This window comes from Grampus griseus, assembly GCF_964374135.1.
Source record: "Grampus griseus genome assembly, chromosome: 14".
Taxonomy (NCBI): domain Eukaryota; kingdom Metazoa; phylum Chordata; class Mammalia; order Artiodactyla; family Delphinidae; genus Grampus; species Grampus griseus.
In genome coordinates, this window is record NC_139008.1 from 38,401,556 (window position 1) to 38,471,075 (window position 69,520).

Here is a 69,520-nt window from a genome sequence, read left to right on the forward strand (position 1 = left end):
TTAATTTTGTTCTCTGGGAAATTGTAGGAGGTTTTGGAGATAAAGCTGAGCTGATAAATCAGGGATTTGGCTGTTCTTGCAAAAACTCTTGGACTGGGAGGTGGGAGGCAGGCCCAGGATGCCTAAGTCGGCCGGGTCTGGCTTAGGAGTCCCCCCTCGGAGCACCCACAGGGCCCCCCTCAACAGGACTGAAGAGAGTCTACAGCTGGGTCAGCAGTCTCCCCAGGGTGATGGGCATGAAGGACACCAGGGTGAGCAGGACACACATGGGGGTCAGACCCCAAGGAGCACCCCCAAGGCGCTGTTAGAAGGTGGGTCCACGCACTTCAAGAGCTTGAGGGGCTGAATTACGTGGGGGAGGGGGGTTGCTGATGCCCAGCCATCCCTTGAACCCTCTTCTCAAAGTTGTGCTTCCAAAGACCCTTTCCCTGGGGGGTGTGGTGTCAGTCCCTACCCTCGCTGGCTGCTCTGCCCTGGGCATGCCCCACTTAGCCAACACTGCCACCCCTGAATAGTCTCTTCCAACCTCCCACACAAGTTGTGGCCAGAGTGGAGTAGTAGGATGATAACCTCCCTCATTTGGGAATATATACCTCTTTTAATGTGACCCTGAATGACATTTGGTTTGTCAGCCTTGAAACCTATTGGCTGATGTCCACCAGGGGCCTCAGAAATCCTGGTGGGTAGGGCAGTTCTTGTCTGGTTTGCTCATTATTATTGGATTTGTGTTTTTAATGGGAGTGGTGTTCAGCAAGCGGGCAGGTGATGGCTCGAACCCAAGAGTGTGCTCTGTGTTGTGAGCTGCCCACTTGGCCCCCTTGTCCTCCCTTTGCCTCTCACCTCTCCCTTGCATACACCTCTAGCTGGTTTCTTGCATTTCCTTAGCTGGGTCTGAGTTCCTTTTACTCCAACAAAGGTTTGTGAATGCTGGGATGTGTCCCTGTCTCTGGACTACTGAAGGCAGAGGAAGGAGGAGGCCCAAGCCAGTTCTGAGACTGCAGGAGGCAATCAGGGCAGACTTCCTGGGGGAGGGGTGAATTAGAAGGAAGGGTGTTGGAGAGCATTGCAGGATGGGTGTGGATGTGGGGAGGGTGGGTGTGCTGAAGCCTGGGATGACCCAGGTCCTGGCTGGGCCAGGTTTTGCAGTAGTGACAGAGGTCTGGTCATCTTGGTGGCTTCCCACAGCAAAGGTATTTCAGGTCCCTGGTGGGCCATCCAGGGCCTGCCCCATGCCATCCTCACTCAGGGACACACCACCAGCCACCTAGCAGGGGCAGGGCAGGTGGAGAAGCGGCGCCAGCTCTTTAATGCTCTGCCCATGAGTGACTCGGGTCCCTTCTGCTCCCCTGTCATTGACCAGAGTGGGGCCCAGGGCTTCACCTAGCTTCAGGGGGCTGCTGGGGGGCCCCTGTGCACAGATGTGGGGCCACAGGCTGCTGCTGAACAGAGGATGCCAGGCACTCGGGGTCTGGCTCCAGCCAGGAGAAGAAAACCCCTGCTGTCCAGGTGGGTGCACTGGGCCCACCCCTAACCTCAGAGCCTGCAGGTTCCCCCACTGAGAAGCAGTGCCAGGGGGGGCATGCCCTGGAGGAACAGACATCTGGGGTGGAACACAGCCTTTGGCCCCTGAAGTCAGAGAGTGCGAGAAGCCTGGCGGCCCCAGGAGGAAACCTTTCTGGAAAGAGACATGATTTAAAATCTTCCTTGAAATTCCTGCCGTGACCTTTCTCCTAACATTGCCTCTGGAGATGGAAGTGAAGTGACCCATGGCAGCCGAGCCTGGACAGCGGCAAGTCTGCTGCCCAGGGGCTGTCCCTGGACCCTCTGCTCCTGAGCAGCTGCAGACCCCCATTCCCAGAAGGCTGAGGAATTAAAAGAAGGGCAGGGGCCGGCTGTCCAGAGATGCCCCAGCAGCTGCCCTGGGAGAAGGTTCTAGAGTTGTCCAGTCCAGATGGATGCCAGCTGTGCGGCCTTGCCAGAGCGACTGCTCCTCTCTGGGCCTTGGTCTCCTCATCTGTAAACGGGACCCAGCGGCACTCAGGGTGACTGTCCAGCAGATGCTGGGGCGGGGCCACCGGAGGCCACAGGAGTGGGGGTCAGCAGGAACAAGCTGGCATAAGTGAGAGTGGGGTGTGCGGCTCTGGACCCCATGGCTCCCCCAAAATTCCACCAGCCGGCATGCTCGAGGGACGTTCCTCAGAGCCCGAGGGTGGGAGTCCCGGGTCTCGGTGGGCCACACACTCCTGCAGAGGACAAGGTGGAGTGGACAGACAGGGACAGAGCCCAAGGACTGGGGACACCGGCAATCCAGAGCCCCCAGGAGAGACACAGAGCCGGTGGGCCCGGCGCAGGTCCTTCCTGCAGCGTCTGCCCGAAGGCCTCCCTCAACGGAGCGAGGTGCTGCATCCGAGGCTGGTCCCCTTCTCCCCAGGGGCAAGGCACATGTGCACAGGACAGGGTGCAAGCTGCCTGAGTGTCGCATGTCGGGGGCGTTGGAAGGAGACACCTGGTGGGGATGGTGACTCTGTGAGCTGCTTGGCGTCCCCCAGCTGTCCCCGATCCCTCTGTCATTCTGCGGGGTGGGCGGATGGAGTCCACGCCCACTAGACAGTGGATGGAGGACCCCAGGAACTCATCTCTCGTGGGAGCCCATGGAGACCAGGGCAAGTCCTCCCTTTGTGCCGCCTCCTCCTCGGGATGGCCAGGGCTTTTCCCAGCTGCCTGGCCTCTGTCCAGCTCCTGTGGGCTGACTCCAGGTCCCACTCCCTTGCCTGCTGTGTGCTGGCACCCTTGCAGTGGGCGGTGTGAACCCTCCCAGGCCTCACGGACAGCCTACCCATTCCGGTTCCAGGCTTCTCCCTCGCAACCTGACACATGGCTGCTTGAACTCCTCCACGGATGGGGAGTTCACGCTCTGTGGGAAGCACAACCTTGTAGCACCATGCTATGATTAAGTCACCCCACGTCTCAGGGCCCTCTGTTTCATGAACACATCTCAGGCATTGCTCATCTGTGTCCAGATCCCAGACACTCGTGTCCTTGGAACTGAATCTTCCTTGTGGCTCCACCGGCCCAATTGTTGGATACACTGCTTCTTTCCACTTTGTTCTGATTATAAATTTCAGTGCTGTGCAGCTTGGTACAAGTGACTTTTTTCCTTTTTTTAAAGATTCCCCCTTATTTGCAATTCTTTCCTAGGACTGGATTTCAAGGGCTGGAATTGCCATGTCGGGTGCAGGAATGGCTCTCGACATCACCTGCCGAACTGCTCCCAGAAAAGCTGGCCCAGCTGGCCGGGCCCACAGGACAGACAAAGGTGGGTTTCTCCGCAGCCCGGCCCGCACTGGGCTTCAAACTGCTGTCGTTTCCCCTGGTTCGATGGGGGTGTGCTGGTGGCAGGAAGTCCTTCAGGTTTCTATTATTTTCAAGTGGTGTCTGGGTAATAAAAACAATAACACACTCCAAAGGATGGAAAGCAGTGTTCAAATAAAAACCTGATGCCCACGTTCACAGCAGCACTGTTAACAAAAGCTGAAAGGTGGAAACAGCCCAAAGGTCCACCAGCTGAAGATGATAAACACAATGAGCTAGAGCCAGGTGGTGGAGTATTACTCAGCCGTGAAAAGAAGTGAAGCACTGACACAGGCTACAACCTGGATGCACCCCGAAAACAGCTTGTGCAGCAAAAGGAGCCAGATGCCAAAGGACAAATACCTATGATTCCACTTACCGGAAACATCCAGAACAGGGAACTCCACAGAGACAGACGGAGACTGGGGGCTGCTGGGGGCTGGGGGAAGGGGGCGGGGAGTGAGTGCTCATGGGGACAGGGCTTCCATCTGGGGTGACAAAAAAGTTCTGGAACTGGATGAAGGTGGTACTTGCACAGCCTTGTGAATGTGTTCAATGCTGCCAACTTGTACACTTTAAAATGGTAAACATGGTAAATTTTCTGTTATGTGTGTTATACACAATAAAGAAGCAGTGACAGTAGTAACAAACACTCTTTCAGGGCTTGCTCTGTGCCAGGCACGGTTCTTACCTCCAGCGGTGGCTCGTTACTGCGATTTACAGATGCGGACAGGCTCTCCCGGGTCACCTCACTGGCGGGCACCCATCCGCGCCTCGTTCCTTAGGTCCCTGCAGCTCCGTCCCGCTCCTCTTCCTTGGGCAGAAGTTTCTCTGTAAAGCCATTTCAATAAGTATTCGCCTGTCTGTCCTGCGCCCAGTGATTCCTCCTCTTCCGTCAAGAGCCAGACATCCACATGCCTCCTGCAGTTGGGTTCTACACGCTATCTCGTCTGTTCTGGAGTTTTAAAGCTTCTTCTAAAACCTGTTTAGGAGAACAGGAGACAAGATGGCAGAGTAGAAGGACCTGAGCTCCTCTCATGATCACACCAAAATCACAACTAACTGCTGAACAACCATCGATCAAAAAGGCTGGAACCTACAAAAAAAGATACTGTACATCCAAAGACAAAGAAGAAACCACAACGAGATGAGATGGCACAACCCTTTATGAATGACGTAGCCATTGTGGTTATGACTATAAACTGGTTAGAACCAATTAGGCCCAAGTTGGCAGAAGATTCGACCTCCAGTAGACCTTGAGCCTCATTATATGCTCATCGTAATACATTAGCTAAATGACAGCCCCACAGGTGCCAGGACAATTCTGAGGCTGACCATCAAAGGCCAAAAAGTGGGTGGTGGCCCAATTCCTGGAAATCCCCACCCCTTCCCAGTTGGAATAATCCTCCCAGTCATTAGCCTATGAAACTACCCAGCCCGTAAAAACCAACCGCATTGTATTTCTGGGCCTCTCGCCTTATGAGATGGTCCACACTCTGTCTGCAGAGTGTGTTTCTCTCAGGGCCGGCTGCTCTCACTTTCCAAGAGGACCCCATGCTCTGGGGCTGCTCTCGCCTTTTGAGACAGACCGCATTCTGTCTATGGAATGTGTATCTCTATAAATAAATCCACTTCTTACCCATCACTTTGCCTCTCGCTGAATTCCTTCTGTGCTGAGACATAAAGAACCTGAGCTTCATTAAGTCCTGAGACCAGGTGTGTGTCAATTAAAAGACAGTGGTTTGAGTCCCAGCCTGTGGGTTCAAGTCCCAATCTGGGTTTTGGCTGGGTTCAAATCCCACGTGAGTTGTATGGTTTCAGCAGGAGGGGGCACTCACCATATAATCAAGTCCCATACCTGCCAGGTGGGTGACCCACAAACTGGAGAATAATTATATAGCAGAAATTCTCCCACAGGAGTGAGAGTTCTAAGCTCCCCAGCCTGGGGGTCTGGCATCCGGAGAAGGAGCCCCCAGAGCATTTGACTCTGAAGGCCAGCGGGGCTTGATCGCAGGAGCTCCACAGGACTGGAGGGCGCACACACCCTTGGAGGGCACACACAAGGTCTCCTGCACCAGGACCCAGGCAGTGACTCCGCAGGAGCCTGGGAGGGACCTACCTGCTGGTCTTGGAGGGTCTCCTGGGGAGGTGGGGGCAGCTGTGGCTCTCTCTGGGGTCACAAAAACTGGTGACGGAAATGTCCGGAGCGTTAAACTCTCGCTGGAGGCAGATCTCTTGCTTGGGTCATTAGCACCAAGACCTGGCCCCACCCAACAGCCTGTAGGCTCCGGAGCTGCGACACCGCAGGCCAAACACCAACAGGTCGAGAACACAACCCCACCTATCAGCAGACTGGCTGCCTAAGACTTCCTGAGCCCAGAGCCACCTCTAGACACGCCCCTTGACCTGCCCTACCCACCAGCTCCTCCCACCAGTGGGCAGGCACTGGGCCCACCCCCCAGGAAGCCGGCCTAAGCCTCTACACCAGCCTCACCCACCTGGGGGCAGAAGCCAGAAGCCAGAAAGCTAGAATCCGGCAGCTTGCAGAGCAAATCCACAAACACAGCCCAGAACCTACCCTGGGACCCGCTGGCCCCTGGGTGATGAGAGGGGGCATGTACTGCGGGGGCACACAGGACGTCCCCTACGGAGGGCCAGTTCTCCAAGGTCGAGAGGCATAACTAACCTTCCACATACATAAAAATAAAACCCATTTAGCTTGGACATGTGTGCAGTTAGTTCTGGAGAGCAGGGTTCCTGAGCGGCGGTGAAGGTTGAGGGCATGGTGTCCACCTCCCAGCCCCCTGTTGCTCGACAACCATCAGCTCCTTGCCGCCCCCCGCCCCGGGTGGGTACCCAGGACCACCTGTTTCTGGACCCTCTCAGCCTTCTCTTCCACCTGTGGCCACCTCTCCACGCCACAGACCTCACACAGGAAGGACCTGAGGGTGGGAACAAGGCCAGGGGGTGAGGCCACCCAAACGAGGGGACAGCCATGCCAGGAGCTGCACACACGCCTCCCTCCATCCTCACATACCACAAGGGAGAGAATACCCGAATCCCCGTTTCACAGATGGGGAAACAGAGGCATGATCCCATGATGGTTCCCAGCCACACAGCCTCTGGGTGACCAGGCCCCGGCCACCTGCAGCTGCCACATGTAGCGCCCACCTCCGGGTGGATGAACTGCGTCCCGCGTGTGATGTCCTCCCTGGTGAGGCGTGGGCAGGACAGTGCTCGTGGCCCTCAGCCCCCCCTCCCCCCACCACCCAGGGCCAGGCCGGGGAGCCGAGCCAAGTGAGTCCTCAGCTTGTCAGACTCTCTCTTGTCCACCCGGCTGCCTGGTTGAGGGATGTGGCATGGAGCCCACCTCGGCCGGGGGCCAGGCCTCTGGCTGCAGCCTCGCTCCCGCCTGCCTGCCTGCCCACACTCAAGTCCTGTCTACTTGTCCGATCTTGCAGCACCAGTGCCTCTGCCGGGCCTCACAGCCCCCAGGGAAGGGGCTCCACGGCCGCCTTGGGGGTCAGACCACCCTCATGCCCCCCCCACAGCCTTGGGGGTGCCTGCCCCCATCTGGACTGTGTGCCCTTCGAGCCTCAGCCAAGGGGACTCTTCCTCCAGGAAGCCCTCCTGAGCCCCCTCCCCCTCCCCCTCGGCCTCCTGTCCACACTCTGGGCTGCTGGACCTGGAGGAGTGGGCCTGCTCATCCTCCCCTCCTACATGTGGGGCCCCTCCCTGCTCCGTGGCTTCCCCGGCATCCACTGTGACCGTGGCCAAGGCCGGGCTCAGGGCTGTCTGAACCGTTGCAAATCCTCTCGTTATTAAAATGTTCCACTGGCCCCAGGAGAGACAGGTGAGGATGCACCTCCTGCTTGTGCCTGGCAGGTGGTCTGCTGGTGGCCAGAGGCTCCTTGAGCTGTCATTTCAGGTGGGAGAGTGGGGAGGGCGTGGTGGGGGTGTGTGGTCTGAGGAGGTCAGATGGCTGAATCTCTGCCCCTGGCATCTGAGTGACCTTGGGCCCATCATGGCTACCTGGGCCTCTCAGGGTGAGCTGCAGGCTGTGAAGCTGAGCAGAAGTGACAGGCTCCTGTCTCCCCATCTGGCAAATTCCAGGCTGGACCGCGAGTGAGCAGGGGCCTTGGGCCAGGGGCAAGCTGGGCTGGACCCAGCAGGAGGAGCCCTTCTCACCAGGCTCATCCACTACTGGTGCCCACAGGGGTCCCCAGGGACGGTGACATGGAATGGGTCAGAGCCGTTCCAGAGTGACCCTGCTGTAGGCCCTGTGTGGGGACAGGACCCCAGGCCTGGGGCAGGGGTGTGTGTCTCCTGGGCTGCCCTGCGTCCTGGTTATCCTGCACAGCTGGGGTCAGTGCTCTGCAGCCACCTCCGGGCTGTGCTGCAGGATGCCTGCTGGGAGCTCGGGGTGCGGGCCAGGGCAGCCTCTGGACCGTCCTCCAGGTGGGCCCTCTCCCTCCTAATCGTCCTTGTCACAGGGACGCCCTGATGGAGCTGTAACCCTGTCCCCCATCCCCTGCCAGAAGGCCCATCTGTGGCCCAGGTGAACTTGGCCCCGCCCTCCCCGTGTTCGGGTCCCAACCCCGGGGGCTCAGTTGAGGCAGAGTGCCCTCCATGGCCCCCAGCTGACTGAAGACCCACCCCCAGCTGCTAGGGACTCAGCTGACCCATCCAACTCTGAGTCCATAGAAGGGGGCACTGGGGTCAGAAGGTCCAGCCACGGGGCGCAGAGGGCCCAAATCGGGGACCCTGGGCATGCCCCCGCCCTGCGAGGGGCTTCCGCCAAGATGCCGAGCCCTGTCCTCTCTGAGCTGCTCCCCCTGCTGGGTCCTGGGGCAAATGCTGGCGGCCTGTGTGCCAAGTCGGCCTGCTGCCTCCCAGCTGTGCTGCTGGGGCCACGGCTCAGTGTCCCCTCTGCACAGAGGGAGAGTAGCTGCCGGGCCCCCGAGGATGCTGGTGCAGGCCTGCCGGCGAGCTCTCAGGAAGGGGTGTCATTACCCCGCCATCCTCTCCCTCCTCATCTGCCTCCTCCTATCTCAGTTTTTCCAGAATGATCAGGCCCAGGCCTGGGAAGCGTTTGTTAAAGGGGCCGACCCCAAGGGAGGAGCATGCTGGGGGGTGCCCTCCAGAGCTGCCCTGGGAGGAGGGGAGTGTTGGGGCCTCAGGGCTTTGTTGACCCTACCGCAGCCTCTGAGCCACTGCCTGAATGCTGCTGGGGAGAAGGGTGCTGGGCAGTCCCGGCATGTCCTGAGACTCAATTTTCCCGACGCTAATGCAATTTGGAAACATAAATTTAATAAATCAATGCACCCGCCTCTGCGTCTTGACACGTGGCTGTACCCACCTGCCTGCACAGACCTTGCTCACCTCAGCTCCTGCAATGGGGGATTCACCCCAAGAGACCCTGCAAGGCTGGGTCGGGGAGGGGTGCTGTGTGGGGGTGGGAAGGGGCCAAGGGGGGCGCTTGTCACTCCCAGCACCGGGTACCAGGCCAGCCATTTCCTGGCCTCCACTCAGGCCATGCCCACAGCAGCTCCATGCAGAGGCCGGTGTAACTTCACTCCCCGAATGGGGAAACTGAGGCTCAGGGTGCAGGGGGGGTGGGCCTCCTGTCCAGCCACGTGGTAGAGCGCAGGGCCTGAGTCGTCCCAGAAGTCTTCATCCCATGAGCGCCACTCGCCTCTGGACTAAAGGCCGGAGGCCGTGGGATCTACTGCTGTCCAGGGTCAGGGCCAGGTTGGCCCAGAGCCCCGCCTTGGGGACCATGTCCTATCACAGGGAGAGTTAGACTGGGACCCCCACATGCGAAGAGGGCCCCCTGCTGGCCCACCCGCCACACCCCAGGGTCGTGCAATGTCAGGGAGTTCGGTTCCAGTCCCACGTGTTCTGGCTGGTTCCCTGGGTTGGACCCTGGGCAGGTCCATCCTGTTCTGGCCACAGGGGAAAGATGGTGTGTGAAGAGCAGGTTCAAAGTCAAAGGTGGACAGTGGTCCCTCCCGTGGTTCTCCCCCACCAGCAGGCCCTGTGTATCCACTGCCACTTGGGAAACTAAGCACAGAGAAGTTCAAAGTGGTTCCTCAGGCCATCAGCCCCGATGATGGGCTGAGTTGGAGGAGGTCTTGGGCTGCTGTCTCCAAAGCCTACATTTTTGAAACACCTACTGTGTGCCAGGTGGTACAAATGTCATCTGTCAAGTAAGGGGTGCCAGTGCCAAGGCTCAGGGCCCTGGGAGGAGGGCATGGGTGCCCAGGCCAAGGGCAAGCCCAGGCTGGTGCATCTGAGGTGCTCTGGGGGCTTGTGTGGCCCAAGTGGGGGATGGGGCAGCAGTGGGAGAGGTGGAGGGGCAGGGACCACGGGACTGTGCTGGGGGTGGGGTGTGTATGTCCTGTTACGAGGACCGGTGGGTCCATGGGATGGGTCAGAGTGCAAGGTGCCAGAGGTCATCCAGGCCACAGCGTTGCCGGCTGGGTTGACTCAGGAGAACCCCAGGAGCCGCTGCCCTGCCAGCTGCACAGTATTTCACGGCCAATGGCTCCCTCTGCTGGCCATATTGGGCATCGCCCTGACACTTAGGCTCCCAGCCCAGGATGGGGAACTTAGAGATGTTCACCCCTCCCCGCGGACCAGGAGACACACACCAGGCTCTGGGTGGCCTTGGGGACACTGTTCCCAGGACAGGACCTACCTACATTGTGGGGAAGATTTGGGCATCTGATTCAAGGTACCCACTGGAGGCTGAATTCAACTCCCCGTCAGAGACACCTGTGTGCCCAGGGGTACAGCCCCACTGGAACCAGTAAGACATAGGAGACAAGAGCCTGGCCTCGGGTGTGGTCCAGATGCAGTTCCTCCAGGCAGGTGCCAGACGTGGCCAGGACAGGTGGGGCTGGGGCCTGCCTGGCCCTTTAAGAGGGCCGCGGGGGCGGGGGGGGCGGATCCCTGTTGCCTAGCAACAGGAGGGCTTGGTGGGTACCTGTCTACGAAACCAGAAGCCATGTCCTGCTTGGGGACAGAGTGGCTGGAGCTGCCCTGCTGACCGTGCTGAGTGGCCCTCCTCCCTCTCCCCCCCCACCCCGTGCCCGGGCACACCATGGCGCAGACAGATATACTTCTGACCAAGGAGCCCGCCCCGCAAACGGTGCCAGCATGCCAGCTGCCCCGCAAGCTGTACGATGTGGCCCGAAACACAGGCGCCCACATATCCTCGGGCCTGGCCACCGCTGGCTTCCGCACGGCCAAATACCTGGTGGATGAGTGGTTCCAGAACTGCTATGCCCGCTACCACCAGGCCTTTGCCGACCTCGACCAGTCGGAGCGGCAGCACCACGAGAGCCAGCAGCTGGTGGCCGAGACTGAGGCGCTGGCGCAGCGCACGCAGCAGGACTCCACGAAGAAGGTGGGCCAGCGCCTGAAGGACATGCACTGCTGGAAGTCGGAGCTGCAGCGCCAGGTGGAAGAGCTGGTCGCAGAGACTGACCTGCTGCTGGCCCAGAAGCAGCGGCTGGAGCGCACCCTGGATGCCACGGCCGTGCCCTTCTCCATAGCCACCGACAACCTGCAGTGCCGGGAGCGCCGCCAGCACCCCGACCTTGTGCGTGACTGCGTGGAGATGGAGCTGCTGAAGGTTCGGCCCCTCCCAGCCCCCAGAATTGCAGACCGGGCCGCCCCACCTCTCCCCAGGGAGCATGACCTTCTCTGGGCTGAGAGTGGGCACCCGTGTGCCCCCACGACACGGCTGGCAGATGCCTTGGTGCCCATGTACCACGTGGCTGCACACAGGCACAGGGAGCCTGCTCCCCTCAGCACATGCAGGGACACACAAGCACATGCCCAGGCGCAGAGAAGGTGGCTCTGCTTGTAGGTGGGGGACCAGAACCGACTGGGGCCGTCCTGGCTGGGGGCAGGGGCAGGGCTCAGACTGCCCAGGGGGAGGTGCCATCCCTGGCCCCAGGAGGGTGCTGGGTCTGGCCTTCCCACAGTCTGGTCCTTATAGTGGGTGCTGGGCAAGGCCTTGCTCCCTGCAAGGTGGGCCCAGCCAGGACATGCTGGGTTGGGTGCACTGTGGCCTGGGGGCAGGTCCCAGCATGGGGGTTGAGCGTGGTTGGGGGCAGGGGCTGGACTTTGGTGCTTATCCACTCACCTTAGCTCCGGGTCCAGGGTTCCTGCTCTGCCCCCTGCCCTATTATGGCTCCCACGTGGGGGTGAGGCAGGGCCCAGGCCGTGGCAGCATTCATACCTGGAATGTATATTGGGACGATTGTCTGAGGCTGAGACAGTCAGAGGCCACTGAGGCAGGGCGGGACCTGGCCAGTACCCCATAAGCCCTGATGCCCCTCCACACACCCCTGAAAACCAGGAAGGGCCTGATCTGAGCCCCAGGAGTGGCTGAGGTTGGGATGTGGTTGGGTCATGGTGGTGCCTGCACCCACTGTGTGGTCCCTCAGTCACCCCTGGGTCCTGGCACCTGCTGAACAGCCCCTTTGGTCACCCTGGGTCATGCAAATTAAGCCTGACCCTGAGTTCCCAGAGGCAGAGCCCCCCATGCCCCGCCCCCCATGCCCGTGTTGGAAACCCAGCCTCAGACCAGTGTGCAAGCGTGGACGGGATAAAGGGGGGTGGGGGCCACATGCATCCCACAAAGAGCCCTTTCCCCTCCGAACCTGGCAGGACCTGTCCTTGGGGAAGCCCCCAAAGGATCAGGGAGTCACCCAGGCCAGGCCCCTGATGCTGGCAGGGAAGAGCCTCACCTGCGAACAGGCTGTAGGCCACAGGCACTCATGAGATATGGGGGAGACAGACAGCCAGCCCAGGTGCCCAGGGACCCCCTGCAAACCCCAAGCTCAGGACAGAACCTTGAGTACCTACCTCCTCCTGGCCCCAGGCCCTTCCTCTGTCCCCCCAACACCCCACCCGCACACTCATTCACTCAAGAACCTCCCAAGGCTCTGGGAGTGAACCCTCTGCCCTGAGCCAGGTCCCCTGCCCAGCAGTACATGGACAACAAAGGGGCCAGGACAGGGAGATGGACCCACGGGTCAGAACTGAGCACGCAGGGTTTAGAGCCCAACAGAGGAGAAATTCAAATCAGGGGGTAAGAGTTTTTCCTGCCCAGAAAGTGAAACTGTCAGGGTAGCAGGAGGAAACACAGGGTTTCCCCTTGTGTCCTTTGTCTGGGTAAGGCCTCTCTGAGCCCAAGGCCCCAAGGGGCAGCCCCAGGGGGGCTCCTGGTCCCCAGTGGCCGGGGTCCTCAAAGGCTGTCACCAGGCTGTCCAGGGGCCAGTGGGCAGGCTGGTGCCCTCAGTGTCTTGGGCAGGCTGCAGGGGTGGCCCCAGAGCCCAGGGGGTGCTAAGTGCCCAGCAAGTGGGAACCACTTCTGGGTGATCCTCCCCACAGCCCATGGAAGCCCCCAGAAGAAAAGACCCACTGCACCACCCCAAACAGCCCAGAATAAATCCGGCGAGAAAGCCAGGCTCATGTCCCACTTCCAGGAAAGAAGCTGGGGCCCAAGGCCACCAGCAGAGGTCAGGTGCTGGCAGAGCCCCCAGTTCCACTGGGGGTCACCCCAAATCTCAGCTCCTCCTAGAGGTTTGAGAGGCTGCCTGTGGGCCCCACCAGCCTGGCTGTCCTCAGACTCTCACCAGGGACGGGGGTATTCTTCCCCAGGAGGCAGACCTCATCCGGAACATTCAGGAGCTCCTGAAAAGGACCATGATGCAGGTCGTGAACCAGATTCGGTGGGTCTGAGTGGCCTCTAGGGCTGCCCTCGGGATGTCCCCCTACCCCTCAGGCTAGCTATGGGCAGGAAGTTGGGGTGACCCGGCCCTGAGGCTCAGAGAAGTGAGGGATTGTCCCCAGTCATAGCCAGAAGCAAGGGGCTGGGTGGAGGCACTGGGCAGGTAGGGGTGGCAGATTGCTGCATGGCCAAGGGGCCTGGGCATCCAGAACCCAGGCCAGCATCCCAGGGCCTACCCTGCCACTTGGGGGGCTTACCCTGCCCTGCGCCCAGGTGGGCCCAGCTCCCCACCCGCACAGACAGCAGGCCCTGCCCGCTCTCCCCAGGATGAATCGTGAGCACAAGGAAACGTGCGAGATGGACTGGTCCGACAAAGTGGAGGCCTGCAACATCGACGAAGCCTGCTGCCACTACCACAACCAGAGCTCCGACTTGCAGTTCTACCCGCACTCCACCAAGTTCGAGGAGAGGTGGGATCTTCCGCAGGGGCTGTGCACAAACGCCCCGCCCCCACCTGCGAGATCCCACCTGGGCTCCTAGTTCCTCCGCTGGGGGTCCTTTGTGCAGCTCTTCTGCTCCTGGGGATGGGCAGGCGAGCGGGACCTCCGCCCAAGTGCCCAGCACACACGGTTCACCACAGGGGCTGGGGTTTGCGAGGGTGGCAGGACCCAGGGTGGGGGGCCGCCTGAGGCAGGGCGGCTGGCTGCAGCTCCGCATAAGGCCGGCAGGGGTCGCTGGGCCACCACCCATCGCAACACAGCCCCGGGGTGGCGCAGGGCCCAGGGACGTAGGAGGCACTGGGGCGCGGGAACCACTTGGGGGCGCAGAAGGCACGGAAGACACGGAGTGGGGAACTGGGGTCGCGGGGCTAGCGGGGCGGAGCTGCGGGAGCAGGAGGCCCGGGGAGCGCGCGGGGAGGCGCTCCGGGTGGCGCGGGGGGCGGGACGGGGAGTGGCGCTAGGACTGGGGGTGGTAGTTTATGCTGCGACGCAGGGTACACTGGGCGCGGCGGGCGCGGGGAGGCCCTGGTGCAAACCGGAGCCATTGGCAGGTGCCCCCACCGACCGCGGTGCCCGCGCACTCCCTGCCCGCAGTGCCTCCACGCCCGAGACCTGGGCCAAGTTCACCCAGGAAAACCTGTACCGCGCCGAGCGCGAACGCCTGGCCTCAGTCAACCTGCGGAAGCTTGTCGACTGCATCCTGCAGGACGCATCCGAGGACTTGCGGCTGCAGTGCGACGCCGTGAACCTGGCCTTCGGGCGGCGCTGTGAGGAGCTGGAGGACGCGCGCCACAAGCTGGAGCACTACCTGCGCAAGGTGGGGCCGCCCGGCCACGCCCACCCACGTCAGACCACGCCCATCCCGCTGCCAGGCCACGCCCATCCCGCCGCCAGGCCACGCCCATCCCACGACCTGACCTCGCCCAGGGCAGCCTCTAGGGCTGGACACCCCCTGGTAACGTAACCACAGAGAAAGACCAGGCCCAGACTGGGTAACCCAGACCACTCCTCCCCCACTGGCCACTATGCCTTTGTCACGACCTGGCCTGGCTCCTGCCCCTCCTTGGCCCTGCCCATCCTGAGGGACCCCTGAAGCAGGGCCCTCACTCCTCCCTGGGCCCTCATTAAGCTGATGAGAAACCAAGTGACATTTGGGGGGGGTGGCATTGTCACTGGAGTGACTGACCAGCGGGTGATGTAAGCAGGAGCAAGGAGGGTGGAAGGAGGTAGGGCCTGGCTGCCTAGTGGGGTGTCCCTGGTGCTGGCCCCTGGCCTGGCAGGGCTCTGACCCTAAGCTCTCAGGGTGACTTTTGCTGCCTTTGTCTCTCCAGCTCCCGACCAGGGTCGGGGGCTGGTGACCACAGGGCTGGGGGCTCTCAGGCCAGAGCTGCTGTGCCACAAGCTTTGCTGTCCTCACCGCCCCCAGGCCTCTGGGTGCCCATGGGAGGGACGAGGTGGCCGTGCACATCCTCCCTGCCTCCACTCCTCCCCCAGAGCCAGCGGACAGAGCCGCCTGCTCGACGTGGCACAGGGCTTGGGGTGTGGTGGGGGAGACCCACAGGTACTGTCCTGTGTGCAGACACTGCGGGAGATCGTGGACCAGGAGCACAATGTCGCAGCGCTGAAGCAGGCCATCAGGGACAAGGAGGCGCCTCTGAAAGTGGCCCAGACCCGCCTGTACCAGCGTTCCCACCGGCGCAACATGGAGCTGTGCCGAGACGCTGTCCAGTTCAGGTGCCTGTCGCTGCTGGGGCCGTCCTGGGCTGGGCCTGGTCACCAACCACCATAGGGTGCCGTCCACCCACCTCCGGGCTTTCCTCAGCCTCTGGGGCCCCCTTGAACTCCTCCCCCCACCCCCACACACAGCTCTGCAGATGTGAAGAGGAAAGACATTGGGCCCTACACAAGCACAACACACACACACACACACACACACACACACACACGGTTCCCACGTCCCCAAACCTGCCCCAGCACGACTGGATACTATGCGTCCCTTGGGGGACACTGTGCCAGGCTCCTAGTGCCAGGGGCGGCCACACTCCCTGCTTCACCCTGGTGAGGAATCTCAGGGTCTGGGAGGCAGAGCTCCCCAGGCCACACGGCCGCCCTGACCATCCTGCTCGTGGCCGTCCACACCTCCAATGTCACGGTGGACACACATCCCCGGCTTGAGGCGTAGGTGGGGTCACGTCTTCTGTTTTCTAACTTATTGAGCTCACAGTCGCCTTTTAAGCAGAAGTACCCCTGCCTTGGGCATCCCTCTTTCCCTGTCCCTCAACTCCTTCAGAAAACTGGGTCCTCACTCGGGTCCAGGGGCGCCCATCTCACTTCCAGATGCCAGGAATAGAGGAATAGAAGTTCATGTGGTGTCCTGGCCTGGCGCTCTCCCAGTGTGGCTGCTGGGTTTCCCTCTGGGCCTTTTGGGGGCACTTCTATGGCCAAATGTCTTGACCAAGACCCCCAACAGGGGCCCCCAGGCTTTGACCTTGGGCCTCGCTCTCCCCACCCAGAAGACCAGGCGTCCCAGGGCAGCCCCAACTCACCCCTTCCTCCCACCCCCCCAGGCTGGTGAGCGAGGTAGAGGAGCTGAACCTGTCCCTGGCGGCTCTGAGGGAGAAGCTTCTGGAAGCAGAGCAGTGCCTGCACAACTTGGAGGACACGCGCATGAGCCTGGAGAAGGACATCGCTGTCAAGACGAACAGCCTCTTCATCGACCGCCAGAAGTGCATGGCCCACCGCACCCGCTACCCCACCGTCCTCCAGCTGGCCGGCTACCAGTGACCGGGCGGGCACCCTGGCGGGCGCAGAGACCCATCTCCCCCTCAAATAAAGAGCATGTTAGCTTTCTACTCAGAGAGTGTACCTGGACAGGTGGGCTTTGCCTGTTGACCCCATGTTTCAGCCATGGTGGGCCAGGGGTCTCCTGCTTGGGGCGCCCCCAGTCACCACCTGGGGAGAGGGGTCAGCCAAGAACTGTCGAGGCCCCCCCTCATTGCTCACTGCTGACCACACGGGGCACAGCCAAAGCATTGACAGTTTCTCTGCCCACCTGGGCCACCTGCTGGATGCTTCAGAGGGAGTGTCACCTCCTGTCACCACTTGTCACAGGCTCTGGTGGCCGCAGTGATAACTGAAGCCCTGCTCCTTTTCCTCCATGTGCCCTGGACGCTGTCACCGGAGGCCAGCCGGCACTCCCCTCATTAGTGGGGGGTGAGCCTGGAGCAGCGGTGTCAGAACACGCTGCTGGCCCAGCTCTCCCCTGAGGGACTTGGCCCCCAGGCTGTGAGGGGCCACGCGGGGCGGGGCCTGGGGCAGTGACCGCCGGGGGAACTGTGGGACCTCTCCCTGCCACCCCCACCCGGCACAGGGTGTGCACCAGACCCTGAGCTGGGGGGTGGAGGGTCAGGGCTGGAGGGGCCTCCACCCCCAGCACCTTGGTCACTTCTGTGGCCAGGCTCCTCATCCAGCCCCCTCCTTAGCCAGCAAGTGAGTCAGGCCGGGCTGTGGGCGGGTGGGTGAGGGCCACAGAGCCCTGCTGCCCACCTGGCCCCACACTCTGTGTCCATGGCTCTGGGCAGAACTGGGCACAGCATCAGGGACTACCCACAAGCAGGGCCAGGTGCTCTCACGGTGGCCATGAGGCCCTCTCACTGTGCCCCCTGGGGACGAGCTCCAGGCCACTGGCCCCTCGCCCATGGCAGCTCATCAACAGGACTCGGGAAGTGTCCATTAAGAGGCTGGGAGATAATAACTCGGCCGCATGCACGCCAGCCACTCAGAGCCCCATTACCGCCTGAGGCCGAGGCGGGCTGGCTGTGTAGCACGGCGTCCCCATCAGCAGCTACGAGGGCCTCCTTGTCCCTGTGCCCCACCCCTGCCGGGTGGCTGCTAATGGGGAGCTAAGTGGAGGTGCTGTGCGAAGGTCATTATCTCCAAAGCTGGGAGGGCTCGGGTACAGCCCCAGGGGGCCGGGCACTCGTTGCCTGCAATTGTCTCATGACCACCTGTGAGCTGGCACTTGTGTCCCCTTGTAGAGACGAATGACCAGGCCCTGGAGCTGATGAGTAGCTCTGGGCCACACGGCGAATTCCCGAGGCTGCGGCTGCGTCTCACTGGAGAATTAGCCTCCCTGGGGAGTCTGGAGGGTGGCCAGATGGCTACACCCACCCACAGGGATTCGGCCCCTGCAGGAGTGGGGAGCGGGGAGTCACGGGGGGACATCAGGGCCCTGAGGGTGGCTGAAGCCTGCGGCATTTTCATCCATCACAGAGGACACTCTGGCCACTCTGAGTCCACTGGTGCCCATTTAACAGGTTGGGAAACCGAGGTCAGATGCAGGGAGCAGCAGAGCTTGGGCGTCTGCCCTTCTCTGGGAGCCCCAGAAACCCCAGAGACAAGAGTGGGGCAGGCAGAGAGGAGCTTCCGCAGGTTGACTGAGGCCAGTCAGCAGCTCCCGCCGGAGCCTGGACTAATCCAGCCCTGGGTGATGCCTACAGAAAGCCCTCCGTCCAGGCCACCCACATCCAGATTCCAGCAGTGGTTGCTGACAAGGCGTGGGAGGCCACCGAGCCCCACTGGAGTGTGAACTGGCATCTCAGGGAGGCCGGGGGATATCTGGGAACCGGCTCCAGCTGGCATGATCTCCCAACCACAGCCCTCACCAGCTCTGCTCCCCTTCAGCCTGGCACGAGAAGCCCCTCAGTCTTGCCCTCTACCCTCATCCTTGCCCCCTCCCTGGTCATCAGTGAGGAGTGCCAACATGGGGAGCCTGAGGGGAGAGCCGGACCCGGGGCTGTGCCTGCATGTGCAGAGGCGAGAGAGCCAGCCCCAGCTGCCCACGGCCTCTCTTCCGGCACAGCGGCCACAGCTCCCCAAGCCACATCTGTGCCTCCCTCTGCCAGGCAGCCTGGCTTGGTGGTGGTGGGGGGGCGCTTCCCAGGGAGTCACATGTCCCCGTGCTCAGAGGCTGAGGCGCCAGGCCCTGCCCCTGGACCTAGCATCCAGCTGCTCAGGCCCAGAGCAAGCAGGAGGACAGGCCCTGGTGTGGGCGTAGCCCACGCCTGCCACTGCCCGGGGGGCCCTGTGAGTCATTGCTGCCAGGGGGTTGGCATCACAGGGACACAACCCTTATCCACTGAAAGGCTGGGCTAATGCCGAGGGCCCCCAACACAGTGTCACGGCAGGCCTCTTGCCCCGCTGGGCACCGTGACCCTGGGAGGGTGCAGCGGGAGGTGGCTGCAGACACAGTGGACCTGGCCCGACGTTTCTCTCCCATGCTTCACCCAAAAGTCTCAGCCCTCCTGTCCCAGCCAGAGACAGGAGGGCGTCACCGTCACCAGGTGGGCTCAGCACAGGCATGGTGGTCTGTCTCCCCTGACTTTGGCCTCCAGCCTCCTCACCAGCCTCCCTGACTCCTCTCTAAGTCACTGCACCCCAGACAGAGGATGGCTGCCAGCTCATGGTTTCACCCTCAACTCCCCAGTCCCAGACACCCCAGGCCCTCAGAGCCATGCTGTGGCCCATGGGCTGTCAGGAGGATACTGGATCCCCTGTGGCAGGGCTGCACTGACGTTGCGGCAGGTGGCAGACTGGGCGGTGGGTGACAGGGCCACGTGAGCCTCCTGCCCGGGAGCTCTGAAGCTGACCTGAGGCCTGTTGGTCTTAGATGGCCCAGAGGGAAGCCATGGGTACCTGGGGCGGGCATGAAAGAGCTCTTTCATGGGCCACTGGGTAGAGATGCCGGAGACGCCAGGCAGGCAGCAGCACCTGATCATGAAATGGTAACAGGGAGGGTGGGGGTGGGTGGGGGTCTTTACAGCCATCCTGAGCAGGGCCAGGTGGCCAGGATGCCTGGGACCCCAGACCTCTGGGGGAACAAGGTAAGGGCCCCAGCAACACAGGCCTGTCTGTGGAGTGGGCTCCCCAGGAGATACCCACTCCTGTAAGGTTCCTCCACGGGAGGAATTCAGGAGGGTCTTGCAGAGTCCAATGGGGTTAGGGGGGTGGGTGAGGGTCTGCTAGGCTCTGAGGGGGAGGTGGTGGAGAGGAGGGCTCCCACCTGCCAGGGAAGCTCAGCCTGGGAGTGGGTCTCAGACCTACTATGTAAGAAGAAGGACCTCACCCTGGGCTGCAGTCCCCGAGGGCTTCCTGGAAGAGGGAGCCTGAGTCTTTGCTCAGCATGGCTAGGGTACAGGGAAGAGTGAGGATCCCGACCTCACACGCCTGCCCTTGCAGGAGACCAACACTGGCTGAGCCTCCCATATGTACATGGGGAAACCAGGGCAGGCAGGACCCACTTGCCAGGGAAACTGAGGCCCAAATGATGTGGGGCTCACCCAGGGCCCCCCAGCAGCTGCTGGTTGAGCTGGAAAGTGGAGCCTCCACCTGGCGTGGATGAACCAGGTGTCAGGCAGGGTCTCCCGAAGGAGAGGAGGTGGAGGCGAGAGGCCTAGGACTGGTAGGGCTTAAAGACCATCTTACCCACAGACGGGTGGGGGCCGCATGGGGTAGCCCCCCAAGTTACCCGCAGGGGCCTGGCCTGGCCCACGGGAGGTCAGGATGAGGGTGCTGCCCTCTGCCAAGCTAGGCAGCCGGGCAGAAACTGCCTCATGTCTGACCCCAACCACCTGGGCCCCGGGCCCAGCCACCAGTGGGTGGGGTGCTGCCGTTCCCTGAAGCAGCCTAGCTGTCCCTCCCGGAGGGCTCTGGCCAGCCCAGGTGGGTGGGGGACTTAGAGGGCTGATTCAGAGCCCCCACCTCCATACAGTTCTCCCTGCATCTACCAGGTGCGGGGTCTCCAGCCATGGGGGGTTTGGGAACCGGGACTCCCCAACTATAGGCAGTTAGGGTGCCTGCCACTGCCCAGAGCTAAGGCCCTAAGGCCCCAGGAGGGAGGCAGCTATGGGGAGGAGGGAGCAGCCCCGGAGAAGGAATCTGGAAGCACCAGCTCCCATGGGGTGGGGCTGCCTTGGTCACTCACTGGGGCTCTGGAAGGGCAGGTGTGAATGGTCCCCCGTGCTGGCCCCTCCGATCGATGGTGGTCCCCAGGTGCTGTGTTAGGGGGGATGCTGGGGCCACATCCAGGTCCAGGGGAAAGTGTGTGGGGATCCATTAGTGATGTCTGTCGGGGCAGGGGTCTGAGTGTCCAGGAGGGCTCTGCCAGGTGCCCTGTCTGGTGCAGGATGAGGCTCTGGCCACGCCCACTGCAGCCCCTCCAGGGGTCCCAACTGTCCATCCTCACCCAGGCAGCTCCCTGGTCCCACAAGCGCAGTCTCCCCCACACAAGGGGGCACAGTTGGTCTGCTGCGGGGGTGGGGGCTCAGCAGGGGTGTCCCCTCTCCACTCCCCGTTTTCCTCCCCCATCCTCTTCCTCCCGTCCTGCCCTCCCGACCCAGCCTCTGCTCTCCTGCTCCTGCTGATGCTGCCCGCAGGGGCCTGGCCTGGCCTAGGGCCGCCCTGCTGGCTGTGTATGCACTGCAGCTGCCCACCCTGGCCCCCGGCTGCCCCCAGCCCACATGCCCACACACCGCATGAGCAACAGGGATGAGTGGGTGGGACTGCCCCACGTGCGGCCCACCATCGACATCTCGATCCTCAAAGGTGAGTGTTCCTGGAGAGGTGGCCCCACTGCCCCCAGCCCCGCAGGGACACTCCGCAATGAGGGGCATGGGAAGAGAGGCAGGAGAGCAGGGCGACGGCCCAAGGCTAGCTCTGGGAAGGCTGGGCCCCAGGGGGGCACACAAGGGCCTGCTCCCTGCTCCCCATAGCCGCCTCCTCCTGTGGGAACAGGGTGCCCTGGGGAAGGGGCTGTGGATTGGGGGAGATGGTGGGAGGGGTGGGTGGCAGGCGGGGCTGAGTTTCCCTTCAATTCTGCTCCCCAACCCCAAGGGGAGGTGGGAAGGGGGTCTGGGAGCAGCGCCCCCTTTGAGAGGCAAGACAGGCTGAGCTCTAAGAGGGAGGCACCCTGAAGGCTGGACGGAGGCCACACTGAGGTTGGATTTGGTTACCAACTTCCCAGGCCTCTCCTCCTTCAAAACCCAGTTCAGACACTTCCTCTGGCAGCTACTGGACCCCCATCGTCCCCGCCGTCCCAGCCATCCCCATGTGACCATCTGCACAGGCCTCAGAACTGCCAGGACCTCAGGGTGTGGCTTCTTTCTCATTGCCCCGTGGAGCGCGGGTTAGCGCCCACCTGACAGATGAGACTGAGGCTCACAGAGGTGAGGTCACTTGCAAGGCCGTGTGGCCAGAGAATCTGACCCTTGAAACCTTGACCAGGGGCTTCCCCTTACCCGCACCCCCTCACAGGTGAGAAGGGTGAAGCGGGGGTCAGAGACCGCTCCAGCAGGAGCAGGAAGGAGGGCCCGCCTGGCTCCTGAAACCTCCGTGGCCACAAGGGCCAGAAGGGGCAGGTGGGGCCGCCGGGCACCCTGTGCCAGCGTGCCTACGTGACCTTCTCGGTGGGCTGGCGAGAGGGGCTGCACAGCACCGATGCCCTCCAGGCCGTGCCCTTCGACACGGAGCTGGTGGACCTGGACGGTGCCTTCGACCTGGCCTCCGGCCCCTTCCTCTTTGCCGTGCCCGGCGTCTACGTCCTGAGCCTCAACGTGCACACCTGGAATTACAAGGAGACGTACCCGCGCATCACGTGCAACTGGTGGGCCGCAGCCGTGCTGTATGCGCAGCCCAGTGAGCGCAGCAGGATGCAGACACAGAGCCCGCTGCTGGCGCTGGCCGCGGGTGACGCTGTCTGGGTGCGCATGTTCCAGAGGGATGGCGACAACGCCATCTACAGCGAGCGCGGTGACCTCTACATCACCTTCAGCGGCCACCTGGTCAAGCCGGACGCTGAGCTCTAGCAGTCCCCATGCCACATCCAGCCCTCAACGGCAGTCATTCCTGGAGCCCCGCAGCCCAGGACTGATGCCAGCTGAGATGGAGCACCAACTGCACACAGACGCTGAGCTGAGCATAGGGCTGTGGCAGGAGCAGGACAGACCCGGGGCCTGCCCTGCTGGAGATGACACAGACGAAGGTTTCACACCAAGACATTCAGGAAGCAGGCCCTTGTTCTGGGCACGTGGTGGGTGGGGGGTGGGGGGTGGGCCGGAGCATCTCCACACACGATGGAGTTTGCTCCCCTGGTCAAGCTACCTATTCTGCATATAAAGGCTGTGCCAGGAACCACTGCCATGGAGAGCTTTACAAAGCACCTATTGGGTGCCAGGCTTGTTGTTAGGGAGGCTGCAGGGTAGGGGGGGAAGGGGGTCAAGTGCAGATGCCGGCCCTCCTGGAGCCAACGCTAGCAGGAAGCATGATGGATTCTAGGGTGTTCGAGGGCAGCAGAGGCCACAAGACAGGATGAAATGGAGCAGGTTACGGTGCTGTCCCGGCCGGGACGGGTCTCGTCCTTGGTGAACATGCCACCAGCCCTGGTAGGCTGATTTTCTGGGGCTCAGCATCCCCTTGTCTGTCTGGAATGGGCTGGAAGGGGGAGGAAGCTCATACCTGGATGTGCACCTGAGCCCGGGGAGCCCCAGACCCCCACGGTGTCACCTCCTACTTAGGTGTGCTGATGCTGGGCCTGGCGGCAACGGGAAGTGACCAGGCTGGCCTCGTTCCTGTGGACGGGTGTGGGTGGACTTTGGCCATGCTCACTCCACAGGAAGCCCCTGTCCACCCCATGGTCGGAGCCATCAGGCTACCCCACCCTCGAGCCCACTCTGAATCTTTCCTTTCCTGCCACGTGTCCTCCAGCCACTCTGGGACCTTCTGTCCAGCCCCTATGGCCCCATCACCTGCCGCCTCCCCTCTGGCCCTCCCCTGGCATCCCCTCCTGCAGCTGCTCCCTTCCGAATGAGGATTCTGGGCCAGTGAGGCTGCTGGGGCCCTGGCAAGAGCAGCGTCTGGAATCACCGGAGCCTGGCGAGCTGGCTGAGGTCCTGGGCCATGCAGAGGTGGCTGGAGCTGCAGGCTGGCTGGGCTGAGCAGGCCAGGGCCTTCCAGGTGCTGGACAGGCATGGGGGTTTCCACCTCAGAGTCCAGGCCCACAGAATGCCGGCCTGGCTGATCCTGTCTCCTCATCACGTCCTACCCCTGCCCCCACTCTTTCCCACCAGGAGCCCAAAGCATCCTGAGATGGATCTCTGACTGGCTGGGGGCCCCACATCCACCTGGCCCTGGCAGATCCTCTCCAGATCATCATCGGCTGATGGGGGAGGTGGGGAGGGGGTGGGGGCCCACTCATCCTTTTCACAAACAGGCACCTCCTTGTCCCCAGGGAGGGGACACAGCTGGGATCACAGTGACCCTCCCCTGCCACCACAGAACTCAGTTATCCCTCAGGAGCATCAACCCTGAGTGAGGCTGGAGCCAGGAATGTCCCACACCCACTCGTGAACAGCAGAGCCCACCCTCCCAAACACACAGGCCAGGCCAGGCCACGCCCTTGACAGGTGGGGAAACTGAGGCCTGGCAAGGGGTATAGACCCCCAAGCCTGTGTGGGCTGGGAGCTGGTCCCCTCCATGGACTGGGCTGTCTCCCCTAGTATGGCCTGGGACAGTGGGGGAGGCAGGAGATGGGCCCCCACTGGGGAGAGGCTGCTGGGACTCCCTGTCTGCAGGGGGAGGGGGCTTTTTTTTTTAACATCTTTATTGGAGTATAATTGCTTTACAGTGGTGTGTTAGTTTCTGCTTTATAACAAAGTGAATCAGCTATACGTATACATATATCCCCATATCTCCTCCCTCTTGCATCTCCCTCCCACCTCTCTAGGAGGTCACAAAGCACGGAGCTGATCTCCCTGTGCTATGCGGCTGCTTCCCACTAGCTATCTATTTTACATTTGGTAGTGTATATATGTCCATGCCACTCTCTCACTTTGTCCCAGCTTACCCTTCCCCCTCCCTGTGTCCTCAAGTCCATTCTCTACGTCTGCGTCTTTACTCCTATCCTGTCCCTAGGTTCTTCAGAACATTTTTTTTTTTTTTTAGATTCTATATGTATGTGTTAGCATACGGTATTTGTTTTTCTCTTTCTGACTTACTTCACTCTGTATGAGTGGATGTAGGTCCATCCACCTCACTACAAATAACTCAATTTCGTTTCTTTTTATGGCTGAGTAATATCCATTGTATATATGTGCCACATCTTCTTTATCCATTCATCTGTGGATGGACACTTAGGTTGCTTCCATGACCTGGCTATTGTAAATAGAGCTGCAGTGAACATTGTGGTACATGACTCTTGTTGAATTATGGTTTTCTCAGGGTATATGCCCAGTAGTGGGACTGCTGTGTTTTATAGTAGTTCTATTTTTAGTTTTGTAAGGAACCTCCATAGTGTTCTCCATAGTGGCTGTATCAATTTACATTCCCACCAACAGTGCAAGAGGGTTCCCTTTTCTCCACACCCTCTCCAGCATTTATTGTTTGTAGATTTTTTCATGATGGCCATTCTGACTGGCGTGAGGTGATACCTCATTGTAGTTCTGATTTGCATTTCTCTAATGATTAGTGATGTTGAGCATCCTTTCATGTGTTTGTTGGCAGTCTGTATGTCTTCTTTGGAGAAATGTCTATTTAGGTCTTCTGCCCATTTTTGGATTGGGTTTTTTGTTTTTTGATATTGAGCTGCATGAGTTGCTTGTAAATTTTGGAGATGAATCCTTTGTCAGTTGCTTCATTTGCAAATATTTTCTCCCATTCTGAGGGTTGTCTTTTCGTCTTGTTTATGGTTTCCTTTGCCGTGCAAAAGGTTTTAAGTTTCATTAGGTCCCATTTATTTTTGTTTTTATTTCCATTTCTCTTGGAGGTGGGTCAAAAAGGATCTTGCTGTGATTTATGTCATAGAGTGTTCTGCCTATGTTTTCCTCTAAGAGTTTGATAGTGTCTGGCCTTACATTTAGGTCTTTAATCCATTTTGAGTTTATTTTTATGTATGGTGTTAGGGAGTGTTCTAATTTCATACATTTACACGTAGCTGTCCCGTTTTCCCAGCACCACTTATTGAAGAGGCTGTCTTTTCTCCATTGTATATTCTTGCCTCCTTTGTCAAAGGTAAGGTGACCATATGTGCGTGGGTTTATCTCTGGGCTTTCTATCCTGTTCCATTGATCTATATTTCTGCTTTTGTGCCAGTACCATACTGTCATGATTACTGTAGCTTTGTAATATTGTCTGAAATCTGGGAGCCTGATTCCTCCAGCTCTATGTTTCTTTCTCAAGATTGCTTTGGCTGTTTGGGGTCTTTTGTGTTTCCATACAAATTGTGAAATTTTTTGTTCTGGTTCTGTGAAAAATGCCATTGGTAGTTTGACAGGGATTGCATTGAATCTGTAGAGTCATTTTCACAATGTTGATTTTCACAATGTTGATTTTTCCAATCCAAGAACATGGTATATCTCTCCATCTGTTTGTATCATCTTTAGTTTCTTTCATCAGAGTCTTATAGTTTTCTGCATACAGGTCTTTTGTCTCCTTAGGTAGGTTTATTCCTAGATATTTTATTCTTTTTGTTGCAATGGTAAATGGGAGTGTTTCCTTAACTTCTCTTTCAGATTTTTCATCACTAGTGTATAGGAATGCAAGAGATTTCTGGGCATTAATTTTGTATCCTGCTACTTTACCAAATTCACTGATTAGCTCTAGTAGTTTTCTGGTAGCATCTTTAGGATTCTTTATGTATAGTATCATGTCATCTGCAAACAGTGACAGCTTTACTTCTTCTTTTCTGACTTGGATTCCTTTTATTTCTTTTTCTTCTCAGATTGCTGTGGTTAAAACTTCCGAAACTATGTTGAATAATAGTGGTGAGAGTAGATACCCTTGTCTTGTTCCTGATCTTAGAGGAAATGGTTTCAGTTTTTCACCATTGAGAACGATGTTGGCTGTGGGTTTGTCATATATAGCCTTTATTATGTTGAGGTAAGTTGGGAGGGGGCTTTCTGTCAGCAGCCCACCCCAGGGCCTGGGCCTGCAGCCTCTCTTGAGGGCTGTGACAGTCCCACCGAGGCTGGATCTCGGCCAGCTCTGGACCAGGATGGGGGCTCCTGGCGTCCCAGGTATGAGACCCTCGCATCCCACGTGCAGGCCCTACAGCCCCATGAGGAAGCTAAGACTCAGAGACATGGGCCCCTGAGCTCAGGCCTGGGCAGAGCAAGCCTGTGACTCCAGACCCCAAGCACAAGCAGGGGTCTGTACCACAAGATGCATAGCATCAGGGTCTCAAAGGGATTCCTGCCCCCAGGAGCCCCAAGGCCCGACTAGGCCCAGCCGTGGCACATGGCAGGTGGCAGCAAGACTCTGGGGGGCTTGTTACAGCCAAGGGGTCGGGGGTTGGAGTAGGACATTCTGACTGGTGAGGCCCTGGCCCCACTAGAGACTAGAGGGTGCTGGGTGGGACCTCGGGAAGCCAGAGGAAAGGCCGGGACCCCTCTCCCCCATCCACATCCTGGGACCTGGCCCTTCCCGGGATGCTGAGTTGGGCTGAGAAGCCTCAGGCTGCACTTTGGCTCTTTGGCCTGTGTCCTTTTATGGCTGGAATAGCTGGACACGCCCAAGGTGCTTGGCAACCATCAGGGCATCAGGAGCCACTTCAGAGCGCTAATGGGGGCCGTGGTGCCTGGGAAGGTTCCACTGTAGAGATAAAGATGCCCGAATGGGAGTGCGGGGGGTTGCAAGGACCCCAGTGTCCCTCTCTCCTCCCAGGTCCTGGACTCCCCTGCCACCCTGACAGGGACCCAGACCCACTGCATGCTGCAGGCCAACCTGGCCGGGCGGGGCCAGGAGAGCAGCCCCTGTCCAGCAGCTTCAGACAAAGCCTGGGCTCTTTCTGGCTCCTTGTGTGGCCTCAGCTCCCCTGTCCGGTATCAGGGTACAGAGCCCTCCACGCTGCGCTGGGCCCTGAGGGTGCAGGGCGGGGTGGGCATTCCCGTGAAGGCTTCAGACCCCATGGCTGCTCGGCCTCCCTCCCACTCACTCTGTCCACGGTGCCTGGAAGGGCGGTGCTGGGGCAGCTCGGCTGAGCCTCCCGGGACAGACCTGCTCCCAGCTGGCGACCCAAGAGAGCAGAGCAGGCCAGGCCAGAGGGTGTCTGACCAACTCCAAATCCAAGGCCACCCCCCATGCTCAGAGAACCAGGGGCAGGGTGGGGGCTCCCCTTAGTGTGGCCGAGAACCCCTCGGAGGCAGCCGGCCAGAGCCTCAGAGCACAGGGATGTGCCAGGGGACACTGTGGGTGGGTCCAGGGCAAGGCGGCGGTGCCTGCATCCCCCCAGCCCAGGTTTATTTAAAAACAGCGACTGAGAACAGGGTAGGATGAGGTGAAGTTGTTATCTCTGCAAAGTGATGGGCGGCCCGAGACTCAGAAATCCACAGGCCCAGGCTGCCGCCCTGACCGCTTAGGAGACGAGAAGGGAAATAGCCCCAGTCAGAGCAGCAGCCTCTAGGCACCCTCTGCGGGGCCTCAGTGCAATCAGGACTGGCCTGCTGCAGGAGAAGAAAGTTGGAAAAGACTAGAATACAAGGCAGCCTGAGAGATGGATCCTGCGGGAGCCAGTTTCCCATATCAGTTTATCCATTTGGTGGAATTCCAACAAAACACCCATTTTTAAAACTTGGGTGAAATTCATATACCATAAAATCTACCATTTTAAAGTGAACAATACAGTGGCATTTAGTACATTCACAACGTCGTGCAACCCACATCTCTATCTGGTTCCATAACGTTTTCATCACCCCACAGAAATCCCGAACCCGCGAGCTGGCACTCCCCCCCCCCCCGCCCCCGCCCCCAGCCCCTGCTTTCTGTCTATGGATTTGCTGCTTCTGGACATTTTGTGTAAGTGGAATCACAAACTCTGTGGCCTCTCGTGTCCGTCCGTGTTGTAGTGTGTGCTGGCCCCTCACCCCTTGCCACGGCTGAGGGGCGCCCCACTGTGCGGATGGACCACGGTTTGCCTGTTCACCTGTTGATAAACATTCAGGCTGTTCCCACCGTTTGGCTATTGTTTGTGCTACGGTGAACACCTGCGTATAACAGCCATTTTCTAACTTTGTAAAATAGTGTTGAAGGGCGCTTGGAGGAATGGGTAGGCAGGATCCAGCTCAGTTCTGTGTGCTCTCTTGGACATGGAAACAGATTTGGAAGATATGGTGATGAGTGCAGTGACCACCAGGCAGACAACAGGAACCCCCAGAGGCCAGTCACCCAGGGGGACAAGAGCCCGAGGTACAAGCGGGGTTGGGATGAGGGGGCATTTGCGTTCAAGGGTCACCTCATGGACTAAAGCAGATATCAGTGAAGTAAAGAGTTGTCAGCAATATAACCATTAAAAATATGTGGGACACACACAACGCACAACAGCCAAAAAGTGGGAACATCCAGGTTATCTATCGATGATGAACCAATAAAGTGTTGTTGGTCCCTCCATACACATTTTATGGAGTGTGTATTGTACCACAACTAAAAAATACGTGGGAATATTTAGCTAATTTCTGGATGGGAAAGACATATTTTTTTAAAAAAAGGAGGAATTTCCCAAGCAGAAGAGGGATAGGTTTGATTTTGTAAAAATAGAAAATATTGTTCTACATCAGTCCTGAAGCCAAAACTCATGACGCTAGGAAGTGCTCCTGCCTTGGGGAGAGCAAGGGTGGGGTTCCTGCCTTCTAATGAGCCCCCAGATGGACGGAGAAATCTTGAGAGGACAGGAGATTCATCCGTGAGGGAAGGAGTGCTCCTTCTATACCGACCACCAAGGGCATCGCGTCCAGATATTGTTTCCAAGCTGCCTGATCACTACCATCATCTGTGTCCCTCAGGGAACCCCTGGGCCAGGCCTCGTGGGCCCCAGCAGGGTGGCTCCAGAGGACACATGGGCAGACATGTCCACAGTCCAGAGGGCCGAGAAGGCCGCAGCCATGGGTCAGGAGAAGGAAACCCAGCAGCGCAGCTCAGGGGAGCCTGGGTCCCCTCCCCTTTGCATCAACAGCTTCCAGATCCTGCCTGGTCCCAGGCACCCCTCAGCATGGCCCCTGGGGGCTCAGCTAGGAGGGAGGGTGGGAGCCGGGCTCCAGTGTGGGGAGAGGTCGGGGGACCCTGGAAGCTGACCCTCATCCTAGGGCCGCCCTCTCAGGCCTGACGACCACAAGGGCACGGACCCCTACGGACCAGGCCACCTTTCAGGTGCCCAGCAATGGGAGCCTGGCAGCGTGTGGGAAGGGGGAGGGGAGAGGGTGGGCACTCCGTCCCCAGAACGGCTGCTGCCTTCGGCTGCAGGAGGGCCGTGGGTCTCCTTGTCCTGAGAGCCCCATCCCTCACCCGCCAGCTGGTAAAACTACCCACCCACCACTCTGCAAAACATCCTTTAATCAAACCCTCCTCAAACTGCCCAAACGGAGGGGATACCTGTTTCCTGGGGGGCGGGGGGTGGGTGGGACAAGTGGGGGGCACGGGGAGCCACTCGGGGTGGGAGCAGAAGGGAATCATGGCCAGTCCCCACTGCCCAGCGCCGGCCCCTGTGGATGGCACCAGGAGGACCATGCCCTCCCCCTCCTGGGGTGCCCCAGTGCCCACACCCACAGGCCCAGCGCCCTATACCCCGCAGCCACGGTCAGCTGTCTGTGCAGATGCCACGGAAGAGAGTGGCTGAGAAAGGGCCTCAACCCCCCTCCCCAGAGGCAGGGGCCAGGGGAGGGAGGTTTGCTCGGGCAGAGACCCTGCTGCCCCCAGTGTGGGGACCCACGCAGGTGGAGCCCCCAGACCCCCATCAGTGCAGATACAACAAATGCATAGCTGTCACCACCATGTCCAGATATGCAGCCTGAGGGAGTGGGGAGGGGGTGGGCCTGGGACAGGGAGGAGCAAGGGCCCTGGAGAGGGGTGAGAGCTCGGGGAGGGAAGGACGGAGACGGGGACCCCAGTCAGGCTCCTGGACAGTCACTGGACCTTCAAGGTAAGGACCCCAACTGGACAGAGCCGCCATCACTCAATTATCAATCAATTGTCACATCAATCACTCAGTTATTCATTCAGCAAACACACTTCAGGTTCATGGTGGCCAGACCAGCCCTCAGGAGCCAGGATAGCATGGGCCAGTCTGTACAGGACAGCAGCGGAGGGGAGGCAGCACTTTAGGGCTGGGATCCCCATCAGCCAGGATGGAGCGGGGTCATGGACCCAGCACTCTCTCCAGGTCCTCAGCCCACCCAGTCCTTGAAGTCCAGGGTTCTGCTGGGGCCCTGACAGGTGACCAGCCAAGACCCTATTCTCAACGTCGATCACCTCCCTGACACCCCCAAAGGGTGTCCCAGCTCTCAGCCCCCAGATTCCTGTGGGAAGTTCTTCCTGGTGTCTACCCATGGTCTGCCTTCCTCCTGTCCCAAAATGCCCAAGAGGGTGGGCCCTTCCTGACCCTTCCTTGGGGCCCTACCCAGGGCACCCCTCACTCAGCCCTCAGGGTGGGCCAGCCTTGGTCTCCCTCACTGTGGGGCTACAACACCGGCTCTGCCTGTGGGGGCTGCGCCTCCGTCACCCACCCCTCCCACCCTGCACCCCCCCTGCCTGGCAAACAGCTCCCCCCATCCCGATCCCAGAGGAAGCCTCACCCTGCCCCGCGGGCCGGATTTCCTGAGTAAGGTCACTCTGGGAGCCACTGGAGCCCAGTGGCCAATAAAACCCATCGATGCGGAGAGAGAGACAGTAAAGCAGGTCACCCCCCGAGGGCACTTGCTCTCCCCGCCCCCTGCCCCACTCAGGGCCTGTGGACCCGGGACCTGCAAGCAGTGTGGTGGCGGCTCTGTGGTCCCCGCAGCTGTGCCCAGCCTGTGCTGGGTGCGGAGGGCAGTGGCCAGTCCAGGCTGCATCCCCAGGCCCACCGTGCCATGTCCACGGTTCCCTGGGCTCACGTTTCTCCTGGAACACTCCTGTCCCCGCTTCCCTACAGGCTCTCAGCAGTGCCTAGTCCTCACTTCCTCCCATTCGGTGTCCCACCATGGCCAGTCCTGGTCACCAGCTCCCACCCGGACCCAGGGTCCATGGGCTGCCTGGAATCAGCTCCTCCACTCGCTGGGTCCATCAGGCTCTGGGCACACACACAGGCACACACATGTCTACACATGCACTCACACACAGGCACACACACTCACAAGCAGACACATGCACACGCATACACACCCACACATTCACACATATATACACACAGGCACATGCACGCACAGAGGCACATACACACACACACTCACACACAGGCACACATGCACACACACTCACGCCCCTCACACCCATCACAGGCAGGACTGGTCAGGTTGCTGCTGGTGTCTGCAGTCCCCACACGGGCACTCTTGGCTGGCGCTACCCTGGGGAGGGAGATCAAGATGCCAAATCAATTGGGAGAAATTGACCTGGGCAGATATTTCTGAGCCATCTGCTTGCTCCCCCAAATTATTCTGAGTGGATGCACTTTGCATCCGAACCCAGGGGTGGTGGGAAGTGGTTGGTTGAACGAACCTCTTTCTCCCAGGCACCCATCCCTCCCTGGGATGCTGTTCCCCCTAGGGCCGGGCGGGGGTGGCTTTAGTCACCCCCACCCCCAAGACGGAGCCCAGGAGTGGCAGAGACAGCCTGGGGCTCAGGAGGCAGCCGTGTTCCCACTTGATCAGGGATGGGGGCAGGGGCCCCAAATGAGCCACCGACTCCCCGCACCCACCAGCCATGGAAGAATCAGATGCATCCCCTGCATCCTCCGGGGCCAAATCCTAACCCTGCCACCCCCAGGAGGCGAGCCGGGACAGCCCCAGCCCTGTCGTTCCTTTCAGCTGGCTTGTGTACACTTTCCCCTGCCTTATCATCTAAGTGTCCCGCTGCCCACTTCCAGCTGGGTGTTTGCCTACCCCCATCCAGCCGAGTATGATCCACTTGCTCTGATTTGCACTGGCTTCAATCGGCTCCAGGGACAATATTTGCTCTGGGAAAGAGTCAAACATTTATTCTCTAATTTATTCAGGGAGCGGTTGTCAAACACAAGCGCCCTTATTATGTGATCTCGTTTCCAGGGCTTGGCCTCTGTCTGGGGTCCGTGCCGAGGCCCAGGTAGCGCTGACCCAGGCTTTCCCCTGCTCAGCACGGCTCTGCCTGCTCCCCGCACCCTCCTGGTGTCGGCATCCTGCTCTGGGACAACTGAGGACAACTGAGTTGGGGGCGGCACTGGGCAGGGCTGTCTCAGATGGGGGCTTGCGGGTGAGTGACCCCCACATTCTGGCTCTTCTCCTTCCAGCCTCGCAAAGAGGCCCAAGCACCAGGGAGCCCAAGGCCTTTCCCAGCGAGGCTGCCAGGGCATCTTCTCTGGGACCCGTTTTCGGGCCTGGGGGGTGGGAGGAGCGCATTTCTCGGGGGTGGAGAGGACAGGAAGCCGAATTCCTCCAGGGTCTGGCATCTGCGTACGCCTCACTCGGCCTGGCCTCTCCAGTCTGCTGTTTGCCTTGGGAGGCCGCTCCCCCCACTGCTGTCTGGCTATTTCTCCTCTTCTGCTCCAGTCCCCCTCCTTCTCCGGGAAGGAAAGCAGAAGAGGTGGCAGTGGGTTCCTGTACCCTCACCTGCCCCCGCTCCACACACCCAGGACGGCCTCTCCCGGGGTCCCCTCCCGCGGCCTCCACGCTCACAGCTTGCTGGTCTGCATGAGCCCGTTGGCCTCGCAGCTGCGTGCGGGCAGCATGGCCTCCTGCAGCCGGCTGCTCTGGCCCGGCCGTGGCTCCGTGGCATCCGCGTCCTCAGTGCCGTAGCTCTTGCGGAGGCACAGAACCTTCCGGAAGCTCTGGCGGAAGTTGTCGGAGAGGAAGCCGTAGAGCAAGGGGTTGGCACAGCTGTTGGCATAGGACAGCACGACCACAAAGAAGTAGGCGCCGGCGGAGGCGGGCTCCTCGGGCAGCACAAAGGCCAGGTTGACGATGTTGACGATGAAGAAGGGCAGCCAGCAGCCCACGAACACCAGCACCACCACCACCACCATGCGGGTCACCTTGCGCTCTGAGCGCCGCCGCGTGGAGCCCACGCGCATGCCCGAGGCCTTCAGCTTCACAACGATGAGCAGGTAGCACAGGCAGATGACCAGCAGCGGCCCAAAGAAGCCTAGCACGGACGTGTAGATGATGAAGATAGCACCCCACAGGCCCACAGGCTCTGGCCAGCTGAGGTTGCAGGTGTTCCACCCCTCCTGGATGTCTGCAAACACCACCAGCGGCAGTGACATGACCAGAGAAAAGGCCCAGACCGTGGCGCTGGCCAGCTTGGCCACCCGAGGGCGGCGCCAGCGGGCGGAGCGGATGGGGTGGACCACGGCCAGGTAGCGGTCCACGCTCATGACGGTCAGGCAGAAGATGCTGGTGAACTGGTTGATGCCGTCCAGTGTCATGACCAGGCGGCAGAGCACGGGGCCGAAGGGCCAGTAGGAGATGGCGTTCTGCGTGGCCACGAAGGGCAGCCCCAGCATGAGGAGCACGTCGGCCACGGCCAGGTTGAGGATGTAGATGTTGGTGACCGTCTTCATCTTGGCGTGACGCAGTACCACGTAGATGACCAGCGCATTGCCGCCCAGCCCCACTGTGCACACCAGCAGGTAGAGCACGGGCACCACCACCGCCCGGGCGCCCGGTGAGGGCACCAGCCCCGCCAGCGTCCCATTCTCGCCGCCGCTGCCTGTGGCTGCCGAGGAGGCATTCCAGCTGGTCAGTGGGGAGGCCGGGAACAGAGGCTCCATCGTGGCCGCCGCGGGCAGGGCAGGGTGAGCGGGAGCGCCGGGCGCATCCACTGCAAGAGAATGAAGCACACGGAGCGACTGACCAGGAGGGTGTCTCCCCTGCGCCCGGCCCCACTGGCCCGGGAGGCGCAGGATTACCCCGTGGCGCCAGGTAAACATGATTACTCATGTTCAACTGGGCTGGGAATCACATTAAGCAAATTGTTTGGAAAACAAGCCCAGAGAGGAAGGAGCAGCAGGACAGCTGCCGTGGGGGCAACGGGCAGACGGCCCTGTGAGCCCAGACGCCGTCTGTCGATACCACGATGGCTTCCAGAGACCTGACCGTCCCTCTCCACCCCAGTGCCCCCCTTCCTGGCTCACCCATGGCCACTCTCGAGTCTGTGGCTGGCACCGTCTCTCTGAGGCCTTGTGGAGTCCTGGGGGTGGCACTGATACACCCAACTTGCAGATAAGGGACTAAGGATGGTGGGAGTCACCTCCCCAGGGACTCGCAGGACAGGTGGAGAGGGGTGGGGGGAGGGATAAGGAGGCTGAAACATCGGCTGGGCACCGCAAGCCCAGGCCAGCCAGAAGTGCAGTGACATCGGCCAAGCCCGCTCTCCTGGGTGACCCCAAAGCTGGACTCTGGGTTGCCTCCTGGAACCATCGGAGGGTGCCGGGCCTTCCGTGTGGCTGAAAAACCAGAACTCAGGCTGCAGAGGCTCTGCCAGTGTCCAACTGGTGAGCCACGTCCGTGTCACCCCAGCAAAGCCCCAGCCGCATGAACAAGAGGAGCTGGTTTCCCTGCCCCCAACAGCTATCCGCCACAGCATGGATGTCACTGGGCCAAGGAGACGACCAGGGACATAGATGCACATGCTCTCTGGCAGGGCCATCACCCAGCCCAAGGACAGCAAGTCTGAAGCCCCAGGCAGAGGGCACCGAGCGGGAAGGGGTATATGAGGACCCCACACCATGAACAAGCAAACACATGACAGGCAGAGACGAATTACAGCCTGGGCCACTGGCCAGGAGGAAATGCACGTGTGCGTGTGTGGCGGGGGAACGATATGGGAAGCGTGGACAGAGGGAAGGTTTCGGGGTGATGGGGTTTTGTAGAGAAAGAGCCAAGGCAAAGATGGGGGAATGGCATCTGCAGGTCAGGGAGATGGGCACACGTGTATCCATTATATTGTTTTTTACTTTTCTCTATGTTTAAAATGTTCATAAAAACGGTGATGCTCAGGAGAAAATAAATACCTCCACTGATGAGAAGAGGAGGAAGGGAAGACGGGGGCTGACACCTCCGGCAGGGGATGTGGGGCTAGCAGGGAGTCTAAGTGCCCCCAGGGGACCAAGACAAGGGCCTGAGCGGGGCTGGAAAGGGCCGTAATGACAAGCCAGGGTCAGCTGAGCCCCCGTGCTCCCAAGTCACCTCAGCACAGAGGCCGCCAGGCCCGGACTGGGAACCCCAGGGTTGGGGAGGGCAACTGAAATCTTGTAGACAAGGGGGCAGAATAACCAACTCTGACAACGACAGGGAAAAACCCTCTGTTCCAGATGGGCGGACACACCCGGATGCTAACAGACACTGGGAAACGCGACCCAGAAAATCAACAGTGAGAAGGTGGATCAGTGGATTCGTTTCAGGTGAAATAAAAGCAAATGACTGAACAAGTGTGCTTAAGATATGTGTTAAAATGTTTAGAATCCTCTAGGAATGGATAAAAATATTCTGAAATGAATTTGGCTTCTGTCTAAGGAGTAAAATGAACAAGTGTCTATTTTTGAAAATTACAACTCTTGGGTGTGAAAAACATCATCATTTGGACAAAAAAAAAAAAAGCCCCACAAAAGTCTGGACACAGATGAAGAGAGAATGGGGGAATCGGAAGAGGGGTTGAAGGACTCCCTCGGAGCAGGTGCAGTGGTGGGGGTGCAGAGGTACCTGCAGAACTGACTCAGGGCAAGAATCCTGCTCAAAAGGGAAACCCTGTCCCTAACAGGATAAAGAAAAAATGCAGCAGCGTCAGAGTCAACCTACAGAGAGTCGAGGACGAAGAGAAAACCCTGAAGAACGCAGACGGGCTGCCTGTACGGAAACCCAGAACAGTGCGGGTTAGGATAGGACAACAGGTTCCGTAAGCGGGGTGGGGGGGGAACTGGGGGAGCCGGGGGAGAGAGAAACGCTGTCACCCCTGGAATCCCCACCGGGAGGAGGCTTCCGGCTGGCCTGAAGGGGAAAGAGACCTTTCTCTGTGCGTTGCTGAATTTGCTGGTCCAGGTGCTGAGCACACCTGCTGTATATCATGACCTGATATGAGGTGTATGACAAAAATTCTGTTAAAAAAAAAGGCCAAGGTAGGCTGCCAAGGGATGACGCATTTCAAGACAAAGCTGGCGGCGGGTGGGGGTGGGGGGGACTTGCCCCGTGGTCCAGTGGTTAAGACTCTGCACTTCCACTGCAGGGGGTGCAGGTTCGATCCCTGGTTGGGGAACTAAGATCCCACATGCCGCAAGACGTGGCCAAAATAAATAAATAAATAAATAATAAAAAAGATGTTTTAAAATACAAAGCTTGGGGGTCCCTTGGGCTGTGCTCTGGGTTGGGGGCAGGGGTGGGTGGGGCTGGTGCCCAGGTGGCAGGAGGGACACCCCGGACACTCTGAGACTGGACACCTGCAGGCTTGATCTGGTGGGTGGGAATTGACCTGTTGATCCCTGTTCCCCAGGGCCTGGCACAGAGGGGCCCCCTCACATTTTAAAAAGAAATTAAATGTAAAATAATGTTTAAAGCTCCCTTGAGGTGCTAATGGGGAAGGAATTCTAGAAGGACGCTGGTCTGGAGACAGCCAGGTGGATTGTGTGAGCATCAGGGTGGAGAGTCCTGGGGCTACACCCTCTCCCCAAAGATATCCAAAGCAGAGGCTTTCTGGGGGCTGGGTGGAGAAGAAGGAGCTCAGACGCACCTGAACGTGAGTTTGATTCTAAATCAGATGAGCACCTTGTCTTCAGGAAGCGGCCAGGTGTTCCTGCTGCCCAGAACCCAGAGGGTGCTGAGCAGGCTGCCAGGCCCCTGCATCCCCCCAGATACCCCAACGCCTGAGTTAAACTTCAGAGAAGTGAAGAACAAAATTAGGTTGATCGTGCCGCTCCTGCCTCTTGGAACATAATTCTGCAAGAGCCATCATTCAGAGAGAGCAATCTTCTTAGTCACAGAAATCACACGCTCGTGGGGAACTTATCCCTCCAGCCCTTCCCCTCTGCGGGTAAGGGATTCGGGGTGGGGGGTAGCTGAGGAACGACCACGGGCCAACACTGGGGCTTTCTGACCCAGAGGCCCCCACCAGGAAGGGACCACCTGCCCACTGCTGTGGCACAGGGAATAGAGCCCACCCCCTGCCCCAGCCCTTCCCTACACACTGGCCAAGGGGTCTTAGGTAAGTCACACCACTTCTCTGAGCCCTGGCTCCCTGTAATAGGTGACACCTACAAAGCCACTGAGCAGAGGAAATGAGTCCAGGCACACAGTGGCGCTCAATAGCTGCTGAGATGCCTGACACATAGTAGTGCTCAATAGCCGCTCCCACCCACGTGCCCCAAACAGCCCAGCACCTCCTCCCCAGCACCAGGAGCCCTGGGCTCTGTGGAGAATGTGCCAGAGCCTCCCCGGGGGACCTGGGAGGGGGCCTCGGTGCTCAAGTGTGCCATGCCCTGGGGGAGGATCAGCGTGGTCCAATCCCTTCTAGGCTCACCCAGTGTGAGGTCAGCAGGAAGGAGCCGGCCCTGCAGCCCAGGGGCAGCTGTGGAAGCCACCGAGATCGAGATCGAGGCTTGCTGGTCCTGGGGCCTCACCTGTGCAGGGTGGGGGCAAATGGGCGGAGGATGTCGTGGCTAAGAGGACAGGCCTCAGCACCACCCAAGGGCCCCCACCCAGGCCTGCCTCCCCTGGGACGGCCTGGATCGTGGGTGCAGCCGATGGCAACCCCCATTCCTGTCCCTCCCCTGAAACACGCTCCATCTGTCCTTAAGGCAGCCTTGGTCTGGGGTATCCCTTCCACATGAGGGGGAAACCGAGGTGGGTGAGGGTGGGCTCCATGCAGCAACAGGGAGGCCAGGCTGGTACAGCCCCCTCCTCAGGGTCTCTGCAGGGTCTGCATGCCCTGCAAGAAGTTTCCAAAGCCACATTTGGCCCCCAGCATACTTTCTCAGAACTCCCGGCCACTATCTCACTGGGAACCAATGGTGGGTCATTGTTATCGGTGCCAGCGACCACATCTGCCCAGGAGGCTCCTCGTCCTCCCCTCAAGTGGCCACTGTCCCCAGGAACCTGTTCTCTTCAAAGGAGGCTCAGCAGCAGCCAGGACTGCCTCACACTTTGCGCAGCAGGCGCTCTCCCACTCGCTTTCTCCCCAGAACCCCAGGCCGGCAGGAGGGGCAGGGACAAGGCAAGTGGGCAGGTGAGGGCCCCACCTGGACCCTGGGTGGGCAGATAGCACACAGGTGAACTTCCAGGCTGCGTGCTCCCTTCTGGAGAGGGTGGCCCCCAGAGCACAGGTGCCAAGGCCTGGACACGCCAGGGTTCCAGCCCCAGCCGCCAGGGCCCCAACCTCTCTACTCCCCAGTCCAGGGTGAAGCACACCAGGAACCCCAGGACCAGGCACCTTGTGCTCTGCAAGGCAGGGCCCTGGAGCTGGCCCAACACTGCCTGCACTCTTCCCACCACTCACGGACCACCGCCTCCCCTCTGCCAGCACCCCCCACCCAGGGGCCCCCGCGGCTCCTGCGCCCTCCGCGGTCTGCTTTTTTCGCACCCACTCCAGCCACAGCCTCCTCGCGAACCCTCCCGGCTGCGCCGCCCACCCTCGCCAGCCCCTGGGCGAGCCCCGCTGCGGCGCCCTCCGTGAGGAGGTCGGGCCGGGAAAGGCACGGTGGGCAGAGCCAGAGCGGGTCGACCCAGTCTCCCTGAGGTTTCTGCCCTGACTCTGGCACATCGGGTCCAGAGGCCGGAGGATGGCGAGGGTGGGGAGCGAGGGAGTGGGAGAGGATGGCGGCCGAGGCTGGGGAGCAGACGGAAGGGGAGGGGAGGGACTCAGGACGGAGGCAGGAGAGCTCCAGGAGTGCCAGGGCGGCGCAGGGCTGCGCGCAGGGTGGTGAGACTCGTGGAGAGGGTAAAGGAGATCTGTGAGGGACCCTGGCGAGAGCGGAGGGAAGGGGCGAGGGCGGGGATGCGGGGGGCAGGGGCGCGCGGCACTCACCTGGGCAGGGCAACCCCTTGGGCCCTCGGGGAGCCAAGTGCCCGCGCTGCGCTGGCTCAGGACTCTGGGCTCCTCTCTGGGGCTCGGGGTGCTGACAGGGAGGCGGGGAGCGGTAAGCGTCGGAGGGAGGTGGGGGTGCCTGGGGCGGGGCGAGGGGCGGGGCTGGGGGCGGGCACTCGGCTCCCCGCGGGGCCCCACGCCCAGTCCATCCTCTGTCCCTTGCTCCTCCCCGGGCCTCCGCAGTTCACCCGCAACCCTCGTCCCGTAGGCGGCGACTCCGATGACAACGGCACCCCCACTACATTCTCTTCTGTCCGCTCTGGCCGCAGACCCGAGCTTGGGGGGTCCTGTCCCCAGAAGGGGTTTGAGGGGACTCAAAGTGCCCTTCCGAAAGTCTGAGGAGGATTGAGGAGGGGCCCTCAACTCGGGGTGAAGCGCTGGAGGCTGACTCTGATGGATAGAGTGGGGCTGTGTCCGAGAGATGGGGGTCAGGACGACGGCCAAGGGGCAGCAGGTGGCCACAGCTGGCTGGGTGGCTCACTCTGGGGTCTCCCCTTAGCAGGCATCAGAGTCACCCAAAAGAAGGCATCTAAACGCAGGTGTCTGCCGGTCACGCCCAGAGTGCTGACTCCACAGGTGGGCAGGCCTGAGAATCTTCATTTCTGCCAAGCTCCCAGGTGCTGCTGCTGCTGCTTCAGGGGCCGCACCTTAACAGCCAGTGACTTTAACCAGCAGCGTTGAGCACCTGTGCTTCATCAGGCAGGGAGAGCTGGGTGGGGTCTGGACATTCCCTCACCAGGATGCAGCCCCCAGCACCCTTACCCTGCCCCCATCTGGGGGAGCTCAGCTCTGGTTGAATGAAATGAGCTGCTCTCAGATGATGGCTTGACCCCCAAGACAGCAGGACCCTCACCCAAGGGGATGCAGGCAGCCATGGGCTGCATGTGGACAGGTGGGGACAGTGTCCCGCTGCCCCTGTATATGGAGGTACTGGCAGGTCCCTCAGCAGGGCTGTATGCCTAGACCCTTTCTTTTCTTCTTCATGGTTTTCTGTGATATTACATTTTCTACAAGGAGCATGGCTTATGATTTAATCAAGAAAAAGCACCTAGAGATCTAAGGATCCCAGCCCGGAGGCCAATTCCGCTCTTCACACAGGCTCCCCTTGGGGAGGCTGGGCTGCTTCCTGGAACACACAGTACCCCCTCCCCAGCCAGACTCAGACCCCCATATGCTCAGGAAGTCACCAGCCTCCCTTCCCCGACCCCAGGCTCTCTCCCTCGTGTCCCCCAGCTCTCTCTCCCAGGAGGCTGCACAGACCCCACCCCCATGGACGTGAGGCCAGGAGCCCAGCCAAGGGGAAATGGAGTTGGGGAGTGGAAAACCACCCCCTCGGAGTGCAGCCCTCCCCTGTAGTCCCTGCCAGTCTGTCCAAAGGCTGAGGAGTCCTGCTGGCCATCAGACGGGCAGCTGCCAGCCTGGCCTGCAGATGGAGGCTCAGCGGCCCGAAAGGAAGCTGATGTCTCTCCTGATGACCTGCTGGGAACAGCGGCTGCAGCAGGACGGCACACGCTGAGGTCCAGATGTCCCAGGTGACTGGTGCAGGAGGCCTTCTGGATGGGACGAAGTGGCAAGCCAGGGCCAGGCTGCATGTCCCGCTTGGCTGGCACATGCATGTGGCCTGTCGCATACCCAGCAGATTCACACACACCCTCTGGATGCGTTTAGGTGGGAGACACAGAGTTCCCTGCGTGCCCAGGTGCCATGGCTCTGCAGGATGGTGCAGATGCTGCTACGGACAAAACAGACAAGGCCGTATTCTGTGAGCTCCAAGGCTGGCAGAGAGAGGGGTGATAGATCAAAAATAATTTAATGGATGTAATTGTAGACTGTCATAAGTGGAGAGGATCAGGGTGACGGGAAAGAGAGCAGTGGAGACAGGAGGCCAGGGAGAGCCTCTCCAAGGCTCACTGTCCTGGGTGCAGGGTCGTGGGGGGGGGGGTCAGTGCCTGGCACACAGGGGGGACATGGCCCTGTGAGCGTTCAGGTGCTTGGTCAGTTACAACCCAGCATTAGGCTGGGACGCCCCCTACACTGTAACATCTGTGGGGTGTCTCACCTGGGCCCCCCTGGGGGCTCTGATTCCAAAGGAGAAAAGATGCCTGGAGAGGTGGTCAGTCCACCCTGAGGCTGCCTTCCTCTCCTCTGTTGCCCCGCTCCTGCCAGGCACCCCCTGGCCTCTGAGCCCTGGTTCTGAGCCCCAGGAGATCAAGTGAGGTGAAGCCCTGAGACACTCTGCGGAGGTCACGCCAGCACCAGAGAGGAGGGCGAGGATTAGTGGCAGCCAGGAGCCATGGCAACGGGACAATGCCCGAGGGACTCCCCAGGGATGACCCCCGGACCCCTCCCATGGGAAACCCACCCTCTCTGTAGCTCTGCTGTGGCCTGTGATCCCCCTTTCCAGAGGTGGAGGCCAGTGGCTGCTGGACGTAACATCCCCCCAGCCACTCTGCCCCTGCCTGTACTCAGGCACCCAGGCTGAGGCTCCCGTAATTATTCAAAAGCGACAGAGGCTGACTCCAGTTCACCTGGAAACACCCAGGAGCTGGGCGGGTCCTGGGGGGCTGTGAAACCCTCTCCACCCTCCTGCCAATCTGGCCTCTCCGCTCCCCAGATGCTCCATGCTGCCTCCCACCGCGGAGCCTCTGCCCTGGCCGCAACCCACCTCCCTTTCCCCACCTGTCAGCTTGAACGCCCCCTCCTCCAAGAAGCCCCCTGGCTGCTCCACGCTGGCTGTTTTTCCCTCAGCCACCAGCACTCCCAGACCATGTCCCCTGGCAACATCCTTCCTGGGTGCAGAAGGTGTGAATGCTGGTGAGTGAGCATCTGCAGGTGCCACGGTGGGCTCCCCGGGACGCGTGGGGCCTTCGGTGAGGGCTGAGCCCCTAGGGACCTGGGAGAGGCTGGGCTGACCCTCCTGGCCGTGGTCTCCGGCTTCAGTGGGCACTTTGTTAAGATGCGGCTTCCCTGCCTTTGGGTTGGGAGGTGGGGTGCGGGGGGCTTCACCCCAGGGCTTAGTGGGCATCGTGCTGTGCTGAGCACCCTGGAGGTTCAGGGTACAATGGGGACCAGAGAGCCAGCCCCTGGTAAAGGGGAAGGGAGAACAAGGAATCTGGGTGGAAGACACTCCAGGAGACTTGGCATTCACGCTGGTGAGAAAACCTGCACCCCTGGGGTCACTGGGGCGCCCCACCCCCACCCCTGCCAAGGCTCTTCCCTCACTTGCTGGTTGCACCACCTCGGCGAGGCCGCTGGCCGCCCTGCGCACTCTGATTGGCTTAGCTAGGAGAGGGGCAGAAACGTGGGGGTGGGGGGAGCCTGGCCCCACCCAGGCCTAGTGAAGGAGGTGGAGCCCTCGGGTCAGTGAGTCCAGAGGGTCAAGACGGCTGAGTGCCGTGGCCAGTCCCCCAGGAGGAGGGCCTATGCCTCCTGGCCTGGCCCCACTGCCCGCACAGGTGGGCCCCTCCCCAGCCTGCCGCTTGGGGGCGGGAGAGCAGAGCTCTTCGGGTCCCAGCTCTTCATCTGAAGGTGGGGAGACAGGCTTGGAGAGGGTGGGGGCTTGTCTGGGTGCAGAGCAAGCCTGGGCACCCAGACTGGGGCCTGCTCAGGACACCCTGCTGTCCCTCAAATGGAGGGGCTCTGGCAGGGCCTGGGTCATCCTGGAGAGGCCTCTTGGGGTGACTCAGCAGCCCCCTCTTGCCAAAGTCTCCCCATAAGTGGAACTGGTCCTCCGCACCTCCTCAGGTCATTGCTTCTGGGGGCTGCAGGCTCCGCCTGGGCGGGGGTGAGGCGGGGAGCAGCTGAGGCCCGTCCACACGGGGTGTACGGCCATTTCCAGGACCATCCTGCCCATGTGGTGTCGGGTACAGCTGTCGGCACTGACTCAGTGGCGGGTGTGAAGGCCTCCAGAGGGAGGGGGAAGGCATGAGCTTCCAAAATTAGCAGACATGCAGTGGGGCTGGCGGTGCCTGTTTGCAGACAGCGTCCCTGATCAGCAGAGACTCGCCAAGTGCCTGCCCTGAGCCCGGAGTGTTTGGGGGACAAACGTGCAAGCACTGCCCTCCTGAGCACAATGACAGAGGTTGTCCCTTTTCCTGAGGTCACTGGGAGAGGGTGGCAGAGTGGCATCCAACCCCCCCCCCCCCGGCACCAAGGCTGTGGGCTTCCCTTGCTGCCTGGCCAAGGGGGTAGACGGAGGTGCCGGGGGAGACCTAAGGTTTGGAGCCCAGGGATGAGGAGACAGCAGTGTTGGGACAAGAGACGGATGACACACCCAGACTGGGGATGCTGTGCGCCAGGGGCCTGGGTCCGAATGGGGGACTGACCGGAAGGCGGTGATGCGCCCACAGAGCTACAGCTCCCCCTCCCCACGCAGACTGTAGGCTGCATAGACCAGCCTCCCCTGTGGCCCTGACTGGATTTGTGGGTTTCGGCTGGTTCCACCTGCAACAACCTGAACCCCCAGGGGCAGGGACGGGAAATGCCCAAAGGCCGGGAGCGGGGGTTCTAGACATGAGGAGCTGCTGGGCGGCAGGGCCTCCTTCCAGGGGTCTGGGGTCAGCTCGTTGGGGGTGAGACTGAATGTACAAAATGACAAGAGCCAGCCACACGTGACAAGACCACAGAGGTGTGGTCTCCCACGGTCTGGAGGCCAGAAGTCTTCAATCAGCGTGCCGGCAGGGCCGCACTGTCTCCTAAGGCTCTAGGGGAGAATCTGCTTCCTGCCTCTTCCAGCTTCTGGAGGTGGGACCGTCCTTAGCCTCCCCTGGCTGTGGCCGCATCCTTCCAACCCCTGCCTCTGCCTTCACAGGCCTCTCCTCCGGGTCTGTATCTCTCTGCATCCTCTTTTTAGAAGGATACCCCTAAACCCAGGATGAGTTCATCTTGAGATCCCGAATTACATCCGCAAAGGCCTGATTTCCAAATAAGGTCACATGAATTTGGGGGGATGCTTTTCAATCCAGTACATAGGGTGAGCATGTTATGTCTACAACTGAGTAAGTGGGGTGGAGTAGGGGGGGCAGCTGGCAGCCAAGGGGCTGCCTCTGTTGGAACCAGAACGTGAGTTAAACAGGACAAAGACAGTGGTGTCCTGAGAGCACACGTGGGCAGGGACCCATCCCGGCCATTCTCACCCATGTTTCTTCCCACATGAGCCACCCAGTTACACCGAAACGATGGCGCAGAAGGAAGAGAAAGCACCGTAGCCCCTTTCCTCTGTGCCACCTCGCTCACCGAAGCAGAGGGTTGCAGAGTGTGTGAATTCGAGGGTGAAATCAGCTGCCTGAGTCTTGGGCAGCGTTTCCACTAACATGGTGACAACAAAACACACATGCGCGGACTCACCGTCAAGTAGGAATCACGCAGTTTGGGTGGTTTCACTGAAGAGTGAAACATCTTACAGCTGTGTTTACAACTGACATCACACAATACAGAGACGAATGGTAAAATTCATGTTAATAATTTAAACTTAAAAATTTTCCTCACTTAGAACAATATTAAATCACCAATGAAAAGACCAGGACAAATCGTCAGAGACTGAAGAAGAAAGGAAAACATTTTCTGTATTAGTACCATTCATGGCACTTTTCTCCTGATTTTTGGTCACGGGCCCCGCCAATCATGTAGCCAGGATAGGCAGTCCGTGCCTGGAGCCTCTCGGGGGCCTGGGCTGAAGCTGACCTCCCCACGGTGCCCTCCGCTCCTCCTCTGCCCTTGAGGACACCGTGGAGCCAGCCTGGAGGTGCCCCAATCAAGTGCAATTTAATAATCCAGTGGCCACAATGCCATCCACCCAGCGGATGCCAGAACGACGTAGGGCACTCGGGGCAGTGACGGGCTGCAGGTTCTGGATCCAAGATGGGGGTGACGGACACATGGCTTGGCCTTTAGGAGGGGCTCCAGGGAGGCCAGGGTCTTGGGGGACAGGGTTCTGGACAGAGCCTGGGGTTGGGGGCTCCCACTGACACTTCCATGCCCTGCCTGCTGTGGCCTTGCTGCAGCCGGAAACCCAGGAACTGGCTCCTTGTCATCTTTTTTTTTTTTAATTAATAGACTTTACATTTTAGGGCAATTTTAGGTTTACAGAAAACAAAGCAAATGGTACAGAGTTCCAATATTCCCCCTCTCCCTCTACACCAGATTCCCTCTACTATCAATCTTGCATTTGTGATATGTTTGTTAATATTAGTTACAATGATTGATAAGATTGATACATTATTATTAACTAATGTGTGTAGCTTCTGTTAGCATTGGTTCTCTGCCTTATACATTCTTTGAGTTTAGACAAATGTGTAATGACATGTATCTATCATTATAGTATCATACAGTGTAGTTTCACTGCCCTAAAAATCCTCTGTGCTCTGCCCGTTCATCCTTTCCTATTCCCAACTCCTAACAACCACTGATCCTTTTACTGTCTCCATAGTTTTGCCTTTTCCAGAATGTCATGTAGTTGGAAGTATACAGTATGTAGCCTTTTCAAACTGGCTTCTTTCACTTAGTAATATGCTTTTAAGGAATTCCCAACGCAGGGGGCCCGAGTTTGATCCCTGGCCAGGGAACTAGATCCCACGTGCTGCAACGAAGATCCTGCGTGCCGCAACTAAGAGATCCTGAGTGCTGCAACTAAGACCCGGCACACCTGAATAAATAAATAAATATATTTTAAATGAGCCATTAAAAAAAAAAGTTTCCTCAGTGTCTTTTCATGGCTCAATAGCTCATTTCTTTTTAGCCCTGAATAATATTCCACCATCTGGATGGACCACAGTTTACTTATCCATTCACCTGCTGATCGCTCCCAGCCCTCCGTCCTTTTAGGGACAGAACAGGTAATACTCAAATTCCCAACCAGTGCCTTCCCGCTGCACACACATCCTGTTCCTCACCTGGATGTTGGGAAGCTGTCCCGGGCCCATCTCACCCTTGCCCTAGGCCTGATACAGAGCTGGGCCAACACCAGGGTCTCAGCTAGTGTTGGATGATCTTGCCCAAATAACACTGGTCCCTGAACCCAAGGGGGAGATATATCAGCTCTCTGGGCAGCAGAGCCCTGCCACCTCCTCCAGGAAGCCCTCCTCCTTGGAGCTCTGTGGCCACTGTCGGTTTGTGAGTGTTAAAGGGCCCATACTGGGCTGAAGAGTGTCTCCCCAAAATTCATGTCCACCCAGAACCCCAGAATGTGACCTTATTTGGAAACAGGGTCTTTGCAGATGTAATTAAGTGAAAGATCTTAGATGAAGTCCTCCTGGATCAGGGTGGTCCTAAATCCAATGACAGTGTCTTTACAAGAGACAGAAGAAGAGAGACAGAGGAGAAGGCACGTGAAGATGGAGGCAGAGACTGGAGTGACGTGGCCACAGCCAAGGGATACCTGGAGCCCCAGAAGCTGGAAGAGGCAGGAAGGATCCTCACCTAGAGCCTCAGAGGGGAGCGTGACCCTGCCTACAACTTGATCTTGGACTTCCGGCCTCCAGCCTATGAGAGAATGAAATTCTGTTGCTGTAAGTCACCAGGTTTGTGATAATTTGTCCTGGTGGCCCCAGGACACTGGAGAGGCTCAACCCTTACAGGCTGCCTCCCTCCCTTTCTCCCTGGTAACCCCCTGCAGCCCCTCGTCCTGGGCTAACCCTGTGTGCATTCCGGGACTCTGGTCTCCCCTCGGAGACCCCGCTCGTTGTGGCCAGATGTCCAGATGGCCCGGCCGGGTCCTCTGTGGCCCCAGCTCCCCCAGGGGAGAAACGGCTGCATCCCCAGAGCAGGGAGAGGCATACCTTCCCCACTCTCCCCCCCAAACATGAGAGCTCTGCAGGACTTCTGCGTTTGCGTTTCCACATTTAGTATGTTCTGGTGTCGGTGCATTCAAAGTCCATTTGAGGGACTTCCCCGGTGGTGCAGTGGATAAGAATCCGCCTGTCAATGCAGGGGACACAGGTTCGACCCCTGGTCCGGGAAGATCCCACATGCTGTGAAGCAACTAAGCCCGTGTGCCACAGCTACTGAGCCTCACTCTAGCGACTGAGCCACAACTACTGAGCCCACGTGCCACAACTACTGAAGCCTGCATGCCTAGAGCCCGTGTTCCACAACAGGAGATGCCACTGCAATGAGAAGCCTGTGTGCTGCAATGAAGAGTAGCCCCCGCTCGCCGCAACCAGAGAAAGCCCGCGCGCAGCGAGGAAGACCCAATGCAGCCAAAAATAAATAAAAAATAAATTAATTAAAACAGGGGGCTTCCCTGGTGGCGCAGCGGTTGAGAGTCTGCCTGCCGATGCAGGGGACGCGGGTTTGTGCCCTGGTCTGGGAAGATCTCACATGTCGCAGAGCGGCTGGGCCCGTGAGCCATGGCCGCTGAGCCTGCGCATCCGGAGCCTGTGCTCCGCAACGGGAGGGGCCACAACAGTGAGAGGCCCACGTACCGCAAAAAACAACAACAACAACAAAAATTAATTCAAACAAACAAAAAAAACAAAGTCCACTTGAGTCACTTAATTTCCCGCTCGGAGGCAAATCAAGAGGAGCACATTTGTCTGGATTTGTTCACATCAACCAACTTGTACATCAATTAAGAAGCCCACTTCGCTCACCAGATGCCAAAGGAGTGCTCTCTTCTAATAGGTTAGCATTTAGTGATCATCAGTTTATTTCATTTCATTTACATCTGAGAGTCAAATGGCATTTGGAGGCAGAATTCCCCATTAGAGAAAAAGTTGTCAATAAGTCAGCACGAAAATGCAAAGCCCACACTGCTCTGTCTCAGCAAATCGTGGTGCTGGGACTTAGGGGATGGGTGCCCCGCCCCCATCTCATCTCAGCATCTGAGCCCCCAGCCAGGAGTGACTGCCAGGCTCCCAAACACCTCGGCCTCCGGCTGGTGGGAACTTAAATGAGGGATGGCACCTCTGTGTCAGGGGTGGGACTGGGCCATCTGCCATCCTCAGGCTAAGCAGGGGTCCCTCTCAGCTCCAGCCGACGGCTGCCCTTCGAGAACAGAGGCCCAGCATTGCCAGAACTTCTGACTTTTTCAAGAGAAAAATTGTTATGTTCATTGTCCCAGTCCACACGTGCTGTCAGCAAACTCCACCCACAATATCCACCAAGCCTCCCAGCACATCCGGGGCCTCGTCTTGTGCTCGCAGCTGCCCTGACACCAGGGTGCCGGCCACCCGTTCTCTGAGTGAGCCAGCTGACCCGCTGGGAGGTGCCACACACGCGTCCCGACACCTGGCGTGGCAGCCCGGCCTCCTTGGGGCAGCCCAAGTAGGGGTGCAGCTGGGGGACTCTGGCTCTGCCCTGACCAACTATGGACCTAGGACAGTCCACAGCTGTCTGCTTCCTCATCTGTAAAGGGGAACAGTAAAAACAACGAAACTGAACCATCACAACGAAAATACCCATTGTGATGGGCCATGTTCTGAGCCCGCCTGGCTGCTCAGGCGCACACGGGCACAGGTGTGGCTGTGAAGGCCTTGGTACATATGCTTTACACCTGCCTTCAGGTGGCTTTAAGCAAAGAGGCTGGAGGTCTCAGGAGCAAGAGAGGCTTACCAGGATGGAATCACTGCGGAATCAAAGGCCACACCACGGGGACGCTGCCCCGTGCACTGAGATTCATGTTGCAGGGTGCTAGGGACCCCACGGAGGCCACGAACATGTCCCGCCTTCGAGTCCCTCTCAGGTGCCCTGGAGCCAAGCCCCACATTAGACGGGCTGCAGGAAGCGCCAGCGATGGTGCAGGTGCCCCGCAGCCCGCAATTCTGGCGGCACTGGAACCAGCTCTGTGCCCAGCAGGCCTAAACCACCATTTAGCTCCACACGCCAAGGCCACAGCCCCTTAAAGGGTGACTAAGTCTGACCTAATTCAATCAGAGCCAGAGTGGTGACTGGGCCTCAGCGGCAGCGGCCAGGAACAGAGCATCCAGCTGCCTCGTGATGTCTAGGTGGCTGGAGGCGGGGTACCCAGGTTGGGCGGGACCACCGGGGCTGAAACCAGCAATTTACCAGGTGCCTGGAGGGATCCAGCTCCAAGTGCTACTCCCGAACCTCAGTCACCACTGTGAGAAAGGGCCAGATGGGGAAACTGAGGCCCTGAGGGCACAGCACCTGTCCGCAGTCCCCTGCGTTAAGTTCCAGGGCAGCTGCAACAGAGGACCACACAATGGGGACTAAGGCAGCCCAGAGGCCAGAAGTCACAATGCAGGTATGGGCAGGGCCGCGCTCCCTCCGCAGGCTCTGGGGGACCTCCTGCCTCCATCCTGGTGCTGGTATCACCAGCATCCTTGATGCTCCTTCACCCCAATCTCTGCCTCCATCCTGGTGCTGGTATCACCAGCATCCTTGATGCTCCTTCACCCCAATCTCTGCCTCTGGTCACACGGCCACCTCCCTGCGTGTCTGTGTCCAAGTTTACAAGGACACTAGTCATTGGATGGGGCCCACCCTCACGGCCTTGACTTACCTTGGTCACATCTGTTAAGGTCCTGTTTCCATATAAGGTCACACTCGCAGTTATTGGGGGAGAGGATGTAGACATACCTTTGGGGGGACACGATTCAACAATTCAACCCACACCACTGGCTCCTAGTACCAGGGCTGGATTCAGCCCCAGGCCTTTAGCTGCAGTGACCACTGGTCAGCACTGCTCATTGGCAAACTCCTCCCCGGGCTCAGGGCTGGTCCCTCCACCACCTCCGTGAAGGGACCACCTGGAACGCCAGGAGGGCAGGACCAGCCAATCCCAGTGGAGACAGAGTCAGGGGAGGGGCTGTGCCCCACCCCCACCCCCCGCCTGCTCAAGAGAAAGGGGCACCCCTGAGACACCCTCCCAAGTGCCGGGCCGGCTTTGCTGTCCACTCAGCAAGAGCCAGGCCCTGGGCCAATGGCTGAGAGTGACCAGGCGTCCACTCTAGGCCGAAGGGGTGCACTGGGAGGGCTCCTCCGGGTGGCTGGGCGGCATCCCTGGAGACCGTGGGCCTCTCAGTCTGTTCTAGGACACAGAGACCACCCAGGCCCCAAGAAAGGCAAACGTCCACCCCAGGGCGGGGGCTCCATGGAAGAAATGACTCCTGACAAAGATGACCTCACAGCATGAGGGACGGCAGCAGACACACTGGCACTTTGAGGACTAAAAATAATAATAGCAGAAAAATCAAAAGACATCATACAATAAGCACAAAGTGATTAAAGAGGTAAAAGTGGAAGTAAAAACCAATAGTGTGAAAAAAGACAGCAGATATGGAAAACAACCAAATAGGACCTTTAGTATGAGAAATGTGGTCATTAGTATGAAACCCTGAACTGAGGGTTTGCATAGCAGCTTGTATGTGGGCAAAAGAGAACAAAAGAGCTGGGAGACAGGCCTGAGGAATTCACCCAGACACTGCTCACCCCAGCCCCATCCAAGAGGGGGATGAGGTGCAGAGAGACCGGGCTTTCTACTGAAGAGGCCAAGCCGATGACCTCGACACAAATAGGAGGGCAGGGACATCAGGAAACATGAAGCCGGGGCTCCCGAAACCCCCGTGCCCTATGGCCACATCTGTGAAAACCAGGTGAGATGTGGGTGTAAAGCCCCCAGCCCGGCAGTGCCCCCAGCATCCCACAGCACCCTGACAGGGACCACCTCTCAGGATGGCGGGGACTCAGGCCTCAGTAGGAAACGTTCAGAGCCACCAAGAACTGGCCAGCCCTGCCTGTGCTTCTACGTGGAGCCTCTCAGCATCAAATTGACGTTGTGATAATTGGCTGAAAAGACAAATTAAGGCATTAGGCAAGAACAAATGAGAGGCTCTCAACACGCTGGGAGGAAATGGGATGGGGGAGGGGGCCTGGTCTGAGCTGAAGTGGTGCATTGAAGGGGGAGGGGAGGGAATCTAGACTCAGGGGTCAAGGGCCCCCACCTCCCCTCCCCTACCAACCCTCAACTGTTCCGGGGGCCCACTGATGTCTCCTCTGCCACTGCTCCCCCCCGCGGGTCTTCTTCCTGGGACCCCCACGTCCCCTGCTGTGTTCCCTCCATCGGTCCTGGACCCCACCTACCTCTCCCCTTCCTCCCAACCCTTCGCTCCCTGCCTGGACCCCCAGTGGGGCGGGGGTCAGTTTGTGTGCAGGGGGAGCAGAAGGGAAGGCAACACAGACGCTGGGACCCACCTCTCCTCCCCGGGTCGGTGTTCCTGGGAGGAGGCAGACCCCCACTCAACCCTCCCTCCGCAAGGGAAACCTTCGGGGTGCCGCAGCCAGGGCCTGCTCCCTGCGCCACGCGGTCCCCAGGCAGAGGCTGCCGCGCCCTCCCACCCCCCATCCCAGGCCCCATCCCCACCCCTGCACTGCCGGGCCCTGACCCAGGTACGCGCCGCTGGGAGGGTCGCAGTCAGACGCGGGCCTCGCTCATCGGCCGGCCTCTGGCGCCACCTGCTGGGCGCCGCGGTCACTGAGGGCGGGGGCGGGCTCTGCGAGGGGCGTGGCCTGAGCAACGGTGGGGCTGGGGCCCAGCTGTGGTGCTTCCTGAGCGGCGCCAGGGCGGAAGCGACCAGAGCCGGGGTTCTCTGCCTGCCTATGGCGCCCGAGCGCCACCCATGGCCACAAACTCCCCTAGTGCCACCCACCGCTGGGCCGAGTTCCTACCAGGTCATCTGTGTGGCCTCAGCTGGTCACTCAACTTCTCTGAGCCTCAACATCCTCCTCAGAAACAGAGAGGTCATAATTACTGCCCCTCTTGTCCACTCCACTGGAAGTTTCCAGGAGACCCCTGCCCTGAGCCTCTCCCGGCTCGGCCCCAGGCCCACAGCTTGTACTGGGGTCCCTGGGGCCCCTTGGTTGGATGACACCTCCCCAGTGTTTCCCTAAACTCTTCTCCCTGGTGGACAGCTCTCCACGGGGAGTCCTTGCCTTGGGGATCAGTGCCATAGGCGTCAGGGCGGTGTGGGTGGCATAGACAGAACAGGAGAGGAGAGGGTGGGGGGTTCCTTGAGCAGGTCACGCCTCTGCCCACTCTTCAGGGACCTGCCTGGAGGTCTGTGTCCACCAGTCCAGGCCTTGGCCAGGCCTCGGCCCCTCCAGCAGGGGGACCACCATTCCTGCACGGGGACAGCTGGTGCCCAGTCACCTGGGTGCTGGGCATGCCCATTTGATGGGGGGGCCATTAGCACCCCACACAGCTGCCCCAAGGCCCAAGGGTGCCCGTGGGACTCACTCCTAAGCCCCCCGCCCTCTCCAGGCTTCCTGTTGGCACTGAGACTCTGATTTGAGGATCCCAACTGGAGGCAGCCTCTTTTTGGTCCCCTCCTCTTCCTCAGCCCCTAAACCTGCCCCCACCAAGAGAGAGTTCAGAACCCCCTCTGATCCTGTGCTCTCAGTGGACCACAGCACAGCACCACCCGGTGGCTCCCGATCACTGGGCCCCCACAAGCCTCTACGAATCACTCGGAACAAAGCTGGCACTGGCCACTGGGGGGTGTGAGCAGCTCACAAATGCTCCAGACACAAAACCAGGGGCCCAGGGGCCCTCCAGCCAAAGCTGAGGGGGAGGACTGGGGGAGGAGGGTGTCCTTGCTGTGCCTCTTCTCTGATGGTGAGGATTTCCCGCATTGGACTGAGAACCTGGGGTTTCAGGCCAAGACCCAGGGCCAGCCAACCGCCCTGGCTGTCCGTAGGGCCCAGAGAAGCTGGGTTGTGGTCTCTGCTCTGGTGGGGGCAGTGGTGAACTACATGGGGTATGGGGGCCTCCTGCCACCCCCAGCCCCGTCCACTCTCTGCTGACTTTGCTGCCTGGGCAAGGGGCCAGGCTGGCCGCCCCACACCCTCCAGCAGCTGGCTGGCAACTCTCCCGACGGCCGGCGGACTCTGCTCAGCCGGGCCGACCACACCTGCCACAGCAGCTGGTTCAAAATCCCCAAATCCTGAAAACTGGTCCCACTTGGCCAGGCCAGGGAGTCCTTGGCCCTGACGGTTGGCCTGTCCTTCGCTGAACTGGCTGACAGGGAGTGCGGCCAGACAGCCCCAGTGCCCCGAGATGCCAGGGGCTCCAGGCAGGCCAGGCCATGCAGACCCCAGGCCTTTGGTGGGGTGGATGTGTCCCCATGGCAGGAGTGGATCTAGGGAGCCTGCAGACTCACTTTTCAGCAGAAAGAGTAATGGAGACATTTGAGCGAGTCTGACCACCCTGGCCACCTCAGACCAGAAGGCGGGGGTCTGGGACATTGTCCCTCTGTGGCCACGCAGCCAGTGGGGAGGCTCTGGTCCATGGTCATGATGGGGACCTCAGGACCCGCATGGCCAGGAGAGGAGGGGCCAGCGCTGTGGGAGCCCCTTGGCTGGCTCTTGATATGTGGGCTGCCGCCAGGCCTGGGGTGAGACCCACTGCCCCCTGCTCAGGGCAGGTGCTGCCCTGACCCCAGAATCTCAGGCTGTGGGAAGTGAGACAGGCACCCACAGGAGTGACTGACGATCCTGTGCGGTCAGCGCTTCACCAGGCTGGGGCTGCTGATGCCTGGAGCATTGATGGGCACCTGCCGTGTGCCCGGGCACCCGCACAGGGCAGCCGCCCCTGCAGCCCCTGCAACCTCCCTCACCGAGGCCGCGCAGCCTCCATCTTGCCCCCCGAACTGCCCACCTCCGCTCAGCCCCAGGACATGGGTCAGTGGTCACCAGTCTCGGGAAGCGGATAGGGGCAGCTTCTGGGTGTCACTGTGCGCTGCCTGGAGTGTTAATGGGAGGGGGTTTGCCTACATCTGGGGCTGGGGATGGCCAGGGGAGGCCAAGGGACAGTTTCTAGTGAGCAATAGGACCCCTGGGCTGTGGGAGGAGGTGGACATCCACGTCCATGCCCACCCCCCCACCCAGGGGAGAGCTGGTGCCACACCTGGGGGATGGGGGGATGGGCAGGGTCAGCCCTGTGCTCTCCGCACACCCATCCACCACCCCTCCCTTCCCCCCTCCCTGTAGTCCCCGCCGCTGTAACTGATCCCCGGGTGGGGGCAGCCTGGGCTCTGGGCTCTCCTGGCTCTCGAGCCTCCGGCCCAGCTGTTGCTGGGGAGGCCATGCCTGTCCTGGGGACTAACAGCTGCAGGCCCGGAAGCCCCCCACCCTCCCCAGAGCAGGTGTGCCCCCCGTGGCCCAGCCTAGCCTGCCAAGGGCCGGTCCCAGGGGTACCGGGGCCCCCTCACCCTCATCTGCTCGGCCCTGGAGGGGCCCTGGGCTGGGACTGACATTCAGGGTGCTCAGGCCTCCTGCAGCCGGCCTGTGGGCTGTGACCAGCCACACAGGGCCCTGCCACGCGCTCCCACCCACCAACACTGCAGGGCCGGCTGGACAAACACACACAGGTGCCTTGTCCAAGGTCCCTGGAGCAGAGAGTGGAAGGTCAGCTTCCCCCGAGGACCACAGAGTATCCTCACTCCAGGCACCCTGGGTGGGCAGCAGTGAGTACCCCAGGAGCCCACCCCCCCACCCCTGCCCAGACTCGGCCAGGGCCCAGCCCCATGCTGCTCCCCTCCCTCAGGACCCCAGCACCGCAGTGTTCTCCCTGACCTGTGAGCCTGTCCCCACTGTCCACTCCAGGTCCAGGACAGGGGGCCCCTGAGCCATGCAAGCCACTTGTGAACACTTGTCAAGGGGTCTACCCCCACCTGGGGGTGCTTCGAGCAGACTCTGCCCTGCTCCACCCAGCATGGCTGCCTATTTCCTGGGCTGTCCGTGGCCACAGTGGAAGGAGCCTGAGGCTTCAAACCAGGGGCCAACTTGGACCCCCTTTCCCCCTGCCCCACACCAGCTCTGGGCACTGACTCCCTGCCCCCAGCACCCCACCTCTGCCCAGAGCTTCATCTCTGACCCTTGGAGCCCCCCACCAGCGCACCTTCCCAGGACAGGGAGAGGCTCCCAGTTAGGACACAGAGCCTGGGACCGTCAATGGCAGGTGGCCTCACTTTACAGAGGAGAGGCTGGGGCTCCAAGAGGGCTTTTGCCCCAAGGGCGGACGTGAGCCAGGCCGGCCTGCCCCACATGCTGCCCCTCGTACACTTGGTGTCTTTACTGTGTTGAATGGTGTCCCCGCAAATTCATGTCCACCTGGACCCTCAGCTGTGATCCCATTTTCAGGTATGATTAAATCATGGTGAGGCCAGGCAGGGCAGAATGAACACTAACGTCACTAATGTCACAAGCGCTGATGTCTCCTCCTTAGAGAGAAGGAGGCGGCTCAGGAAGAGGCCAAGTGATGACCTGGCAGAGACTGGAGGGAGGTGGCCACCAGCCAAGGGGCGCCGGGGGCCACCAGGAGCTGGAGTGGCAGGAAGGAGCCTCCCCTGGAGCCTCCGGAGGGAGCAGAGCCAGCCCACACCTTCACTTCTTTCTCTGGCCTCCGGACTGAGAGAGGGCACCTTCCTGCTGTTTTAAGCCCCCCATTTGTGAACATCTGCACAGCGGCCCCAGGACACTAGCACAGGCCCCATCCCTGGACATGGCGGGTGGGGGCAGGGAACTTGCTCTCTGCCCGGCATCTGGGGTGCCCAGCAGGCCCGCCTCTGGGCACTCCACCAGCTCTCCTGTCTCTGCCTTGTCCCCGAGACATCCACCCGGGCCCGGTCTGTGGCTGTGGCTCCTGACCCAGGTGGGGGGGTCCTGGCCCCGCTCAGGGGGCTCCACGGGCCTCGTTCGTGGGTGGCATCACCTGACCTGTGCATTGGGTTTAAATTTACATTGTCAACTAAACTGTTCATCCTGGAGGGCAGCGACCCTGGATCAGGAACAGCCCTGCCATAGGAGGTGGCCCTCAGGACGTCTTGGGGCTCCGAGGTCAGAAGCTCACCTCTGTGGCCTGTGACCACACCTGGTGTGGCTGCTACATGTGCGCAGAGGGATGTATTTCCAATCAGCCCAAGTCCCCGGAGGCCTCCCTTGCATGTGGGGGTAAATCGTCATCTCCATCAAGCCCTGGGGCAGTGGGGGGACGTAGAATGAGTGGACCAAACACGGGACCTGAGGATGATGGACAGGACTAGGGACCCAGAGAGATGGCTCTGTAGGGCTGCAGGGAGGGCTGGGCAGTGTGGACCCGAGGTGTCTGGCCCTGGTCCTGTTCCCTCACCCCACAGTGGGAGAGGCTGTGACACCCCTGACATCCACCTTTCCTCCACAGGACTGTCCTCTCCCCGACAGGACTGACCCCCCAGGCACAGAGCAGGAGCCCCCCAGGAAGGGAGCACGTGGTAGGCTCGGGTGCCAGGGCTTCCAGGATCGAGGAGGGCGGCATCAGCCCTGAGGTGGATGAAGGGTCAGGGCTGGGAGTTCTGGGGAGGAGGGAAGACCCCTTGCTTCTCCTGTGGCAGGGACTTCCCTGGGCTGTGGGTGGGCTGGACCTCTCAGGCCAGGGCCATCAGACCCCTCATGGCTGCCTGGAGGGATGTGCTGAAAAGGTCAGGAAGCCATTTCTGCAAAAGTGTGTGCAGGGCTTGATTAGTGATGTCTGCCCCAGGCGCCACATGAGGAGTGATGCCATGCATGCCAGTGTTTGCCACCTGGCTGAGAGGAAGCAGGATGAACCAGGCAACCTCTAAAGATCCTTCCCAGCCAGTCCCCAGCCTGGGGTTTCTCAGAACAGGGTCCAGGCCACTCCTGGGAGCAGTCTCTTCCAGGCCAACTTCAGGCGTCCAGACTGGAGTGGGCTCTTCAGGACCTTGGGTCTCCAGGTGACTCCCTGGGCTGCCTGGCAAGACGAGGAGGGAGTGGGCACACCAGCTACCCCAGGCTGGTCCCCTCCTGACCCCGTAGTAAAGGAGGCCTGGGCCAGACATGTCTGGTCAGGCAGACAAGGTCCCTGTGCCCTTCTGGGCCCCCGGCACCTCCATCATCAGTTACTGCAGCCTCCCCTGCTTGGCACCCTATCCGTCAGCAGCCTCTGCAGCCCAGGCCCAGCGGTGAGGTGGCTAGCTGGCTTTAAGCAGGTGATTTATCTGGGCTTTGTTTCTCCGCAGCATTTTCAAACCGACATCTGACGGTTTTATTTCTATGGAGCGGCTCTCTGCGTGGTCTGGATTTCCCATCTCCGGGAACTTTTCACTTCTGAGAGAGATTAAAGCGGTGGAGGTTTTATTTTACTGCTTCTCCCCACGCAGGAGTTTAATAATTTAGCAGCAGGTTTGAGGCAGCTCTGCGCAGATTTCTCTTCTTTTCCAGACCCCCATGTGCATGCACCGGCTGGCTCCATATCATGTTTTTCCTCGAAAGAAGTGGTTTTGCTATTAAGATCTTTATTTCAGTTAGATTGTTCTACCATCCCTCGTCTCTGGCCCAGCTGCCCAGGGCCAGCGACAGCTCCACGGGGCTTGACCTGCACCCCTGGCGGGTCGGCCCCAAAATGCCTGCCCGAGGCTCAGCTCAGACACTCGGGCCACACGTTCGGGTCCTTTGCTGGGGAGCAAAGCTGGGCCTCGCATCAGCCCCTCCCTAGGGCATCTTACTGTCCCGGAGGGCAGACCCCAGGGTGGCTGCCACCTCTCAGGGACTCCTGGCTCTGGCTGGGGCCAGTGCCTACCAGGAAGACTCCAAAGAAGAACAAGCACTCATTAAGCACCTACTGTGTGCTGCTGGCCTGACTCGCCTTATCTGTAAACTTGACGTTGGTGGCCTTCCCCTCGTGAGAGGGCGTGAGGCTTTGAGAGGTAGTGGTTATTTAACAAACTCTTAGTGTGCTCCTGTGCGCCAGGCACCATTGGAAGGACTGCACAAAATGTGCTCCATTCTCTACACCACAATCCAACACGTGTACAACTGTTAGCCCCAGATAAGGAAACAGAGGCCCAGGGAGGCTGAGCGCCCGTATAACGGGCCAGAGCTGGCGGGTGGGGAAGCAGGCACCTGGTGCACACTGGCTGTCCCCACTCGCCCCTGCTCCTTGGCTGGACGGATGTGTGTGCCGGGGGAGGAGATTTTGATGAAGAGGAGGATTCCAGGGGTGATTTCAGGAAAACCTGCCGACTGAGGAGGCTTGGGGGGACCTGGGAGTCTAGGTTTGCCCCTCCTGGCCTGGACGTGGAGGGGCACGGGAGGGGGCAGGCCTGGCGTGTGCTGCCCGGATGGGGCAGAAGGGGCTAAGGGGACCATCCCCCTGTGGGTCCCCCTGCAGCGAGCCCCTCCCTGTCTTGTGACCGACTTAGCTAATCACCATCAAAATCGGGTCATAAAGCAAAGCTCAGAGCAGCAGGCCCTGTGCTCCTGGGCTCACCGGGCCCTTCTCAGGAGGGCTCTTTAATTTAAACAACCCTGTGGTGACCATGCTCCCCGGCCCCACCCTGCCCAGCTCCCAGACCCCACTGAACAGAACTGATCAGCTTGGGACCAGGCCCGGCCTCCCCTCCCCACCTGCGTCCTGAGGCTGGCAGAGTGGATGGCTGTCCTCGTAGGAGCTGAGCCCCTAGGACATGGAGACCCAGGAGCTGCGGGGTCAGGTATGGGCGCTCAGCAGCCAGGGTTATAGGGGTGCCATGATGGGGATGCCCCCCTCGGCCCTGTTGAGACAGCAGCTACTGCAGCCTATCTGTAGCACCTGACAGCACCAGGCACCATGCTGCACTGATGCCGGGGAGTGGCCCCAGGGAGGAGCCTATGGGGGCTGCAGCCACCCCAGGACCCTGTGCCACTGGTGGGAGTGCCTCCTGCCACCCCGACCCCCATATCCCGACCGAATGCAGATCTGGACGCCCAGTGCAAGGTGAAACGTGCGCAGATGGTCAGGAACCTCAGGAGGTGGCCGTGGAGCGGCACCCAGCACAGGGCCCTCGGTCGGTGCCCGGCCAGGTCCCCCAGATGGCCAGTGCCAGCCTCCGCCTCAGATGCGGGCGCCACAGCCCCTCAGCCCACAGATACAGGCTCTGGGACTGAGTCAGCCCCAGCCCGCCTCCCTCACCCTGGCCCTCCCAAGCTGCCCGGCCGGGAGGGGCTCCAGCGAGCGCCCCCCTGCAGCCCCCTCTCGCTCCTCATCTCCTCCCACACGTGTGAGCGCAGCTGTGGGCCCCCGGCCGGAGGAAATCCTCAGCTTTGCCCAGGCCCTGGGGGACACAGACCTCGTCTAGAACAGCTGGGAGAGAGTGCTGCTGATTGGGGGCTGGGCGGGGGGCACCATTTCTGAAGAGGGAGGCAGGGCAGGGGCTGTTCTCTGAGGACCCTCTGGCAGGGAACATGCACCTTTGCGTTCAGGGATCCGCCCCCACCCACCGAGGAGACCTGGGTGATAGGGCCCGTGGCTGTGGCTGTCCAACCTCTCCTTGCCAGAAAAGAACCCTGAAATTCGTGTCACTGACTTACCTCTGAGACACCCCGGGTTCTGGGCATAGCCAGGGACTGAGGGAAGAAGAAGGGGACAGGAGGGGACACTACAGGGCCCTGAGCCTAAGGAGAGGTGTGGCCCCCTCTCCCAGCTGCCCCGGAGCAGTTCTGGGAGGGCTACAAGGCCGTGGTCTGGTGTGACCCGAAGACAAAAGACAACGCCCCAGGGCGGTACTGGCTTTGGGTCAGGCGTAGGAGTCAGTGACCCTGAGCAGGCTGGAGGTGGAGCTGCTCAGAGACCCCCGACAGGCCCAGCTGAATGGACACATCTTCGCAGAGCCCGCCACAGCTGCAGCATCTCCCTGCCCGGTGCGTGCTGCCCTGAGGAGCAAGGAGGAGGGGGCTGCTTGGTGACCCCAAGGAGGGGTGGGCCTGCTGTGTCTACCAGGCCAGAGATGGACAGTGATGCTCCTCAGGGCCACACGTGGGTATGGGCACAGGCAGCTGAAGCCTTGGTCACCAGAAGAAGGGAAGGGGACGGGGCTCACTTGTCACAGGTCCTGAGCGCGTCCCAGTGCTCCTCCCCCTACCCAGGATCCATCCAATGTCCTGAAGGCCTGTGAAGCAAATAACAGAAACGTCAGTCTCCTGGACTTCAGTGAAAAGCGCAAGTGTCTGGATCATGAATTTGGGGGTCATAGCTTGAGGCATGCCTAGATCCAGGCACTCAGCTCTCCTGCCTGTTCAGCTGAGCTTCCCTGAGCCTCCACTCTCCCAGGGAAGACAGCCTCCTCCATGTACTGAGCTGCTAGGTACGAGAGACCCTGTGGTCACACGTCATATCCATGGTGGAGAAGAAGAATCTGTGATAAAGCCATTTGCCCACCCCACAAAGCAAAGGCAAGGGGAAGAAAGATCTCTGTCCCCTCAGAGGCCTTGTGGCCCTGAGACTCCAAAGTCACAAGGCTGGCACTCGAGGCTGTTGGCCTCCAGCCTACAGACTGGGCATCTCTGTGCCCAGCAAGACCCTTGGCCTTTCGGGTGACCACCCTGTTCGGCAGGATTCCAGGACAAGCTCCCTACGGGCCCTGGGGCAGCAACAAGAAGCAACTCAGCTCTGAACCCCAAACCCCATATCCTGAGCTGTCTGCACCTAGGTGTCCCAACGGCCCCACACGGGGACACTGCCAGCCCTCAGTCTGGTGGCTGTCCCCAGAGCAGCACCTGGCAGGCTCTTTGGGGACCCCTCCCCGGGAGGATGTGTCCATGGGCCACCCCAGGCCCCTGGGAGCAGCAGGACAACTCCTGGGGCAGCTTTAGCACCCACCAAGCATGGCCAGCCACCTCCTGCCCTGCCCTGGCCTCGAGGAGGTGAGCTCTGGGGGTCGAGGTGAAGCCAGAAGTGGATGGCGGCACACAGTGGGTGCTCAGCTGCCGGCCACCCCAGACTCCTCAGGAAGGGGCCCTGGCACGGAGCCCTCTGTCTGGATGAGCCCGCCTCAGGACGGCAGCCCGCCTCACCCTAACGGGGTTCGGGGACAGGAACCGCACTGGACCGGGGGCACAGGGCCCGGCATCTGTGGCCCAGGGCAGTGGGGCCCGCCCATCCGGCTCCGTGCTGCCCAGCCAGGACGGCCGCCTCATACAACAGGGCTCTGAGCCTGGGGTGGGCCGGGAGGCACTGCCCGCCACCCGCCGGCCGCAGGCTCACAAGGGCCCCATTGTGTGGCTGCGGCTGTGGGCAGCAGGTGGCTGCCCGGTCCCACACGGGGAGGCCCTGCCGCCAGCCGCGAGAGCGGAGGAGGGCACCGCGGGCACCAGCAGCAGTGGGGGGGCGCGGTGCGGGTGGGCCGGGCTGGGCCGGGGCACAGCACACACGGAGCCGGGGCTGCAGCATGAAGGCGCCTATTCTCCCAGTCCTGGCCCCGCCTGCTCGGCCTGGACAGCATGTGGTGAGGCAGCCCCCACCCCGCCCCAGGCCCCAGGCCAGTGCCCGGCCGTGCCCGGGACGTGGATGCCCGCACTGTGGCCTGCCAGTGGCTGGGACTGGGAACACAGGGCCAGTTCTGAGCAGAGCAGTCCAGGCGGCTTCCTGGAGGTGGTGAGAGGCAAGAGGGGCAGGAAGTGGGCAGTAGGAGGGCCCAGCATGACAGGGAGGCACCCCAGAGTCAGGGCAGCCCCTAGACACTTTCGGGCAGTAGGACAGCCCCTTGGAGAGAGCTGAGCACAGACACCCCCTCTCTGCAACCTACGGCCTCGGACAGTGGACGTCCCCTCTCTGTGCCTCAGTCTCCCCGTCCGTGGAATGCAGAGAGCCCCAGAATCACACTGGAGGTAGCAGAGAGTGTGACATGAGCTAACCCGTGGACAGGCCAGGTTGGGGTAAACACCACGCCAGGGCTGGTCATCCCTCCTCTCAGAGCCAACATACAAGGCAAAAATCTCTCCCCTCCGCAGGCCCTGCCTGGGAAGCCCCCTCCCCACCTAGCTGGGCCTGTCTTCCAGCAGCTGGCAGGGAGGGACACCAGGAGGGGCTCGGCCTGCTGCCTTCCTTGGCCCCTGACTCCTCCCAGCCCTACCCCCACAAGGGCCTGTCCTGCAAGCAGCGAGCCGGCGCCTGGCCGCCCCGGTTTGGACACAGGGCAGTCTGCTCCCGCAAAGGCAGGAGGCTGGGGCTTGGCTCTCACCCGGCCTCCCACCCCAAACCGGCTGGAAACACATATGGGGGCGGCCACCCCGCCTCCCTCCCCAAAGTGGCATTAGGTAAGGACAGCTGGAGCCAGGCGGAGAGGCTGGCCGGTCCGATGGTCAGTCAGGGCTCTTGCAACCAGACGCTGGGCCAGTTTCACCACAGCTCCCCGGCCGGCCTGGGGCTCTGGGCCTGGCAGTCAGAGGGGGTTGCCTGGAGCCCAGACTAGTGGGCAGGCGGTCCCTCTCCATTGCCACCGGGGGCCTCACAGCTGCTGTTGGCACAGTTGTCCCTCAAAACAAGAGGTTCGAGTTAATGGAGTTTTAATGTACAGGATGTGACAGAAATGAAAGGCAGGAATAGTCAGCCCCAACAGCAGGATTTCAGTCAAAATAATACTTGGCCCTGGGCCTGGACGCCCCCAGGACCGCAGGGGCATGGACACTAACCCACACCTTTGGGCAGCCCAGCCCCGGCCATGAACACAAAATCATGGGGGTCAGGGGGCCGAGGGAGGCCCAAAAATGGCCGCCATGGGTAGGGGTCACCTGCCTCACATGAGCTCCGCACAAGGGCCTTGGGCAACTGAGCAGAACCCAGATGGCCCCACTTCACAGATGGGAAACCGAGGCCCAGAGCCCACTGATGCCTCGGGGCTGGGGCTGGCAGGATCAGCGTGGGGCAGCCTGTGCTGGACCAGCCCCACTTCGGCCTCTTCCCAAGGAGGAATCATCCCTTCTGAGACTCCTGTTCTCGCCTCTTGCACTGCCGGGGAGCCGGGGGGCCGGGGGGCTGGGGAGCTGGGTCCCCGCAGACCTCCCCTCGTCCGCTACCTCGAGGGGCAGGCAAACTGCTTGGCTCTGAAAGCCAGACCTTTCTGGGGCCTACCCCTCCCCAGCATCTTGGCTCAGCCTCCTGGCGGCCCCTGCCCGATTCCTCCTGTCCCTGGCCCGGCCAGCGAGGAGGCCTTCCGGGGCTGACTCTCCAGGAGGAGCTCGGCGTACAATGCCAGCCTGTTGGGGCGACTCCGGCATTCAGGGAAGCCGGGGTGTCAGGGAGAGACGTTCCAGGCAATTGAGAGCGCTCAGCCAGCCATGAGACGGCGGTCGCTGCAGGGCCCGTGGGAAGAGCACGTTTGATTCACCAAAGCCGGAGCCAGATGAGGGCTGCCCGCCCTGGGCCTGGCCCGCGGAGCCGCCTCACTGAGGCCTGGCCCAGGGGGGACACGCAGCCTGGCTGGGGCCGCGGGTCTCACCTTCTCGTCCCTGCCCAGCCAAGCTCCACCATCCCCATCCCCACTGCACAGCTCAAGGCTGCCTCCTCCAGGAAGCATGCCTAAGGCCTCCCTCTCCTCCCTGTAGCTCATAGTGGGCAGTGAAAGAGCCAAAGAAAGGGAACCGGGCTGCATCCGTGCTCTCCCTTCAACCCCGACTTTGGCTGCCCAGGCCCGGTGACAGCCCCAGTCTCTGACACTCCCCACAGGCATGTCCCTGTCCTTGGAGGACTCAGGCCAGGGCGTGTCCATCATCCCTGGGTCTTGTGCCTGACACAGTGCTGGCTGGCAAAGCGAGCCCCGTGGAGACCCTGCTGGGCTCCTGCCTCTGGGGATGACAAGACCCCTGTAGGCGGGCCTGACCCACCGTCCTGGCTCTGCTTTTCACAGTGGCGCCAGCAGGCTGTCCAGGGGTGCGTGGGGAGGGTAGGGAGGGGCAAGGGTGGGATGGGGGGGATGGGCAGGGGGCTCCCTGCCTGCGGTTGCCTGGATGTGGCACAAATCAATTCTCCCCCAATTTCTTGCTGGGCCAATCTGGAGCTGGATCAGAGGAGGAATTCCACAGCCAACGGAGTGGAGCCAGGCTTAACGCTGAGCAAACCGGCTCCCCCACTGCCCCCCCAGCCCGAATCACAGCCAGAGCCCAATTACCCGCTCCCTCCCGTCACGCCCTGTGGCTCCGGGCAGGGGGCAGGCTCCGGGCAGGGGGCAGCCTGACGCTCCCAGAGGCCCCAGTGTGCCCCGCCTCCCACTCAGCTCCGTCTGCCCACTGCCCCCCCACCCCCACCCTGGCCAAGAGAGGAGGGAGCTGGGCCAGGTGGGGCCCGTGCTGTCCCACTGAGGACCCGGCTTGGCCCCTGCCACTAGCGGGGCTGCTGCCAGCTGCCCAGAGCTGCCCCAGCCCATCAGCTCCAGGTGGACGGTGTGGCTGTCTGGACACTGTAAGTGTCCCCTGAAACGTGGGCTTCGTGGCTGCAGAGTGACACCAAATGGCCTGTCCCCAGTTCTTCCCACATTTTAAAATATGCTAACAAGTTCGGCTTTTGAATGAGTTGAATGAGTTGGGTGTCCCCGGCCAGGAGGGCAGCATGGGGAAACTGCATGTTGGCAGTTGGCAGACATGCAGTGGGTGGGCTGGGGTTCGACCCAGGGGCCCAAGGACTGGGCTCAGGTGTTTGGGCTTCACAGGGCCACTGAGGGGGGTCACTGGAGGCATCTGTGCAAGGCAGTGGCTCAGCCTCCTTCCACTTGGGCCCCGTCTGTGAGGAGGGTGCTCTGGGTTACTGTGGCCACACGCAGGAAGGACCTGGTGACCAGGATGTCTCAGCAGCTTTGCTGCCCTCTCACTGCTCATGGGCCTCCTGCTTCCCAGGATCAACGCCTCTTGCTTCTCCGACAGCCCCTCCCTGCCTCCCTCCCTGCTTGGTACACTGACCAGGTGATGTGAAGCCCCAGGGCCTTTGCACTTGCTCTTCCTGTAACGTCTCCACCCCAGAGCTTTGTACATGCACTCCGTCTTGTCCATCAGATCCAGGCAAAGAGGCCATGTCTTAGTCCACTCAGGCTGCTATAACAAACAGCGCCAGCCTGGGTGCTTTAAACAGCAAAGCTTGATTTCTCACAGTCCCAAAGGCTGGAAGTCCCAGGTCAAGGTGCCGGCAGATTCTGTGTCTGGTGAGGACCTGCTCCCTGGTTCATAGATGGCCGACCTCTTGCTGTGTCCTCCTCAAGGAAGGGGCAAGGGCACCTTGGGGGTCTCTTTTAGAAGGACACTAGTCACCTCCTAGAGTCCTTACCTCGTGACACCATGACCTAGGGGATAGGATTTAACACAAGAGTTTGGGGGACACGAGTATTTGGTCTAGAGCATCCCCTGAGAAGCCCTTCCTGACCAGCCACTGTGCCCACACTGTGTTGTCCTCTCCCAGCACTGACCCTCAGTGACCTCATGTGTCTGCCTCCCTGGTCATCTGTCTCCTCCTTTCAGACTGTCTGGACCTGAGCTCCATTCACTGCCACGGCCCCACAACCTAGTCCAGCCCTGACCCTCGGGAGGCATTCAGCACATGATACTCCATGAATTGTTAATGAGTGACCATCAGAATCCCCGGCTAAACTGAAAATAGTGACCTAGCCATTTGGTTACATGATCTGCCTACATCTGGCATGTGATTCTTTTCACTGAATTAACCAGCTGTTTCGGAGTCACACATAACCAGGCTGATTAAATTCATTTTTGCGGGTTGATTTGAGTTGATGGATTGGAACAGAGGGTTCAGCAACAGATCTCACACACAGGGAACTTAGCCCATTGGGAATTGGTGAAGGAAGCATGGATTCTACAGCGACTGGTGTGGGGACAACTGTCTACCCATAAATACCCGTACACTCAGATCCCTACCTCACACCACACACAAAGTGAATGCCAAGGGGATGCAAGCTCTTAATACGGACAAGAAAATGAGCACTAACGTTGCAGTCAAGTTGCGGGGCCTGACGCCGAGGCCAGAACTCATGGAGGAGACTGACATAGGTGCTTCACTGACATGTCAAATACCTCGGGAGCAACCTGGCAACCTGCACAGGACAAGGTTTAAAATTAGTGACAGATGGTGGCCTGCCTCAGTTACGGAGAAGCCACCGGGAGAGGGGAGACAGTCTGAGCTCGGAAGATTCAGGGACAGGTGGTCCTGGGAGGTTAGCCCTTAGTGGGAACGTGAAAGGATGGGATTTCTTAGCTGTCACTGCTTTTGGGGAGCACAGGGCTCAGGAATGTTGATGGAGGGAAGCCTCTCTCAGGCTGGGATGTGGGAGCTCCTGGCAGTCACACGGGCACAGGACCCCTCAGAGCACGCAGGACCTCCGCAGCAGCCAGGCAGCCCCTCACACTGAGTCCAGCTCACGGGCCCCGGGGACCGTATTGTGGGGGGACCCAGGTGGTCAGGTGGGAGTTCATGGTGATGCTGGGTGATCGGGAAGGAGACAAATCAGGAACTTCGGTTGGGAGGATCGTAGCCACACAGTGAAGAGAATAGGAAGCAGCTTTAAGGTTGACAACTTGGGAGAGTTGACAGGATCCTGTCTGATGTACAGGTAGGCGCCCAACTGGTGCTCACACAGTGAGTCAGTGAGCTCGCCACCAGGCAAGACAGAGTTTACATGCCCTTCAATTCCTGGACTTACAAAGAGAAGTGGGGAGTGGGAGGGAGGGAGGGAGCCAGGAAGGAGGGGGAGAAGGAGGGAGCCAGGGGGAATGTGGGGGATGGGGGTCCTCAGGGACAAGGTACAGGATGGGGGTCCTCGGGGAGAAGGTGGGGGGCAGTGGTTCTCAGGGGGCAGGTGGGGGCAGGGGTTCTCAGGGGGCAGGTGGGGGATGGGGGTCCTCAGGGGGAAGGTGGGGGGCGGTGGTTCTCAGGGGGCAGGTGGGGGCGGGGTCCCCAGGACAGAGGAGGCTTCCCTAACCTGGGCAGGAGGCTCTGGCGTCACCCGCTGGCGGCCCCTGGGGGCCCCATCCTCAGGCACCCTGGCCGGAGCGGCCGCACACCCCCTCGCAGCACAGGGTGTCGGGTGGAAACACCCTCCGGGCTTGGCAGGCAGCTGCTGACTCGGCTTCGGCCTCGGACGCCAGGCTGGGGCTTCTGGCTGTTTGTCTCACCAGGGCTCCGCGGCCCCCCGCTGGAAGCCCACTTCCCTAATTACACGTTGGGGCCGCGGTGGGCCAGCCTGGCGGCAGTCTCGGGCTGGCTGTCATCTCAGAGGGAAATTTCCAGCCTCTGGGCCCCAGGGGACCCCAGACCCTGCTGGCTCCTGGCTGCCGTGGAGCGGGACACATCCGCACCCTACGGAGTGGGAACGGCTATGCCCCAAGGTCCCACGCTGGCTCCCACGGCCGGGCCGGGCCTCCTCTCCCAAGAGCTGTTTCCTTACAGCCCAAAGACAGAGGCTCCTCCTTTTGCGGCTGCAGCTGGGCTTGGACGGGGGTCAACGTCCAGCGTAACCACCAGCTGTGTGACATTGCCCTGGTTGCTTTACCTCTCTGAGCCCTGTCTTTGCATGTGAGGCAGGAATGATAATACTCGTATCTCCCGGGGTCTCTGTGGGGCTTGAGGGTGCATGTGCAGTCTTGGCCACAGCAGGTGTGGCTGCCCTGAGGCCCGTCCTACCCGAGCTGGGGAAGGAGCGGGGGTCTCTCCGGTCAGAAGGCCCTGATTCCACGTCGAGCAGCAGAGCTGCCGAGGGAGGTCCCTCCTCTGGACTCTCTTCAGCCTTTCCATAATCTGAGGGTAAAGTCAGGGACGGTGTAGGGAACCCAGCATTCTGTCACCTGTCCTACGGAGGGAGCCGAGGCCTCAGGCCCAGGAAACCAGGAGCTTAAGACCCCAGACTTGCCAGCGGCCTGGTTTGAATCCAGCTCTGCAGCTTCCTGGTTCTGATACCAGGCTCGTCACTGGGCCCCTCTGCCTCAGTTTCCCCACCTGGAAAGGGAGAGGCCAACAGTACAAGCCGTAGAGGGCTGTTGTGAGGAAACCTGGGCCAGGCCATGGGCTCCTTGGAGCTTTAGGTATCTGGAGCAGGCTGTCTGGAGAGTTCTGCCAAGTTCAGGGACCCAGGGGAGCCAGAGTGTGGGCAGGAGGCGGGCAGGCAGGAGGACCAGATCAGGCCACACGTGAAGCAAGCTCTGGGAATGTTCACGGCGTGTCCCCAGGACTTGGGGCTGGGCTGGGCACACAGTGAGGACTCAGCAGGAGCTCTGCGAATGAGTGAACGACCTTGTGAGTGAATGAATGAATGTGTGAATGAACGACTGTGTGAATGAGGGAAGGAATGTGCCAGTGAGTCAGTGTGACTTATGCTGGCAGCCCTTCCAGCCCCAAGCGCCACAGGAGCTCCCTCTGGGAGGACAGCACTTCTCCAGAAAGTCCGCCGGCAGCCAATGCTTCTGTTGGACACCTGAGCAGGGACGGGAGGGGCAGGGGATTCTACCAAGGGGCATGACCTCCAACCTCACCGGAAAACGGTCATCAAGTGACCAGTGACAAAAGAGGGATGTGAGAATAAGGCCTCCCTCCTACTCCCAGGAAGGCCATGTGGTGCAGCTTTGGAGCGAAAACCCAGAGATGCCCTCGCCCATTGCCAGAGCTCCCGCATTCCCAGGGACCGATTTGAAACAAGTCAAAAGAGGACAGGGGTGCAGGGATGTGGCCCGCCACCCAACAGTGGTCACAGTGCAGAAAAATAACCCAAATACCTATAGAGGGGAGGTACACCTCATCGGGCAAAATAACGTCTCAATAAGGCAAAGACCAGAATCAGGGCCAAAAAGTATAGCGTGGTGTATTATCCACTGCTGTTGCTGTGGGCCGAGTGTGCCCCCCAGATTCCTGTGTTGAAATACTAACCCCCACTTCCTCATGATGTGACCGTATTTGGAGATGAGGTCTTTGAAGAGGTGATGAAGGTAAAATGACGCCATATGGGTGGACCCTAATCCAATGTGACTGGTGCTCTTATAGAAAGAAATCAGGACACACACACGCACAGAGGGACACCATGTGGGGACATGGGGAGAAAACAGTCGTCTGCAACCCAAGGAGAGAAGCTGCGGGAGGCATCAGCCCTGCTGACGCGTTGATCTCTGTCACTCG

The 69,520-nt window shown here is 60.3% G+C and overlaps 3 protein-coding genes across 4 annotated transcripts; 2 read left to right on the forward strand and 1 right to left on the reverse strand.

Moving 5' to 3' along the window:
• Positions 1-10,456: 10,456 nt before the first annotated feature.
• On the forward strand, positions 10,457-16,383 carry TEKT4 (tektin 4; the record flags this gene model as incomplete). Of its 2 annotated transcripts, none has more annotated exons than XM_082671052.1 (6): positions 10,457-10,990; positions 13,030-13,100; positions 13,426-13,569; positions 14,194-14,416; positions 15,179-15,333; positions 16,167-16,383. In XM_082671052.1, 6 exons carry the CDS (start codon positions 10,457-10,459, stop codon positions 16,381-16,383), a joined length of 1,344 nt encoding a protein of 447 aa, XP_082527178.1. The 2 variants fall into 2 exon arrangements, with proteins under 2 accessions (XP_082527178.1, XP_082527179.1); XM_082671053.1 differs by having other exon boundaries at positions 10,457-10,975.
• A 3,827-nt stretch (positions 16,384-20,210) lies between these two features.
• On the forward strand, positions 20,211-22,460 carry C1QTNF8 (C1q and TNF related 8; the record flags this gene model as incomplete). Its single annotated transcript, XM_082670699.1, is given in 5 exon segments — positions 20,211-20,319; positions 20,997-21,124; positions 21,126-21,201; positions 21,910-21,977; positions 21,981-22,460. Coding segments are annotated over 5 exon segments (861 nt in total).
• Positions 22,461-33,256: 10,796 nt separating this feature from the next.
• On the reverse strand, positions 33,257-34,354 carry SSTR5 (somatostatin receptor 5; the record flags this gene model as incomplete). Its single annotated transcript, XM_082671283.1, has 1 exon — positions 33,257-34,354. The coding sequence occupies one exon, from the start codon at positions 34,352-34,354 to the stop codon at positions 33,257-33,259; it is 1,098 nt and encodes a 365-aa protein (XP_082527409.1).
• Positions 34,355-69,520: the final 35,166 nt, after the last annotated feature.